The sequence below is a fragment of the Rhipicephalus sanguineus genome, chromosome 4, assembly GCF_013339695.2.
Source record: "Rhipicephalus sanguineus isolate Rsan-2018 chromosome 4, BIME_Rsan_1.4, whole genome shotgun sequence".
In the NCBI taxonomy this organism is placed as follows: domain Eukaryota; kingdom Metazoa; phylum Arthropoda; class Arachnida; order Ixodida; family Ixodidae; genus Rhipicephalus; species Rhipicephalus sanguineus.
This window is the reverse complement of record NC_051179.1, coordinates 144172456-144240534: the sequence shown is the minus strand read 5'-3', so window position 1 is coordinate 144240534 and position 68079 is coordinate 144172456. Positions and strand designations below refer to the sequence as shown.

Below are 68079 nucleotides of genomic sequence, written 5' to 3'. Positions count from 1 at the left end.
CTCCTCGACGCATTGGAGGGAATCTCGTTCCTCAGCGACGAGGTATCCCAACTACGCGAAGACAACGAGCGGCTCCGTAAGGATCATTCCCGCGGTGTTGAACAACAAACTCGCGTGGTCGCATCCCTTCGTGCAGAGGTCCGCTTCCTGCGTGAGGAGCTGACGCGCCGCACGGCCGCCGTGGCAGTGAAGGCACCTGTGAAACCCCCAGCGCACGTGACCGTTGACCCGTCTGTGACCTCCAAGCAACCTGCGTTCTCCGAACAACCCCTCTCCAAAATTCTTTCATCTTCGACTTCGCCGCCAGCTGACGTAGACACGTCGGAGCGTGTCAGTGTGATGCCTGTGACAGCCTCTTCTGCAGCGGTGACTGAGGGTGAAAGAAAGAAGAAACCCGCCTCGTTTGGAGTTATGAAAACATCCACTATATCTGTAGCTCAACGGCCACAAAGGCCACAATGGCCAAAGGCCATTTTTGTTACGAAGCTGAGCCCGGACACCACTACTGCTGACATTAAGAAACATATCGCTTCATTGGATCTGTCTCCCATCTCCTGCCGGCGACTTCAAACAAAGTTCCAGTCATATTCTTCATTCTATATTGAAGTTGACGAGGAAACATTACAACGCCTGAATGACCCTTCGATGTGGCCCCTCGGATGCCTCTTCAAGCCATTTCGTGGGGAGCTGCGCGATGACATGCTTCATCCCTCTGAGATAGTGACTGGAATCCAAAGTGCCGTGTGACGTAGACATATTCTACCAAAATGCTCGGGGTCTGCGTACCAAGACACTCGAGTTTTTCTCTAATGTTCTTTCGTCTGCTTTTCCTATTATTGCTATCTCTGAAACCTGGCTCGGCACTGAAATTCCCTCATCGGACTTTTTTCCCCCGACCTACACCACCTTCCGCCGTGACCGAGATTTCAGTGAAACCAAACAGAAAGGCGGTGGCGTGCTGATTGCCATTGACAATTCACTGAAATCCGTTAGACGGAAAGACCTAGAAACTATCGAAGAATCGATCTGGCTAGAAATCAACCTTGAGCGCCGTGAAAAATTGTTGATTGGATGCTTCTATTTACCGCCCAGCATTTCCCCTGCCTCGTTTCAAGATGTCATGTCTTCTATTGAACTTGTGATATCTTCTCATAGTGGGCACAGAATTATTGTTCTTGGGGATTTCAATGCACCTGGAATTGACTGGAGCACGCTTACCTTTTCTCATTACAATCATTTCACAGAGAAAAAGTGCAGCCTGCTCTTGGACTTTCTGGCGTTTAATTCCCTAGTGCAACATAATTCAGTCGTCAATTCCAGTGGCAACGTCTTAGACCTGTGTGTGTCAAACGATCAACCCCTTGAAGTTTCCCGCTCCAACGTCTCTCTTGTACGTCCGGACAAATTCCACCCACCACTTAACGTAAGATTATCTGCATCAGCCGAAACAACGAGCTACAGCAGTTACGTAAACAAATCTCCAAGATTTGCGTTCAGGCGAGGTGATTACACGGGCCTCTATCATCACTTGTCCACCGTTGACTGGTCACAGGTTACTGACAAACCGAATGTTGATGACCAGGTTGATCAGTTTGCGGAGCTTGTACTGAGCAGCATGCGTAATTTTATCCCCCAATACACACATAAACAACGTAAATATCCCCACTGGTTCTCATCTGAACTTATCAGTGCACTGAAGCATAAAGATCGCGCACACAGGAAATCTAAATGTTCTCCATCGTGCGAGTGGAAGGAAGAGTTCAGCTTTTTTCGAACTCTCGCTAAACGCCTATATAAACGGGATCATAGTTCGTATATTGAATTCTTAGAAAAAAGCGCTTCTGACAGGCCAGCTGAGTTTTGGAAGTATGTACGTAAACGGTCCAGCAAAAGCGGAGAGTCTTTCAGACTACTAGACTCAAATGGGGTAGAAGTGCATGCCGTCGCTGACTGTTTTGCCGCACATTTCTCATCCGTTTATAAGGCCGCAGACTCTAGCACTGATATCAGACAGCCTAAGGCAGTTCGCTCACCCAGTGCTTTGTCGCTGGATGAAAATCTTATCTGCGAATGCATTAAGTGCTTAAAACCATCCTTATCATGTGGCCCAGATGGCATCCCCTCCGCCATACTAAAAGCTTATAGTAGTATATTTGTCCCAGTACTGACTACGATATTTAATAACTGCCTGGACACTTCCACATTTCCTAGCATGTGGAAAACTGCCCGTGTTTTCCCAGTATTTAAGTCGGGCTCTAAAACAGATGTTTCTAATTATCGCCCGATTTCTCTACTATGTGCCACATCAAAGATCTTCGAGCTGGCTCTTCACAAAATATTGTCTTTTAGTGTTAAAAGCTCATTGATTCCTAATCAACATGGTTTTCTCGCTGGCCGCTCAACTACCACAAATCTTGCTAGTTTCATGACGCAGATCTCCACACCTATTTCTCAGAGAGGACAGGTTGACGTACTCTACTGTGACCTGAGCAAGGCTTTTGACGTAGTCAGCCACACACTGCTTATGGTTAAACTTGCGCAATTTGATGTTGACTTGTCGGTTGTGAATCTCCTGCAGAGCTATCTGCTCAATAGATATTGTTATGTAGCGGTAAATGGCCAAACGTCTTCTTTGTATAAAGTGACTAGTGGGGTCCCTCAAGGGTCAATATTAGGCCCACTCCTATTTTTAATTTACGTTAATGATGTTTCTTTTGCCATTCATAATTCTTCTTTCCTCTTGTATGCCGATGACATCAAGATTTTTAAGGAAATTCATTCAGTTAACGACTGTCGCTTGCTGCAGTCAGATTTGCGCTCTTTTTCCGAATGGTGCAACGCTAATAACCTTTCTCTGAATGCCTCGAAGACAAAATTCATGTCTATCACTCGCAAAACATCTAGCGTGTCATTTCAATACTCTGTCAATTCTGTGTCCTTGTGCAAGGTTTATGAGATCAGTGATCTTGGTGTTGTTGTTGATAGCACGTTAAACTTTTCTGCTCACGCTAAGCGTGTTGCTTTGCGGGGTCTTCGCACCCTAGGCTGTGTTTGCAGATTGTCTAGAGAATTCCGTTCTCCTATGCCCTTCCGAAAATTGTACACCGCGCTATGTCTTCCTCAACTGGAGTATGCGTCCGTGATATGGAATGGCATTGCTCAATCCAGCGGTAACACCATTGAACGAGTCCAGAAAAAATTCCTTAGCATATATAACCATCGCTTTGCTAAAAAATCTCGTTCAAATACTGCTGAATTATTATCATTGCCATCACTTCACTGCCGACGAAATCGTTCTGATCTCTTGTTTCTTTACAAGCTAGTCCACGGTATCATATCCTGCCCTGTACTTCTCAATTGTGTTAATTTTCGAATTCCGCGTAAGTTAACCAGAGAGAACAGACCGTTTCATGTACCCGCCTGCTTCTTCCAACACTCTACCGTTCACAGAATACAAAGTCTCTATAATGTTAATTTTCTCGATCTTGACATTTTTCATAGTCCACAATCATTGTTTTTATCCGAGCTTTGCACTGTTTTGACATAGTATGGCACAATGTACAAAGTCTTCCCTTCTCCGTCTTTCCGCACAGTTGTATATATGCAATCTAATTTTTCATTCCCCTTCAATATTTCTCGTGTTGTCTTATTTTACTCCTCCCCTTTTGTGTTCATTTCTCTTTGTCTACGTGTATTTGCTCTTTTTATTTCTGAAGACTGTCTGTATTGTATAGTTTATTTTTATTGTTTTTTTTTGCGTGCGCCTGCACAAAGACCTTACGGTTGTTCCTGGGCACGTTAAATAAATGATTGATTGATTGATTGATTGATTGATTATTATTATTATTATTATTATTATTATTATTACTATTATTATTATTATTATTATTATTATTATTATTATTATTATTATTATTATTATTATTATTATTATTATTATTATTATTATTATTATTAAATATTGTGCCAGTAGGCGTATTCACATTGATTACGACTTGTTGAGCCTGAAGCCCCTTTCCGAGCAGTGGAGTCAAAGGTGAGTGAATTTCTCGCCGACCGGCGTTTGTGAAACGTTTCTGCCCAGTTGCCTAAACCAACTTGTCCAAGCTTAAAGTACCGGCTTCCTGTGCTTCTGGATACTTCTGATACTTCTGGATGGTGTCCACATTTCGGCTGTCACGATTTAAGAGCGCGCAACTGCCGGATGGTGGAGAGAATAATCAGCCACTTCATCCTTTCCTGATTAAAATGCTTTAAATGAACACCATAATAACATTATTGGGAGACCGCTTTCGACACCATACTAAAAAGAAGGGATATGAGGCTGCGCTGATGCGCCAGTCAATGTCATTGTCATCATATTATCTCCTAGCCTGACCGATAAAATGTTGTACACAAGTGCTGCCATTTTCATGGCCTCTATGGAACCTAGTCTGTATTGCTTTTATAAGCGCTTGTTCCCGCTTTTCCGAGTAAACTTTTAGGTTTTTTAGGAATTAGGCAGAAAAAAAAACGCGAGCGTATAAATTATTTTGACACTGCCATCTGATTTGAAGGCTGTTTCGCCATAGTTTCTGTCAAAACATAAACCGAATGCTTGAGATGGTTACCTATCACAATAATAACATCAATGAAAAGTTTAAAACAGCAGGCGTTTAAATTTCGAATGGACATATTTTTCAGGAGGATTTAGTGAAAGCCTCTTAGAAATATCTTGTTGCTATCGCCTTTAAAGGCATAATAGGTATACAAATAGGTTTATTACAAAATACATTGACAGTTGATTCCCATAGGTGAAGCCTATAGAATCTATAACGATAGCGCATTCATTTTAATTGTTTTCATGAAAGGGTGAAACAAACATAAAAAACAAGAGCAGACTGGCAATTAGGCAGAGAAATTCTTACAGTGTTTATTGCATGCCTAGTAAGAGCATTTGAGCTTTCAGAAAGGCAAGGAATATACTTTGAAATGTTATGGGAATTACAAAGGTGATAGCCCAACAATAGAATATAATTCGGTATTGGTAATAAGCCAATATAGACTACGGGTTGACTATCGTCGTCAAAATGTTTATTAAGGCATCTCAATCAATTGGCATCCCCATCTCGAGATGAAAATTCAGAGAAGAAAAAAGCACGGTGCAACGCATATAGTAAGCATTATAACGAGTCATCACCGGTGAATTGGTCCGCTAATTGAAAATGGTACTATTGATGCAGTTTCAATTGATGCAACCGAGTAGCTCCTACACTTAGAGATCACGTAACGAACTTAATTGGATTCATTTTGGGAATCTCAAAGTTTTAAAAGCACACTGGATCAATACTTGCTAAACTATCCATTAACTCTCGCTATATCGAAATGAGGTCATCGCTACCGGTAACGAAAGCCGCGCAATCTATTTCTCAGAATGGGAAATACCGTTTACGAGTGAGTCACCAGCTGCCGCGGGTGAAAACATTCGCATCTTTCTGAACTTCTGTCTAACAGAAAAATGATACAATGACCTGAAAAGCTTCCTCTACCTTCCCAGCAACCTCCACCTAAGTGGGCTATCTGTTTCAGGAAAAAGAAAACTACATACCATCACCTGGTTACTAACTTGCCAATACATGAGTAATTTAACGTTTAATTTAAACATTCCGCAAGTGTGATTCAACAATGCAAGTGTTATTCTGCACTGTGTCATGCATCACGAGTTGCATGCACGAAGAGTGCTAGAGTAATGACCTTTAGTGAATACATAATCTGTTATTTTGGAAACAACAAAAACACTGTTATTGGGTTGTGACGGCACTCAAGCCATTGTAACTCTAATTTCGAACTCGGACAGCCGCGTGCGCATCAGTAACATCCTGAAAACAGGATAGTTGGGTGACGCATGTACTATCGGCGTCAAATGAAACCCGAACAGCGGCAAGCATTCGCAGTGGTATAGTGCGCGCCGTCCGGTAATCACTATGGGCAGGCGCGCATATATACGCGCAGTGCTGCCGAACCGGATGCGTGCGCCTGTCCATGGTGACAACCGGACGGCGTGCACTACACCACTGCGAATGCTTGCCGCTTTTCGGGTTTCATTTGACGCCGATTGTACATTGTAGTATTGCTCACGTCTGTTAGTACACACCTTCTTCTGCATCTGAATCAGGCGATTATACAACCAGGAGAGAGTGACATCGTCATGTTTAAGCTTGCTAGTATTTTCTTATCAGGCGCATGCGTGGAGGCTGATGCGTAGTTGCATATCTATGCGACGCAACATTAGGTACTTGTCGGCAAAACATACACTGTAGTCATTTCGCTAATCAATCATGGCAGGGGCGTAGCAAAGGGGGGGGGTAGGTTGGGGGGGTTCGACCCTTCCCCGAAATTTTTCAATTTTGCTTGCGTATATATACACGCACACATACAAACGCACGCACGAACATACATGAAGTATGGTTGAACCCCCCCCCCCCCGAAAAAAATTTCTGGCTACGCCCCTGAATCATGGAAGCTACGACTCAGAACCATACATACAGCATTTGTTTTTGCGATCATGGCAGTTGTATTTAGAGTGCGGTGATTAGGAGACAGTTCGCAAGTGCCCAGTGCTGCTGTGTGAACATCCTGATGAACTCTAGCTTCTGTTACGTGTGGACGTTTCATGCGCGAACATTTTTGTTGACGTATGAACTCGCCTGTTGCGTGAATAATTATATTGTATAACTGGGATTATGTGTGCGCAGCTGGAAGCACACATTTGGGGAATGCCGTCGGCGGAACATACAAAATAACGTACATATTACAGGACTAACACAATGCGCTTGAACGTTTGCGCAACCGCAGTGTCACTGGTGCCTATTTTAGGGCAAGCTAAGCCCCTCGTTTCTGCAACCTTTCGAGAGCTGCCGCTAAGAGTTTTGGAGAAACGACTTTTGCATGCCTAAATGATCTTATGAGACTCTTCTCATTTCCCTTGAACTTCCTTTAAAACTGTCAATGAATAACTGGACCGGATGCAGCAAGGACGAGACGCAGGAAGGTCACAAGATGCACTTGCTCGTGTCATATTCTTCATGCCTCGTTTTTGCACTATGCTGAATAATCAAATGTCCCAAGAATTGTTCTTTATCGTTCCAAACTTCTGCTGTAATGGCAGTGCCGGTCCCACAGCAGACTCCGCTTAGTATTGCTGGTCACCATTAAATAGTAAGTCAAACATTGATATTTTCCGGCTGAAGCTCGTATAAATCGAATCGTGTCCAGCAGCCACGTCAAACGATAAGCTTCTTAACAATATTTATTCAGAAAAACATAACTAAGCATTTGATTATGTTCAACATAAGACTACTGTAGGTAGCGGGTCTATGGTAAACGGAACCAAACTGAACAATATGTCAATGAATTTTACTCTTAGTAATGATATATACATTTAACAGGAATATGACAGAAAACTAAACAGCCACTTTCATCTCTTCCTCGCGCCACCTCAATAGATCCTGTAATGCCCACTTGCGCAGTCGCACTTTTTTGGCTGTTAGATTGCCCCGCCACGGTGGTCTAGTGGTTATGGCGCTCGACTACTGACCCGCAGGTCGCGGGATCAAATCCCGGCCGCGGCGGCTGCATTTTCGATGGAGGCGAAAATGTTTGAGGCCCGTGTACTTAGATTTAGGTGCACGTTAAAGAACCCCAGGTGGTCGAAATTTCCGGAGCCCTCCACTACGGCGTCTCTCATAATCATACGGTGGTTTTGGGACGTTAAACCCCAGATATTATTATTATTATTGGCTGTTAGATTTCGTAAACGTCAGTTTTGGTCGATGTTCCCGCCGTGCCTTTTTAGCACCCTATAAGCCGCGCGCATTCAAGTGGTTAACATATATACATTTCTTAAGGCGTAAACATGTTGACGTTCGCCTACCTCTTACGTCACGAAACACTTGGTCAAGCGATAATTACGATACCTGACCAAGCTTGACGGCTCGGAATAATGTCCTAGGAAAGTGCCTCCTAGGCTTCAATCCTACGTGGAGCGCGAACACTGCACATATGGTTGAGAGTGACGCATTAATATAACAAAAGCTTTATCGTTGGCTCATGGGGGTACTATGCTTGGCTGTCCTCCGGCCTGCAGCCATTGCTTAGGCTATAAAAAAGACAAGAAAAAAATGCGAATGCGTTATATAGCTACCACCTAGATATGGTTTATCAGATGTCCTGGAAAAACCATATACCAACAATCCGTTTGCGTTGTATCGATTTTCATGCATTATTATTCTAATTTGAGCGCCCGAATTGCTCCCTGCCTATAGCAGAAGCGCTTTCTGATACATCAGAGCGTACTTTTGTTGTGGATAGCTCAGAAAATCAGTTACAATATAAACGTTGCTACAGAAATAAAGAACTGACAATGCCATGTCACTCTCGTGCGGCATTTAGTTGCTCTGTATATTCCTTCATCCCATTCCCCGAACGTAGTCCAATCAACCACAGGTTCTTGTGGTCAGTCGCCTTGCCTTGTCCTCTTCGAACTCCTCTCTTCCCTTTATATCCAGAAATAAAGGTGAACACCTTGTTTAATTTATGGGCACTGTTGGGATGTTCTAAGCGCTTCGTAAAAGGCACTTCAAGGGCAGTTTTCGTGCTGAGAACAAGCCCTTCAATTCGAAAGAGTAGCGAGGTTTGAACGAACGCTTAGCTTGGCATCATATCTAATATGCATTTCTTCCGCCTTTAGTGGATCGAGTGGTCGAAAATTAGAAACCTTATTTTACTTTAGGAAGGCTAAGTTCGATTGGTCTCCCCAGGTCCAGGGCTCCACTGGTGTGTGCGCGTCGCTGGCTTTGGTTAAGCAAAGCAACCAGCTCGCAAGCCAGACCTCCCAAAATAGATAGATAGATAGATAGATAGATAGATAGATAGATAGATAGATAGATAGATAGATAGATAGATAGATAGATAGATAGATAGATAGATAGATAGATAGATAGATAGATAGATAGATAGATAGATAGATAGATAGATAGATAGCAATTTTTGATGGTATTCCCTGAGATGTTAGCCTGGTTTATCGCGTGGCTTGATACTCCAGGCGTCCGGTGACGACTATGATGCATAGAATGATAACATATACACACATATACTACGTACCATCACAAACGCAGATATGTACACAAAAGAGTCATTCATAAAGTTTTGTTAAGGCGAGTAGCCGTCAAAACACCAACAGCGCTTTTATGTTGTGCATCGCAATCAACCCCCCCCCCCCCCCCGCCCTATGCCTTGCAGATAGGATGGGCCCTAATCAGGGTGTGTTAATTACTGGTGGCCTGAGCCTGCACGTACACTATGTGTGGGTGTGAAATTGCCGCTGCTAGTACTCTCGATAAGTGTCGGAGTATTGCTTTTGGCAGGTATTATTAAGGAATGATATATTTTGGCACGTGTTTATAGTTGTTTGTAGACGGCACCAGTGCCTAGCCGGCACCAGGGGACACAGGCAGAAAAGTCTTAACGAGATCCCATCCGAAAAATCCAGTGGGACGCGTATTGCTAAATGGTGGTTTATTGTATTCGACCTGCGTTACCTTGGCAGTGAAACAGAACTGTCGTGCCACTCTAATTGCGCGGCACCGTATATTACCACAGCAGTGGCGTAAGTGCAAAACAAGGCATCAGTGCATATGTTTCAAGCTCGCGGGCGTCCGGTATCGCTCATCTTTTGGCATGGTTCCTAGTGAGGCTAAGCTCTACGGCTCGTTTTTTTCCTTGGTGTCGCCTGCGATAACCAAGAGTGGATAGCGTGAGAGGTGGGTAGGGGGGGGTGCGGAAATCCGAGACCCAGTTTTTCTGTCATCCGCATGCTCAGCATGCCTTCTTCGAGGGTGCACCAGACGGCGTGTACAGATGTTCGCTTGGAATTCCGCTCAGTGACACTTTTTCTTCGCTTTCTTCCTTTTCGTATTTGGTACTCCGTCGACTCTTTTTGTGCGCACGTCGTGGTCTCCTTTTAACGGCTCTCACCCACCGAGTGGGCACACGGTGCTTAGCCGAGTGGGTAACTCCAGCGACGGGGTCGGAGAAGCGGGCCGGGGAGCATCTCTATGAAGGCTGCGTGGACGCCACAACAGAGACCTTGCTGCTATCAAAGGAGCTCCCCTCGTGTCCGCTTAGGTCATTGTTGTCGGAAAGCCACAATGCGAGAGGGAGAAAGGTGGTGTGAGCGGCCAGAAAAGAGGGAGTGGACGGTACGTCCGTTTTTTTTTTTCTTCTCCTTTTATGAATTGGTGGGTGCATGCGCGCGCGCATGTGCGCGTTTTCGTCGTTCGCTGCGTGAGATGCGTTTTATGTTCTCCTACGTCCAGCAGCTCTAAAAGTTAAAACGTTTCTTTCCGTCTTCCTGCGTCACAGCAGGGAGCACTCGCGCACAGTCAGTACTCGATCGTTCACTAATGATACTACGCGCAGCAGTCGTGAGTAATTGCGGATGCGGCCCACCTCAAAGACCGCACTTTTAGAGAGGTATGGGAGTTTTGTCAGAGGCATGCCGCTAGCGTTCTTACGTAAAAAAAAATCTCTGACCCACGACTTAGCATGCCTTTCTTTACAGCGAAGCTGCATAGGACGACGTTCTGGCGGCTCATGTCAGCGTATTAAAAATAAATGTACAGGGAATTTTCGGGGAACCGATTAACTCGACTAAACCAGCGTTGTTGCTTCGAAAAAATGGACCTGGCGCAAAAGTAAAACAAAAGTGTATTGTTTAGCCGACATGGCAGAATCACGTGAGCAATCTTGCCTCAGACACAAGACCTCTTGCATAAGAAAAGAACGTCATGCGATAATACGGAAAAGCGGGCTAGTTGATAGTCTGCGCTGGTCCGTGTGTTCTTTCTTGTGTGTCCTCGTGTGTGTGCGCTAAAGTTCCAATATGAAACGTCATGCGATTTTAACACGAAAGTATTTTATGCCGGGGTCCACCAAGACGTCAGCGACATACTTCCGTCACGAAAATACGTCATGGAAATGCAGATAACAAAGAAAATCAGAAGAAAATTCTTGTAATTTGGATGACCTCGGAGTCGAGCCCACGGCATCTCGGTTCGCGACGACGCGGGTCGGGCGTTTAGACCACTGCGCCACCGATGCTAAAGCAAGAGCCTTCACAAAATGCGCCTTATATCTTTCACATCATCTCTCTTTCGCAGTGACCTTGCTGGAGTGGGGCGTTGTCGTCATCTAGGACAGGTCAAGTCAAGTACGGCATCATGACACTTCGGTAGTCTCAGCGGAGTGGACGCTGGGTCCCCGATTTCCACTCCATTCCCTTTCAGTACAATTTGAGTTAGTGCTACTTTGCAGTGAGAGACGCGAGCGGGCAGCGGGACGCCTTCGCGCGTTTACAGCTCAAGCTACGAGCTCTGCCTCTCACGTTCCTGAAGCGCTGTGTGGTAGGGTAGTGTACGCTTGAACAGAAGTGCAGGTTGCCCAATCGCTGGAGAGCGCGCACCTTGCCGTTTCTCTCCTCAAGTTACTACGCTTTCCATGAGCGCATATTGAGTCCTAGTGTTTATTATGTGCTATTTGACCCCATCTTTCCGCGGGATTCAGGGTACGCTGTGTCCAGGTATATCTTAACAACTTCAGCTTCCACAGCTGTTAAATCATGATCATGGGCGCTAGTCGTCGAGATGAAGATGTGCCAATAGGCGTCAACGTGGGAGCATCGACTTCAAGCGGCGCTATAGCTGCCAAACACCAATGGACAATGTAGAAGCCCTCATATATCAATGCGAGATAAACAATCAACTTCTTCCGTCAAGACACGTTTCACTTCGTGTTATACCGATTACTATGATGGAGGGATCAACCATTTTTTTTGTGCTTTTGAAACAATGGGGTTTCTTATGTATTCCAAGATCTCCTTTTGAGGCCACCGTTCGCCGCCGTTGATGAGCTAAAGTTGGTCGTATACGCGCGCTGGGAGAGACACCGTAATCTTTGAGTGGATGGATAGATACAACTTTATTGAAAACAATGCAAATAAATGTGGTTGGGGCCCTAGACGTCCGGGAGTATGTCTCTTTACTCGTTCAATATAGTGAACAATGATAAAATAATTTCACTACAGTGATATTCACTATACCAGACCCACAATAAACACACCTTCGCTGGCTTCCTTCTTAGCAGAAGTGGAAGGGCTGTGTATTTTTGTTCAACATAAAAAGCAAGCGGGTGAAGCGCCATTCCAAATCGATGGGAAAGACCAGCGTGGGAGCTTGATCAGTGATGTGCGCAGCTATATGAATAAACAGCTATGTTTGTATGGGATGTCATAAGTTACATTAGAGGAAATGCTCGTGATGGTATGATCACGAGAAGAGTGAAAGGAACGGCCCATCGAGGTTGAATGGCCCATCGAGGTAAGAGTGGTTCATTCAGAAACGACGGCACGGCGCAATAATGCCAGCGGAGACTCCTCTATCATTATACGAGTGCTAAAATGAGAGGTGAAGCACAGCAGTAATGGCAGTCGAGAATGCACACGACGTACCTATGGAACTTCTACAGAATGAAACATCCATAGGGGACATCGTCACTAAAGGCGTTCAAGGTTGCTGCTTTCCACTTATATAGGCATACAGAAAGTAAAGCTGGAGGAAAAATAAAGAAAAACAGAGGCAGACAAAAACACGCGTACGCAATGACACTTTTACGATCACGCCTGGACCTTGCGCCCCAAAACACCACTTGTCATTACCACCATGTCTCGCCTTTATACATCCTTTCTAAAGAATTACGCTTTTTAGAATGGTCTTTAGACGTGGAATTACGTCGTTTGCTTATTTCATTAGTCTCGACTCCCTTCTATGAACACACACCGCATTGTGACCGTGTGCACGTACTCTTCTATACTTCTGTATTAAATGTGAGGAAACGGGACGCTAGGTCACAGATAAAAAAAAAAATTCAATGAGCTCCGCTTCGCGGACACCGATGAAACAGCGAGGCTGGTGGCCTTCCCTTCGTTAGGCTAAGGCAATTTCTATGTTTTGCAAGTCTTTAAGGTATGTTGTATCACTGCTATTCACACAGCAAATTGTATTTCTCAGTGGTTCATTTGACATCGCACAGCCCGCGAACTGATGTCTTCCGAGAAATGAGGCGCCGACCGCGTCGCCATGTTGTGATATTCTTCTTGTTGCACGTTCAGAACCGTATTGTGTCAGTTTGACGCCACTTCTATACACTCTTATACACAGATTTACAAAGAAGCCTTCACTTAAGATGCTCCGATGTGTTGTATCACTGCTCTTTATTAATTTGTTTAGCTTTGAGGTGGTAGTATACCCACCACCTTATACAACCGCAAGGTATCACGCGACAGTGTTTTTAGCGTTATATATAGTTGTGTGTAGGGGGATTTACACAAGTACTGTGGCACATGCGCGTTTATGGTGACGACAGTTCTCTTATATAGGCCAGACAGATTTCTGTGTCCCATACGCGTTTGCTGGGATAACTGTTGCCTTCATTTTTAGTGGACCAGCTGCGAGTAGTGGGATTTACCCAATGTCTGTGGCGCATACCCGTTTACGATGCCCACAAGCGCTACCACGGATCTAGGACATGAAAGGCTCGACCAAGAAAAACTTCGCTGTTAAATATATTACGGAGTCTCAGAAGGACAGAAAGCTAAAATATATAGTTGTCGAGTATTCATCGTAAAAGAAGGCAGGGCTTGCAAACACGGACACAGAAAAGAAAAGAACAAAACATTACGAACGCCGCCTATCAATTAAAGGTTGCACTGCGGTGGAAAAGAAAGTTGGCACAAAAACATATTTCCGCGTGCGATAGCGAGGTGCGAGGTGATCGGATACACCAGATCAGTTTTTACGAGCTCTTTTTTTATCGGTCTTCAAAATGTAACCGCACGGTTTCCTTTCTTTTTTTTTTCCAATTCGCCCCCAGTGAAAATGCGGTCTCCGAGTCCGGGAATCGTACCCGCGTCCTAGAGCTCAGCGACGCAACACTTGATTTAGTTACCACGGCGGATACGTCAAAGCAATGTAGCGTCAATATTTGAGCTCATTGGTTTTGTATAATGCACGATAAACAGCTCGACATCTTCGCACATCCATGTAAAAACCAGTCAGCGGTTGTCCATGTCGTTGCCTCCCGTTTTGTCGCCTCCGTTTTTACAAAGTCGCGCTTTTTACTTCGAGGCGCTGCCATTGGCAGTCAACTATGCACGCCGACTTTATAAGCAGCCATGTATTCCCGTGGGGGAGTGTACTTGGTCCCTTTCTTTCCTTGACCTACATAAACGACATTGCCAGCGTGGTTAGCACGCCAGTACGAATTCGTCTATTTGCTCATGATTGCGTTTTGTTTACAGAAGTTACCTTCATTAGTGACCAATGTGACCTCAATACTAACTTAGGCAACGTTTTAAAATGGCGTGAACGACGGGGACTGCTTCTCAATGCAAATAAATGTGTATATCTCCCCATAACGCGCAAAATTGTCCCCTTATACTACACTTACAAATGAGCTAAAACACCTTTGCTGAAAGTAGCCTGCTACAAATATTTAAGTCTAACATTAACGAGTAGCTTGTCCTGGAACCTGCGCATAAATAACATCTGCTCTGCCGCGTTCCGGAAATTATGCCTCCTTCGCCAACAAGCTCAAAACTGCCCCGCCTTGTGTGAAACTTCTCTCCTATTTTTCCTTAATTATAGGCCAAAATTTCACTACGCCTCCATATAAGCAAAGCAGTACGATTTATTTAAAGCAAATTTATGCTTCCAGACTCCCCCGCTGCATTACTGACCTCTAACGGCATTGATTTGTGACAAATTCGAAGAAAAAAAATCGTCTGGAGTTTCTTTTAGACATAATTAATCATAGACTAGCCTCAGACACCGCAGCATACGTATAACACTCGATAAGCAGGCTCACTCGCCACCAGTATCCTTATTCTCTAACACAAACTTTCGCAATGGCTGACACTTTTTGATACTCTTTTTTTTCCACAAAGAATAGCTGACTGGAATGAACTAACTGAAGCATTTCCCCAGCGCCCGTGACCTGTATAGCATTTGTGTAAATACTGTTGTTATTTCACTTATAGAGTTGTTGTATAACTAAGTTTTTCAATTCTTCTTCTTTCGTAATATTAATTATCTAACTTATGACCCCAAAAACTATGCGAAAAGTGTGTTTCAATCTTGATTCATTCTGTTCTTTTATGCAAATAATTGTGTGTATCTTGCGCACCCTGCTTGGACTTCTTGTCGGCAGTATTTTATAAATAAATAAATAAATAAATAAATAAATAAATAAATAAATAAATAAATAAATAAATAAATAAATAAATAAATAAATAAGCATGGCGGCCAGGGCACGCGTCGCATGCCAGGCAAGTCACATTAACATAGATATGACCGCTACAGAGGCATGCTTACAGGCATATCGGACTGCAGGATGGTGGTCTGATCAAGCTATTATGGTGACCTTATCAAATTGTAGTTATGAGAAAAAAAGACGACGACAACACAGATAACTATAAAATAATGAAAACCGCACGCATCAGGGCATCGATATGCACCCATATGTTGGGACTCGTCATATACGGTTCACCTTGTTGCAGCTTACGTATTCGTGTGCGTGGTTGTGTGTAGGACGATACTTAGCTAAGCCTGCTGCGTAGAATAATTGATTAAATTAAGTAGTTTTGTAGAAATACTGCGCTAATTTAAGTCTGAGCAGGTCAGCGAAGTTGCGGTGTATGCATCCTGGCACATATCAAACATCGAATATAATAAAAATGAAACAAAACAGGCAAATAAGCATCAATGTACTTGAAGTACGGTACTTGTCGACTGAAATAACGCACTCCCGAGTGCGCTACTCGGAGCGCGTCGCTGCTGGTGGTGAGGGTGACGGTGAGGGCGAGAGCGTTCATGACGCACGTTGAATGCATCCGAGTGAGCAGCGGTCCGGCATGTCGTATTTGGTGGCGCCGGCGGAGCGCATATACAATACTCCGAAACGCACGCCTGCAAGCCCCAGGCGATTCGTGCGGCGCGGTACGTGAGCGCAGTGCCTTGAAGTCATAGCAAGCAGTGCTCTGCCGGCGCCACCAAGAACCACAGACTGAACGGTTGTCAACCGGCGTGTGCTTGATTCCCTACCACGGCGGCCGCATTTCTATGGATGTAGAAATGCAAAGAACGCCTGTTTGTTTAGGCTGACGTTCACGTTAAAGAGCCCCAGCTGGTCGAATTTAGTGCGGTGTCTCCAACTAAGGCCTGCCTCATAATCATATTGTGGTCTTGAGACGTAAAACACCCGCAATTATTCATTTCAAGAGCAGCCATTAAAGACCACACAGGTCCACAACTGACGCTATATATTCTCGTGGTGAACTCTCAGAGACAGTCGGTTGAACGATGTGCATTGGCCATGTGCGTCGTGGTTCACTTAGCTGAACACAAAAATTTTCTATCAACATGGGAACTGCAATGACCCAAAAACAAACAAAAAGTTAACTTGAATACCCTGGCCTGCCATCGGCGAACTGCCGCATGGATCTGCATGCCAATAGAGCAATCCAACTTTCACCCCTAGGTGGTACTCTTAGTTACCCAAGGAGGTAGCACTTTTAACTAGCAGGTAGCACTGTACGCCATTTAAGGAGGTAGTGCTTTTAACAAGCTAGATTGTACTTTAAATTGGGTACAAATATGTGCTTCTATCCGGCCTGTTAGTATTTGAGTAATGTGGTAGTGTTTTTCGCTGCCAACATTGCTACTACCTGCATATACTAACTCGTTAGTGATTTTTGTGAATAGCAACGGGTTACTATTTAGCTAGTGAATATGACAACTTACGTTTTTAAGTTGCTTTGAAATTAACGCATATGACACTCTGACAGAGAACTGAACCTCAAAGCTGGTTTTGTGCTGTACTTTATAGTGCTTCTTCAAGATATGACACAACTTTAGAATATTTTCTAGAATTTTACGTGCCAGAACCGCGAGAAGGGGGGCGGCGACTTCGCGGTTTTTGCACGCAAGGTTTTGGCTGGGTGAGTTTTGATCACCTATGGTTCTTTCACATGCACCTAAATGTAAGTATGTAGTAAAAGGGTGTTTTTGCATTTCGTCCACGGCAAAATGCGGCCGCCGTGACGACGAATCGAACCCGCATCCTCGGATATAGCAATCCACCATCATAGCCGCCAAGTTAACGCCACGGAAGTATCAGAAAAGTTGTTGCTCACCTCACCGATACTTAAGCGCGCACAGACAAGGACAAAAAGAGGTGACGACAACACAAGCGCTACACAATACGGTGATGGAAAACCAACTGGCCCAAAAATCAGTGCTCCTTGAGCCTCACCTGCCCCAGGATTGTTTAAAAGAGCCTGGCTGAGACATTACGGGGTTTGCCGGCGGTGCATGTTTAACTTCCGCATTGCGATGCCGTCGTTGAAAAGTGATCGGTGCCGCAGGCATCCCTCCGCCCCTAAAGCACTCCAACGCGGAATAAGCTGTATAGTCGACACACCAGCAATATTTCCAACACTGCGTCGTGCTTAAAAAGTCTTGTTCTTAAAGAATACAAATCAAACACATCGCAAAAATTTTCCCGTAAGGACTGCCTACACGCTCCGCCACGACGACGCGAACATTTAGAACTCTCACGCGCATGTACGTAGATTCGACTGCAGAACTTGGCGGACAACGTGGCCGAGTACAGCCCACAGTTTCTTAACATTTCCGGTACGAAATGTAGTGCTACGCCCAAGGAGCACGCCATTTTTAATCAACGCTTGTCTGCTTTCCTTGCTCGGCACGAATCTTTTTTGTCTGATCTGCGCAGGAAGCCACGGCTGTTAAAAACATGGTTGAGCCCTCCATCATAGGAATCGGAATAACACGAAAGTAAAGCGTGCCCTTGCAGAAATAACTGAACGTTTTCTGCACATTGATATAAGAGAGTTTGCACAATGTATATTGATGTCTGGCAGCTAGGGCCCCGTTTAACGTATATGCACCCACTTTGATGATTGGCGGTACATCTCCATCCCGACGACAAACGTTCATGTTAAATGATTAAACAGACCCTAGTGGTAGCTGTAGTAGTTAACGGTGAAAACGTAATCAGAGAACGAGGTGTGACAGCCAGAAGAGCGTCGCATATTGGACGCAAAACTTGGTCGCCATCCCGCGGCATGTTAAAATGTGATTGAACACAACGGCTGGATTACAGGGAAACGGAAAGCGCGTCGTGCCGGCCCGGTAGCCCGGCTGCGATTTTTCTAGGGGCGAGCGCGTGAGCGTGGACCGCGGTGTTACAGCCAGGTGAGGCAGGCGCGCGTCGCAGAGCTATTTTTGGTTTGGATTAGCGGGATGCTATGAGCGAGGCTGACGCTTTTACTACGCTTGGGTTAAGGTCGCCACCTTGCGGTGTGTTAAGGCATTGACAAAATTGAACTTCTATTGAAAACGCGCCGAATGGGACGGACGTGTAACGCGTTGCAGGAGCTAATCGCGGAGGCCACAGTAATGACGAAAGACTTTACCGCTCCCAGAGGGCAACACCACCTTACCGACCGTGAGAGTGGTAGATATAAACGGCGCGTTTGTAAAGCCTTTGGAGTCTGTGACCGTGTAGCAGTGGATAGCGTGCCCGGCAGCTGTTGTTGCGGACCGAGCGGTCGTGGACTCGATGCCCGTTGACGGAACTTTTTGCTTTGCCATCTGATCGTGTAAATTTTTTCGACGTCATTTCCGTGACGGAAATACGTCACTGAAGTCTTGGTTGACCCCGGCATAAAACACTTTCGTGTTAAAAAAACATATAGACGCTTTCGTGCCGAGATCACGTCATCATTATAAAGCGCGTTCCGTCGCGCGTTTGTATAACGCTTGTTCAATCGCGGTTGGTGTCGGAAAACAAAGAATTATGAATGTGCTGTGCGGCAACACAAATTGAAATGCCAGCGAATAAGAAAACAGAGTTCCGGCCCAGCACATTGGACGTGCACATTTCCATTGCCCTTCATGCAGTGCCTTTCAGCGCACTAAAGTGCACTGGTGTCTCAGAACGGCTGCAGTACGCGGAACCTAAACAAGAGTGACATGCGTACCATCGGTAGCGGGTAGTCGGTGACGCAAACTTATGTGTTCAGTGTACAGTTTCGACGTACAATCTTTTCTACATACGAATGAACACCGGCTTAGCGAGTCAGTGGGAATGCCGCACACAGCGTGGGTTACGATTATCTTTTTTTTTTCAGCAGTACCTACAAGATGGACATTCTTAACTTCGGTAGCGGAAAGCAGACGTATGACCTACCTTCAGTTTGGTTGTCACCTGCACAGCGACACTGAAATCTGTCATTCAATGCCAGAAAATAATAAGACGAGCCGCCAAGACCACTTGTTACATGAAGATCATAGTCGTGCTCTCACGGTCCGAAGGCTAGTGTCCTAACCACTGGGTTTTACCACGATCGGCCGTGGTTTATACACCCATGCTCACATCATAGGAACACACATCATAGGAAGCATGTGAATGCGTCGTTCCGACGATTGTAACACAGTTGAAAAGGAGAAGACTTGCCATAGGCGCTTGGTTTATTATTTTTGGAAAATTAAGATAAAGACATAAACGTAATGGTACCTTCGGTACAAAATATCGGGAAAACAATTCTTGCTTTGCTTAGAGACTTACATTTATTGTAATCAAGCAAGGCAAGGCGCTTGGGCATGCGGGTCATGTAGATAACAGGGAGTGGACACTTGGCAGGACTGCCCCTTACAAAAATCCCATATATGGACTTATATAAAAAAAGCCATATATGGGTATATTAAAAATTGGGCAGATATGGACTTATATGGCCATATAAGTCCATATCTGCCCAATTTTTAATATACCCACATATGGGATCCCTATATAATGTCATATATGGCCATATCTGGCAAATTTTTATATGCCCATATATCAGCTTTTTATATTTTGGGTCGTAATCATAAAATAACAGCGGAAAAGACGATGGCCGAACACACAGAGACAGCACGATTTACCGTCGTTGTGATATTTTGGGTGTCATATATTGCTGCACCTGGGCAGTGTAGCATATTAAACATATAAAGACAGGGACCTAGAGCTACTCTACGGTGCACATCTGAGGAACAGTGTTGCCATCAAATAATAAGCCATGTTTCACTGGTACTTATGGAAAGTTTGTTGGTGTCAGCCACTTCGAGAACTGTGGTGGTTCCTATCACTATTTCTATTAGACACCTTACACTGCCACCTAGTCAATTGCGTGAGAAAACTAGTGTGTGAATCTCACAGGGAACCTGTCATTCCTGGAAATATCACATCAATTTATGCAACTGGTTTATCCAACCACATGAAGCCATGTTTATGAAATAATTCGAATTCATTGAATGCATACTGCCTTACTTTCAGAGACATAATAAAAGAAGTCTTAATCAAAACATCTGTTACCCATATGGGCTGCTGGGGCAGACTCGGACTGTTTAATATTATGCAGCTGCAAAAAACAGTACATGATAACACTTGACGATGGTTGTACATGCAGATGAACCACCGATTCATTCTTTCGGCCTTCTGATAACTTTCAGCATGCCCCGCTCTGCCTTGGAAGAATTAGCTTCAGGATTCTCCGTGTGGAACTCGAACCATCTGAAATAAAGCAAAAGTGAATTTTATTTTAGACGAAATTTTCACACAGGACACAAATACTGAAATCTATTGCCAACGGAACAGTTATGAGGTGGCTGTGCAACCTGCAAAAAGTGGTTAGAGCCCTAACAGATATAACATGCTTATCACATTTCAAGCACTGATATTTAAGCAGAATGTAAATAACATGAGTAGCATAGTTACTCAGCTACAGCGCGCAGCATTTCTTCAAGCAAACAGGTCTGAAAATTCCACACGCATTACAATTCACTACTCGACCAAAACTGTGTTTGTAGCGCTCACAAAAGCAGTAAAGCAATCAACAAGGTGGTGACCAAACAGTTCCCATGTAATGTATAAAGAGTGGCGACATTAATGTGCTGGTTTAATAGGAAAGCTCATTTAAAAAGCTTTAGGTATAAAATTTTGCCACAACAGATCATGTAATGTGTCCTTCATATTCTGAATATTGCATGCATCAAAGGTTGAATTGGTGAAGTTGAGGCGTGATAGCTGCAGACTTATTTAAAAAGCATGCAGTTCATGTGTGAGAATGGTGAAAATAAATATTACGTATCAGGATATGTCAAGTCATAAACTCTGTGTGCTGCATTCTTTTCTGGTTTAAAAATAGGAGGCATATGCTGCATTTTTTCCCAGCTTAAAATTGGTTTATGTTGAATTAGGGTGTGTTAAAAACAAGTGGGTGCCAGAACCATCTGTTTGAGAACATCACCTCTCTATGTCCCAACAGCAAACATGTACATTTTTTTCATTTGCATTATTTTCTCTAAGGGGACCGGGGGGTGTCATATTTTGTGGAGCCATCGTCTTGCTTTTCAGCTCCATTTGGTTGCGGCCCTCTGTATTGCTAAGGCTCCTTGAGAAAACACCTCGAGAGAATAAATCAGTTGTTCTTGCATGCTAGATTGGACAGTCATCTATATGCCTGCTTAGCCCACAAGACATCCTTGCGCCTTACTCTGTTCCCTATAACAGGTAATAAACTTTTCCCAATTGAAAACAAGAATGAGGAAGGTTATTTTAGGCAAACTAACTTTCGCTAACTTTCATATTATGAATGTAACAGGTACAGAAGAACTGAGTGATTACAGTGAAAACTCGATCTAACAAAGTGATAAGGATGCTTGAATTATTTTGTTAAACCTGGAAGTGTTCTTTACGCATAGCATACAAGAAATAACCTGTGTAGCTGTATATATCACATGACTAGCAATTTTTTTCCTAAGATATTCTGCTTCAACGTGCCTTACTTCAAATTTCCTCACTTCCTTTACACGAGTCGTGTTTCCTGCATACCAGTCGCGGTCACTCTGCCTTACTACAGTGAACATGTGGCCACGAGAATTTTCTGAAATGCTGCTCTATTAGCGGAGTTACATGCGTATGATGATCAAAATGCAGCCCTCCCTCGTTTCACTCTTTCATGCGCTACACTCCATTCGTTAACTTATCTCTCCTCCTGGGCAAGTATTTCTCCTCACCGTGCGAGAAGGATAAGCAGCGAATACGCATACCTGCAGGCAGACAAACAGGTTCTCTCAGCTGCTGACATGACCAAATTTTCTGGTCACGTCACTACCAACTCTGGGGATACCGAAAGGCCCAAAGAGGAGCACAAGATTGTTTTTTATTCCGTGGCTATGTTTGGCATTGTTTATCGTTGCAAAAGTTTGAACTCGAAGCACACATTTACTTGAAATGTTAAAAATAGTGAAGCTGGTTTTGAGGCCCTTCAGCATTAATTAGATTAATATGGTTCTTTTTGTTAAAATTCAATTAATCTTTTACTGAATCAAGATTCTGATCTAACAGAATCACAAATAGGTAGGTGAGTTGGTTTGGGTTCATAATGAAGGGACAAAGGGGCAACGCTAGGACGAATACAAAGGACGAGAAGACAGGACACAGCGCATGTCCTGTCTTCTTGTCCTTTGTATTCATTCTAGTGCTGCCCCCTTGTCCCTTCATTTTGATCTAAATTTTGAAATAACCATTATTAATTCATGCTGATTATTCTAACTTTTTTTTCAACAATCACACAAATTATATAAGTCCATTTCTGTTAGCCTATCCATTTCTTAAGCCAATCCTCCAAAGTGGGTGTTGTTCAGAGCGCGATGCTCTCAACCATTATTGTGAGAAACACGATTACCGCATCAAGTTCAACAATGCCAGTGAAACTGACACTAGAATTAATCCCATGAAGAGACTTGGAATCATGGGAGCTTCTAAGCTCATATGTGCACAGCCTTCGAGGGCACCAGCAAAAAAGGGCAACACGATTGCATTGATCGTAATGGAAGAAAGTACAACAGAAAAGCGCTTGTATCTCAACGGATTTCAGATACAAACATGACTTCCATTTTCTTTACTGGCCAATTGTACTATATACAATTCACCCAGTCTGTATTGTGCTCAGTTGTTTCTTGCGTGCTCTGTCATCTTTTTCTTATCGACATTGTTATGAAGTTGGTGCAGCTGCTGTGTAAGTCTCCCTGGTGTAGACACTCGCCCAGTCTGCTCAGGGAATCTTGCAGAAAATGCCTGTAAGGACTTCTTTTGGCAGCTTGTCTTTTCCCCATATGAGCCCTTGCCCAAGTTTGTACGCAGGAAGGTTAGCAGCCCCAACATCATAATTACACTGTACGCGTCATGAGGTCTCACTTACCCTGGCATGTAAGAAGCGCATTACTTCTGTCGGATACTGGCAGGCCAGGAGGGTTTGGACAAACAGTGTTCCACAGTTTTCATGTACTCAAGAGTGGAACTATTTGTCGAAAAGTACTTTTGAGGTTTGTACATTTAGGAAGTCAGGTCTTCAGGTTTCGTGCAAATGCAACTGTAAACGGTCCAAGAGGGGCAACTGCTGACCTCTGGCAAATGCAGACATTATGCACAGATGAGGAGACATTAAGCTCAGGTACCAGTCCCTGTGCATCCTTTCTGTAAACACTGAAGGAATGCAGTGTTCTGTTGTTCCTGTTTGCCAACTCATCCAAAAGAATCTTAATTTCTAATCTGCTCCATCTCTACTGTGAATTTACTGGAATCTACCCGATGGTTTAACCCTTTCCTTACCAAAGATGAGCTGAGCTCGTCCACACAATTTGTACCGTACCGCTCACACCAAAGACGAGCTAGGCTCGTCCACCCTGAAACAAGCATTTGAAGGCGCCGCAGTTAAGCTACCCTGATTCAATTAGCTGTCTTCTCTTTGGCTTCAACAGATGGCTCAGTAAAAAATTTAAAAACACGCTCAAAACATGCATTTTAGTCAAGGAAGGGCTTGATTCTGGCAACATGAATTAGAAAACGGCATCCTCCTCTGTGCGCAAGAGGTGCGTGCTTGCTTGCAACAGCTCCATTCAAAAAAAAAAAAAGTGCTTGTTTGCCGAAGTGTTGTGAAATGAAGAATTGCAGTTCTGTGAATGCGGCAGTGACTACAAAAAGCAGCATAGTTTCTCTAAACTGCTGGATTCGGATGACGATCGTGCCTCAATACGTCAACAGAGGACGCCGTTAGATGTAACCAAACGCTTACCAGCACGTTAAAGGTTTGTTTTCAAGGACTCGATAGTCCAATTGCGCTTTACATTTCAAATTTCAGAGACATTTTCTGCACTGAAGGCTGGAGATGTTAGGGTGCTTTCCGTGGTGCAGTGCGGTGAAGTCAATCATCTGCATATTTTATAACATACAAAAAATATGTTGCATGTATAATGCTAATAAAGTGTCCTTGAATAATTTTTTTAGTTGTTTCAAGACACTTAGAATCAACCGGCCAAATAAAAAATATGGGTATTTTTGTATCGATTTTGGCCAAAAAGCTCTCCAGGGAAAGAGTTAAATGGGTGTGAAAGCTTTCAGAGCAGCGCACTTAATCAGGCAAAAACAATAATGTACTATCTGCGTCAAATGAAACCCAAACAGCGGCAAGCCTTCACAATGGTACAGTGCGCACCGTCCTGTCATTACCATTGACAGGCGCGTGCATCCGGTTTGGCCACACTGCGCATACGCGCACCCGTCCCTGGTGATAACTGGACGGCGCGCACTATACCATTGCGAAGGCTTACCGCTGTTCGGGTTTCATTTGATGCAGATAGTACATAACACACAAAAATGCTTGGCTGAAATGTTTGTTTGTTGGGCTGAAAGAAGTGAGGGCGTGATTTTGCAGCCACTGTGACAGTCACCCATTGGCGAGTTGTGGACTTTCACATCAACAACAATGTCAGTGGGCATGGAAGTATACAGTTCTGGTTACTTATATTATCATTGACATGACCATTGAAGTGCGTACTGCTGCTCTCAACGCTCATCCAGCCCTACAAGAAAGGTCTCAAATTGATGTTCACGACTTGAAGAGGCTCCTCAGTTTTTCCCTGGGCAATAACTACGTGTGTTTCGAAAAGCCCATGTTAAGTGCAAGTCCAAGGCACACCACGAATCTGACAATGCAGTGGCTGGAATATAATTCCATTGCTTCTTTCAGCCCAAAACCAATTATTTTTGTGTGCTATGAATATTATCTTTTTTTGTGTGTGTGATTAATCGCTCTGCTTTGGAAGCTTCCAAATGCATCTAATCTATCAAGTAGATTTCTTTCAGTTCATGGTGGAGATGGAGGCAGACTGGGAACTACCTTTTTTGAATGTATTGGTAAATAGGAATAATGGAGCACTCTCTTTCAATGTTTACAGGAAGAGTATGCATTGCTCAGTACCTGAACATAATGTTGTTCTTCCAAACACTTGTGAAAGGCCAGTAGTTGCCTCCCTATTGAACCGTTACAGACGTATTTGCATGAAACCTGAAGACCTGACTTCCTATTGTAGAAAAAACCAAAAGAACTTGTCGATGAACAGTTACACTCCTGCATTCATGAAAACTGTGGAGCACCATTTGTTTACGCCCTCCCAGCTTCCCGTTGCCTGACAGAAGTAAAAGGCTCCAATTTCTTACGTGCCAGCATAAGCAAGACCTCATCATGTGCACTGTGCAAATATAATGTTGAGACAATACTTCTTTGCAGATTAGCTGGTTCATACTAAATTCTGGTCTTGCTGCACAAGCAGAAAGAAGAAAAAAGGCCACTCTCTATCCTGTCTCTCTTTTTCCTTCCTTCTGCTTGAGCAGCAAGACTGGATTTCCGGATGACGTTGAGGCTGCTGACATTCCTGTGTAAAAACTGAGGCGTGCACTTGTAAGTGGACGACGTCATTGTCACCATTGCGCTTTTTGTCGAGGTTGCACTTGGATACTATTATTCGGCCTAAGACAGAGCAAAAAGAAGACCATTCAGCCACTCACGCTGCCATGCATAAAGTCCCTCCAAGGGCGATGACCTTGATCTTTGATGAAACAGCAGCATGAGGCACAGCCGATGCTTCAGTTGTGCAATATTTCGTTGTGCGATAGTACTTTTGCTGTTTCTCTGACAGAGAACACCGCCACCGCCACTTTTGGTTTTCCGTTTACAGTCGTGGGCCAAGATCGACCTGCACAAGGTCGCAGAAGAGGTTTTTAGAATTTAAAACATGACATCCAAACTTCTGCAGAAGAAACAGCTCCCATTTTGAAGAGGCGAACTCAGGCATTCTTTCATAGCAGTTAAGCTCTGCATTTTGCAACCTTCATTTTACTTATTTTTCTGAACTGCCACAATCCATCTAAAGCCAACCGTAATGTTCAAGGTGAATGTTTATACTGTATGTAAAGAGAGCACTAAGCTAGGTCACGGCAGCACAACCACAACTCCAGTTAACGGGATATTCTGGGCAGCATTTTTTTTTAAATGGCACATTTGGACACTGATGGTGCAACTACATTGAAAGAAATGCAAAAATTACCTCAGGGTGGTTCCACGAGAGATCGAACATGCCTGTCCAATCGATATTTTTGTTTTGCCTGGGTTTTTTATATGTTATGTGGGCACATTCAAAGCGCACGGAACCGAAAATATTATTTCCAAAAAACGCTCCCAGCGTGCCAAAGAACTATTTGGAGGTGGCAGTGTGGCCATCCTGTTTTAGCTCATCGCAATATTTTTGGATTTCACGGGCAAATTTAACGCGCAGTATAAACGTAGTGTTGAAATTTTTTCTGTTGGTTTTATTATGCATTACTGTGAATTACATCCATGCTTTTTTATGCTGTCCTCAAAAGGAAAAAAATGTGAAAAAATGCCAAACACAGCCCAAATCAAAAAAGTTTGCTAAGTTTGATGCGTCTTGGCGCCTTTTCTATTTCACACAGAAACTTCAGAACAATGTCAAATGTAGAAAAGAACATTTCCAACATTTCTATAGGAGATCGTTTTCCTACGGGCAGCGCAAAAGAAAAAAAAATAGTTAGAGAAGCCAGTTTTTTTAAAAAAAGGTCCATTTTCAAGAAATAAGATGAAGAAAACACCGGTCTCAATTTTAACGACAATTTTTTATCGAAGAGCGCTTATGTCAGTGAAAACACTGTTTTAATATCATATGTCCTCATTTGCTTTGTTCACGAGATATAACGGGCCAAAATGACCCTTGCTGTGTGTGCTCACTTAGTGGTTATCAGCTTGCATTGTGCGTAAATCTACTTTGCTCTGGTAGCTTGTCAAGAAAAACGTGTTCTCAGATTTTATTTGTGTCTAGCGTGTGCGAAAATGGGCTGCTGCCATCCTATGAAGGGCTAACGCGTATGTAGTTTGCAGCCTAGAACCTCACCTACAGACATCAGAGGAAAGGTGGGCGCACCTGTTGAAGATATCAATCGCTTCTTCTTCCTGAAGAAATGCCTCGACTACCTCATCGCAATTCTCATAGATGTAGACAGGTTTTCCTTGAGGCGCGTAAAGCAATGCTAGCAGACCTCACAGGTGTCGCGAAGATCCTCACCCTATGGCAGTAGCTTCTGGAGGAAGACAACAACAAAAGCAGGAATGAAAGAAAATTGACGCAACGAAAATGTTTTTCTCGGCAATCTTCTTTTTGTGGATGCGTAAGTAATCGGCACAGAATACTCAGACCTAGCCATGGGCTGCATGCATCCCGTGTAGTGAACAGCTAGACCAAGTCGAAACATTTATACTGAACACCGCCGCACACATTTGCTCACTTAACTACTCATGGTTTCATATTTTATGACCAAGGATGTCTAAATGCTTTGGGGTGTGATAATTAATTTGTGGGCCAGACCTCTTGTCAAAATTAAGGATAATGCCCGTCTGGCGCCACCAGTGACGTCTGCTGTTCTCAACGTGGGAAAGCACTTTAGTAAAGTGCCAACAAAACATCATAAATTGGGCAGCTTCGGCCACTTATGGCTTAATCGTGCCGCATGCACATTTTCTGGCTGCTAAAATGCTGAGGTAAAGGTTAAGATGATACAGGAAGATGTTACCTGCGACGCCGAAAACATGATAGCGGGAAGCGAAATTAACGACTCAGAAATGACTGAGATAACTTTTTACGCATGCTGTTTAGCACAGTGTGCGTTGAATGGGGAAGATGGTTAGAGTGTACAATGCACGTAATGAAAGGGAAGCAAGCAGGCAGTGAGAAAGCACCTCAATAACAGTGCGCCTGCTGATTGTATAGGTCGGCAAACTCACTCATGAGTCGACTCACTCAGACTCAGATCAAGCCGTGAGTCTGAGTCTGGGTGAGTCCGGCTCAGCAATACGTTGGTGAGTTTGAGTCCAAGTGAGTCCGGTTGAGGGAAAACTTTAGTGAGTTTGAGTCCGAGTGAGCCCTAAGCGCAACATATATTTATTGAGCGAGTCTGAGCGAGCTCCACCCTTCATTGCCGACCAATGGACTTATCTACTCACCTATCGGCATTACTATCAGCCTTACACCGGCTTACATTTATACTCAAATCTATTCACACGTGCCTCAACGCACTAGCGCTCATGCTCCACCACAATGTTTATTGATAAGAGGTGTGAGTGGGGGCGGTGGTGCTAAGGGAGGGTTCCATTACCTCCTCCCGCAAACTCTTGCATGGGAAGTTCTTGATAGAAATATCTCGTGTGAGTCGCACATTTCATAAAAACGTCCTTACTGGATTGCAACCACTCATAACTACTATTTGAAGGTATAAGATCAAAAGGTGTATTGTAGAGCACCGATTATGTGAGATATTGGCGTTAAAGAGCATTTACACCATGATTGGAAAAGCTAACTTTACACCAGCGAACTCATGAGTCGACTCACTCAGACTCAGTTCAAGCCGTGAGTCTGACTCTGAGTGAGTCCGGCTGAGCAAAATGTTGGTGAGTTTGAGTCCGAGTGAGTCCAGTTGAGAAAAAGTTTAGTAGTCTGAGTCCGAGTGAGTCTGGCTGAGGAAAATTTCGGTGAGTCTGAGTCCGAGTGAGCTCTCAGTGCAAAATATATTTTTTAAGTGAGTCGGAGTGAGTTCCAATATTTTTGCCGACCTATGGCCGGATTGTGGCATTTAGTTACAGATTAAGCTGGCCTGCCGCTGCATACAGATGCTTTGTTTGGTGTGCAAGGCGAGTTTTGGCAAAGTTACCTAAACCATGTGCTCACGGTGTCTTGCGTGCTCCTGATTAGCGAATAATGGCAGAGTAAGTTCAGGTTGTAGGCTGCAAACTGCGTAGGCATTAGCCCTTTAGCACTTTTGCACATGCTAGACACAAATAAAATCTGAGAACACATTTTTCTTGACGACAAGTCACCAGAGCAAAGTTTTGCTGCAGCAAAACAATTAAAACTAGATTTACGCACAATGCAAGTTGATAACAACCATAAATCGCACTGAAGTGAGCACACACAGCAAGGGTCATTTTGGCCTGTTATATCTCCTGAATAATGCAAATGAGGGCATATGATATTAAAACCGCGTTTTCATTGACATAAGTGCTTTTCGATAAAAAATTGTCGTCAGAATTGAGACCGGAGTTTTTTATTATTTTATTTTTTTGAAGACGAGCTTTTTAGAAAAAAGCTGCGTCTTTTAACTATCTTTTTCTTCTTTTGCGCTGCCTGTAGGAAAACGATCTACAGCAGAAATGTTGCAAAGGCTTTTTTGTGTATTTTACACTGTTTTGAAGTTTCTGTGTGAAATAGAAAGGCACCAAGGCACATCAAACTTGGCAAACTTTTTTGATTTGGGCCCTGTTTGTCATTTTTTCACATTTTCTCCTTTTGAGGACGGCATAAAGAAAGCATGGATGTAATTCACGGTAATGTGTAATAAAATCAACAGAAAAAGTTTTCGACACAGAATTTATAGTTCGCGTTTAAATTCGGCCGTAAAATTTAAAAATATTGCAGTGAGGAAAAACAGGACGCCGCGCGCCGCTTTCAAATATTTTTTTGCCGCGCTGGGAGCGTTTTTTGGAAATAAAATTTTCGGTTCCATGCGCTTTCAATGTGCCCGCATAACATAAAAAAACCAGACAAAACAAAAATATCGACTGGACATGCATGTTTGATCTCTTGTAGAATCACCCCTCAACTGAAATACACAAGACATGTAGCCTCGATAGAAGGGAGACAAGACAGAAACGAGACAAATCTCATCTCCTTTCTATGGTGGTGAAATATCTTCAGACACTCTTCCGTTGATACCCATTCCAAAAGTTCAGGAGAGGAACGATATTTATGCATGAGCATGCCCCACTACTACAGTGAAACCTCAGTGATACGAATCTCACGGGACTACCAAAAATATTCGTATCATCCAAAATTCGTATCAGCAGAAAGCATGAAAAATTAGCATGCGACAAAAGAAAGCTGGCGTACATTTTCATTTATTGTTTTTCAGGGCCGCAGCAATGTCCGCAAGAACCCCGAACGATTGTCAGTTAAGTTTTTAGATGTCGGCAATCATACCAGTACTGATAAATATATGGCCCATACGCGCATATTTAATTAATGAACCAGGTGCGTTGTGACCCGCGACAGCAATAGCCCCTTTAAAATTTTAGTATGTTTTTTTTTTCATGACACCGGAGTACTGCAGTAAAAGTAACGAAAGAAGCGCTTTGACGCCATGGATCAAGGCCACAAAATTACAGAACCACGGTCTTGTGTTATGATTTTGTTATCGTGGAGGTGTTGGGGATGTTTTTGGGATATTTACGGCCATGCCCGCACAAGTGCGAAATCAACGGTAGTGCATGTTGACACTGTGAGGCATGACTCCTTCGCAAAGACCGTCCTGGTCTTCTTTTGGTCCTCGTCCACCTTTCATAGGATGTCTGATACATGAGGCACGCACGTGTAAACACAGTACAACGACAGGAGCCCGCATCGACGCATTAGAAAAAGAAGCATGGCACTAATATCCTCTGTAATCTAAATGCGAAGGCACACGGAGGCACTTAAGAGCTTCAAAGATTCGGGCACACAATCTCGGAGGCCGTGACGCGTCTCTGAGGGTTTATTCTGACCGTAAGAAAAGTGTTTTCTGATACCGTGATTCTGACAATTTGGCGCTGCGGCGCGCATGCCCACGCTTGCGTTCCCGCGCTCGCACGTGCTTGGTGCATCTTCCAGGACAGCACCAACAGCACCTCTTCGTACCTGTGCGGTAGCATACATTCGTATCAAACGTCACTGGGTGAAAATTGGTTCGCAACAACCGTACTCCATTGCATTGCAGGCTAATGGGCCTTGGCCGGGACCAACGAAAAATTCGTATCACCCCGAAATTCGTATCAGCTGTGATCGTATCACCGAGGTTTCACTGTATTTACACTTACGACAAATGAGATTAGACGATAGTAATGCAGCAGCAAAGGCAAATTCTGCATGAGTGGTACCATAAACAAAGCATGATTTTAGAAGCTTGGGGCAAAACAGTGCTGTGCAGAACACATGCTGAGAGCTGTCACATGCTGGCTTCTATTCTGAGCCTCTGATTACAAGGCATTCTCTTGGCAGCCAAATAGAATGTTGAACAAGATGTCAGGACCATAGTTGTGCATACTCCCACGGCCATATTGAAGTGTGTATGTGCCACGGCATAGCGACGACGATGTAACACAATTTTCAGCATGGGCCAAATGCCGCACAGATTTCACGTATACCTGCCAGGGCATGGTGACGACAATGAAACGCATGGGTTCCTTGGTTCAATGAAAAAATGAGGACACTGCTTGTTCAGTATCTATAAAGCCGGTCAATCTGTCATGCTCTCTGGTTTTTCTTGTCTCTCCCACTTTTAGAACGGCGCAACAAGGCAGATGAAAAAATGAATGATCACACGAACACAAGTGCCATCGATTGTTCGTCTTTTCGTCTGAATTGTTGCACCGTGCTAAATCTATGCATCCGTACCAACTCGCCCAATTGCCAGTGCTACTGTCCTACTTTGTCACAATATCAAGGCTGCTGAAAGCCACAAAAGTGCGGCTGTGACTTTTGAAGGCCAACCGACTCAGCAACCATATGTGACATTGTACTTTCACTGCTCTTACACTTTTCATTTTCTCCCGACAGTGATGCATAACTAAATGGACTCAGACCCACTTATCCCCCCCCCCTACCTGTTTTCCAGTTTTCTGTCCCTTTTGCATGTATAAAACTATCAACTAGCATTTGAGGCTTTGTGTTGTGCGTCACTTTGTTTGTGTCTGCCTCCTAACTTGCGCTGCCATAGTTCTTAAAGTAAGAACAAAAAATAATTTAAAAAAAGGATGGCCAGGTAATGCACCGAACCGACAAATGCCAACACCTTCCCTTCATTTGCGCTTTTTAAGCAGAGCATAACTGAACAAATGAATCGATCAGAGCTAATTGGGATTGTATGTGCAGTGCACAGTACCCACGGATTGAAATAGGACACTCGGAGCACATGGCCGTCGGTATATGCAGCGCCGCTCGTGGGTGCTCATGGAACGAAGGTGTTGCATTGAGGTATAGAGCGAGGAGGAGAACATCGACGCAGCAGGTTTGCTCCTTCCAGTCGTCAACTAGTCGGCCTTTTAGTTCACCACACTGCCAGCGTGGCGCTGCAAGGCTTGCGTGCTTTCGTATGCCAACCGAAATGGCTCCCCAGTGCGCACCTCCTATATTGCGGCGCGAGCAGAGGACGCTCTCGTTACACGCGCTTTGGCGATGTGGAACGCACGCTGTGCAAGTAAGACACAGGATTCAGCTAAGAGATTGTGCCTTACATGTGTTCGTTGACGCTACATTGGCCGCTGCTTGCAACACGATGCAGATTGGGCGTTGAACATGGGCGAAGAAAGCGGGAAGAACACAGACATTATTTCATTTCACCGTGATTTGTCACTGCGATTAACCGCGACGATAGCGGGCCCTGCACTTAAATGTTGGCAGAATAGACTGCTTACATGCACACTGTAAGGCACAATCCCTTAGTCTTGCACAGCATTCGTGCTGCATCACCAAAGCGCGTGTAACGAGAGCGCCCTCTGCTCGCGCGGCAATATAAGAGGTGCACACCGGCAAGCCATTTCGGTCGGCATATGAGAGCGCGCAAGCCTTCCAGCGCCACACTCTCAGCGTGGTGAACTACAGGCCGGCTTGTTGGCGACCGGAAGGAGCAATCCTGCTGCGTAGATGTTCTCCCCCTTGCTTTATACCCCAATGCACCACCTTGGTTCCATGAGGATCCACGAGCGGCGCTGCATATACCGGCGGCCATATGCGCTCCAAGTGTCCTATTTCAATCCGTGAGTACTGTACATTATACATGCTATGCGAGGTGTATGCGACTCCTGAGAGGTACGAGGATTATTTACATATTCGACTGCACCAATTTTCTCTCTAGCAAAGCGGCCTACCTTACCGCGTTGTATGCATGTGTCTAAAAAGAGGAAAGTAAGAAACACTACCGTAAAATCCCGAGCAAGCGCCACCCCTACAGTGAGGGATAATCCGACAAGATTTGGAGGGGGGCCCTTGCTCGGTCATGAATCAAAATTGAAGGTGGCCGTGGATGAGCCGCTAAGAATACAAAATGCACACCCGTGCTTCTAATGAAATGCTTTATTGAATACGCATGCATTCCCTGTTTTCATTCACACTCGTTGGACAAATGAAAACAGTGAAAATGGTGGGAGGAGAGAATGGGTCGCATATTTGAAATCTCCCGAAGAAGGGAGGGGGGGGGGCGCTTGCTCGGGATTTTACGGTAAGCAATAAGTTAGGGAGAAATGAGAAACAGTAAGCATGACAGAGCTGTGCAGGCAGCAGCATTGAATATGTGTAAGGTCACACTTTGTAACTGCGCGCAATACTTTCAATGCACTTATTATAAGGTCAAGAAGCATTAATCAATTTGACGTGCAATTTCTTGAAGTTAGAAACTAATAAAAATAAACAGTATTCAGAAGCTGAAACAAAAGCAAGTGACCACGTGACAGGCTTTTGTTAGGTGTTCGGCATAACAGCATGAAATTTGCTTTGTCAAGGCGTGTTTATATATGCACAATCTATTTTATTTGTTCTGAAGCATTAAATGGGCAACAAAAGCATTACATAAACAGCCTGTTGCTAAATTATATGCACCTACGTGTCTTAGCACAAACAAGATGAGGACAGAAGGTACACGCGTAAGAGTGCTGGTCCTGTTGCTACGTCTTTCTTCTGTCCTTGTCTTGTTTGTGCTAGCACACTTACATTCCTCATGAGACAACTAGCCTATTCAGATCCTTCTGCCTCCTAACGTGTTTACATAAGCAACCGCACAGTACCATGCTAATTAAACCACTACCACACAGCAGTGTAATGTATACAACTACGTGAAGGCAGTACACTCATGTATAAAAAGCAACACTGACAGAATATGAAATCTGCTGCTTCGGATAAGGTTCACATGGTCACTCTGACAGAATATGAAATCTCGCATTGTGCATGCCAGTTTTCATAATCGTGGATGCTCGTTCGTACAATATTACTGACAAGTGAAGGTGATACACACGCACATACTGCACGAACACGTCTCTACGCTATGCTGAAAACACGGCTCCAGCTCACTATTAACATTATTACGTTTACCCAGTTCAAGTCAGTGTCTAAGCGCATAGTCAACACTTCACCATTAGTTTCAGCTTATTATACCGCTTCGCACACGAATCGCATTGCACACGAACGTGAGCACAAGGCTGCACAGTAAATGGCGTTGCAGCATTGCTTTGCTGTCTTAACAACGATGCAATGCGAGTGACGCCTGCGTCCTGCTCACTATGATGCTCATCAGACAAATCGATCATCATACGCATGCATGTTAACTCAGTTGTTACAAATTTCCTTCCGTAAAGCCGTACCGATGCGTCGTGGCTCTTTCTGCTCGTATGAGCGTAGTCATAGCGAATCGGTAGCGGGGACAATGTTTGTCACTCGCAAATGGGCATAAGGCAGCGTCTCTACAACGCCTCGTACGCGTGCGATAACACAGCCTTCCGCTGAGTTGCGTACTTTGCATAATAACATGTGTCACTTACCTTTCATACTGTCACGCAGTCGGTAGCCGGTCTCGTGTCGGTAGCCACGGGCGTCAGCCATCAGCTGCGGACATGCTGCGGAGTCCTACGAGCGCCCGTAGTACATTCCTTCGATTCCTTGAACGACTCGTACGTGACTGGCGCTCCAAAAAACGCACGACTTGCGCACGATCTTTGCACATCGTAAAAGGGAGGGCGGCACGTTCTCAGATGAAATTAATGTTCTTGAAGACGTAACGAGCTCACGAGACGCTGACACAGAACAAAGAATAAATGACATTTGGCTTTGACTGTGGATGGCTTTGGCTCGTAGAGTTGATGAAAAAAAAAAGAAAAATACGTGAGCGAGTCAAATTAAAAAGTGCACGCATGTTATTCGAAAAACATAGTTTACAATGAAAATAATAGCTTATCTTGAAGAGCAATTTATGCAATGTAAGCCAAATAGTACTTCAGCAGATTTGCCTTTTTTGTTGTTTGCGTTTTCATAGCAGACGACAGGCTTCTAGCGCGGACAGTGCGCTTTACTTTTCCATCGGCGGTCGAAGCAGTGCTCTGCATTACTTGTATGTACAGTGCGTTCTTATTTAATCAGAGGTCGATTAAAAAATAGTAGAATTTTCACATAAGACAGCATTTTCTCTTTCAAACAGTGGCATTTCGTACGTACATTGCGTCGAAGCAAAATGAATTAACAAGCTATCGTACTCTGCTGGTGTCGCCGCTACGTACTTACGACGCTAGCACGTACATTAGAGCTCCCTGTACGGTAGAAAATCTTTGTTTATTGAGGTAATTAGCCTTTGTTCAGTGCGGAGTTAGTGATCGAGCGAGATCGCAACTAGCGCGTCTCGGAACAGTACGGAGCTATTCATATCTAGATCACGCCGGGTGTTGACGACGTAGCACTGATTTAATTGGCGCGATGGTTATTAAGTAGAACACAGATATTATAGGTCGCAGCTTTTACTAAAAAAAATGAAGCCTTCGCACTGCCAAGCGCACGGGCGGTATCCAATAAAGAAAAAGAAAGAAAGAAAAGCGCGCGGGTGGTGTAGCCGTTTAACGCGCAACGCGGACAGCTTGGTAGTGCTGTTGTCTGTGGGTTCGACTCATGGTTAATTTAAACTTCTTCCTTCCGTCTTCTTTTTTTTTAATATTTTAATACACTGCTGTCTCCTAGTAATGTACTGTCTGCACACTAAAAAAAGTACAAATATACACCAACTATTACCCATTATGTTGTTCTGTTGTGGCACTGCTGTTTGCTTGAAAACGTTTCGTTTTTCACTGCAATATGGTTCAAGATATTACAAAATAAGGAATGCTACAAGTGGAAGAACCAGATGAAAAATGAGGGGCACAATGTCAAGAGACCAAAAATAGGCAATATGGATTCTTTGGAAAGTCATATCTGCATGATTGAGCTAGAATAAATGAAAGTAGGTTCATTGCATAGTATATGACTTTATAAGCACCCTAATTCAGGGTGTTTCAAGAAATGTGTCCGAAAATCCTCAGAAATAAAAATATGAGATATATTCACGCTGCCTTCATAATTACTTTTTTTTTGTGGTGGCAAATTAAGCTGAGCAGAGGAATAAATTACGACAGGAATCAAAGAAATTGGGTTATTTAACTTTTTAATTAGTGGAGACAAGTGGTCCAGTCAAATGGGAAAATTGCAGCCCTTAATTCTGCGAAGAGCCTGTTGCCACTTTTTGATTTTGCGAAAGCAGCCGCTGGCAATTACTAGCGAATAATGAAATCTGACAAATTTCGCAGGCGAAACCGAAACTCGGAACAGCACAACTAGTACCTTTCCGAGATGTCCAGAATGAGCGAGCGTGTTTTACCAGCCACCGATTAATTGACTTCGCTTCGGGGTTGTGCGGATTTCGTGTGCAATTAGAGCACGTATGGTGCACTTACGTTAACAAATGCAGAAGAACTAACACCACTGCAATCGCCGTCGTGAATAGTGACGTCATTCTGGTCGTCTGCCAGTTGCGCTCATTGGAGCTACGGTTTTGGTTTCGCCAGTGAATTTGGTTCAATTTCATTGCTCCGCAATAATTACCAGAGGCCGATTTCTCAAGATGTCAAAGCGGCAATGGTCTTTTCACCGGAAGGACCGCAATTCTCCCTTTTGACTCGACCGCGTCTCTCCGCTAATTAAAAAGCTAATTAATTTATTTTGTTTAATTATGGCGTAATTGGTGTGTCTAGTCATTTCAAGATGTCTCCCACCACAGAAAAAGTAATTATGAAGGCAGCGAGCAAATGCTTCAGTTCCCTTATTTTTGGCGATTTTTGGACACATTTACATTCATATTTGCATCCATATATGGGAGTATACAGCAATATATGAGCCTTTATATGCATATAAATACAATCATATATGGGATTATATAGCCTTATAAGTGCCCTTATATGCATATCAGTACAGCCATATATGGCAGTACATGACCTTATGTGAAGCCGTATATGGCAGGTTATGGCAGTATATGGACTTATATGAACACTTTTATATAATTATATAAATTCATATATGGCCATATATGACTTTATATGTCCCCTTATTTGATCATATACGTCCGTATATAAAACATATATGGGCCATATCTGGCATTTTCGTAAGGGGCGGCTTAGAAGGTTAAAATGGCACATGCTGAAGTGGAGGAGGCGCGCTTAAGCTGGAGCTGCGCGCCGCCATCTTGCCATAGGCAGGCAAGATGGCGGCAGCCTTCCGCCACGGCAGCCGCAGCGGCCGCAATGCGTAGTCAACGTCGTGGCGTCCGAACGTTGTAATGGGTACATCGTGCGTTGCGTATACGGCTACACAAATCCAGCGAAAAAGTACTCTGAGATGAAGTTTATGTTGCAAGTGCCACATTTTGAGCTTGATGATAACTTATCTGTATGTCGCAACTCATACTGCCACCTCGCAGTCTGTCTCTAATTTCAGATCTGACGATCATTGTTTTTTCCTAACAGGTTTCCTAAGCATCCAAACATTCGAAGCACGTTGGGGCAGGCTGTTTGACGGGAAGTCTGGAAGACAAAAGCCAGCGATCACATATGTTGGAGGCAATTCTCGCTGAATTGTTCCGACCGGACCGGGCTGCGACCGAAAAGTTGTCCTACCGTGCTTGCCGCATTACCAAAGCACCTGCAAGAGCCAGTGAGGACACATTCTTGTGCTTGCTGATATCGCTGATGCGGTGTGCTAATAGGAAAAGGCCGCATCGTTTGTTATTCGCTGAAATGAAATAGTCAACTCCCTAAATTTCTTTATCGGTTGTCCTGTTGTGTTAAAAGGGTTGCTGGCAACTACGAGGTGAAGTAACGTCGTTTGGGAAATATACAGGCATCCGTTCTTTTTCTTACAGTGGTGAGTTTTCTGTTATATTTGCGTTTGCTTCATGCTGTGCAGCGAGTAAAGCCAGTAGTTCTAAACTGTGCAATTCTCGTTACAGCTGAAAAGAAAGCAGCCACAACCGAGGCCCCGGGGTACACCAGCCGTTACGTATGTTAAGATTGACAAATTACAGTGGAACCCCCCAATAACGAAAGCCCTAAAGAACGAAATTATCGCGGCAACGAAGAAATCTGGCGTCCCCGGCGAAAATCGATAGAGTACAAGGCATTTGGCCCCTCGCGATAGCGAAGAGATATTAAAAAGCCCTCCCGCAATAACGAAAGTTTTAGGTAGTGATACGCAACATTTTGTCAGCCCATGAGCTAGTTGGGAACCCACAAGTTCGGAAATTGCAGCACCGCTCATTCGAAAAGTTGGGCACATAGGTTTCCTCGAACAAACATGGGTGCGACCACTGCTGTCTCCTTTCGGCCGCATGATGACGATGGTAACGAGACTGCTTCTTTTTTTTTTTTTGCTGAGAGAGAGAGAGATGAAAAAAGGAAGGCCGGGAGGTTAACCAGATATTAGCATCTGGTTTGCTACCCAGTACTGGGGTGGGGGAAATGGGGGCAAGAAAGGGGCTGTAGAGGGAGAGAGAGAGTAAAAAAAAAGACAAAAAAGAAACGCACATACACACACGTAGGATAAAAAACAACACACACAGGAAGGGAGTTCTGGTTACAGTCGTTCAGAAAGGCCATTCGATCGCAAGAAGCGCCGTAGCGCTTGCTCGGCCTCCTTCTGCGACGTTGCGTCTTGTCGATGGCGTAGAATTCTCTCCTCCGACAAAGGTCGGCCATCTAACTTGTTGAGCGCGTTGCAGAGGTAGCCGCTGTGCACTGTACAGTGGGCAGTCGCAAAAATATGTCCAATTGTTTTTGCGTTGCCACAGTGGTCACAGGCTGCGGTGTCGGCCATCGCAATGCGGAAAGCATAGGCGTTGATAAACGCAACGCCCAACCACAGCCTACACAAAATCGTCGCGTCTGCTCGGCGAAGCCTCATCAATCGATCATGTTTGAAGTGTGGCTCATTCCATTGTGACGTGGTGCGTTGGCGAGCATGCACACGGAGCTTCCGTGCAGCGTCGGTCCTAGAAAGCGGTAGTTGTAGTTCATGGTCTTCTGCGTGGGCTGAGCAGGCAGCTTGATCGGCCTGTTCATTGCCGATGATTCCGCAGTGAATGGGTAACCACTGAAAAGTGATTTGATGTCCTTTCTCAGTTAGGTGGTGGATAACCTCTGCTGTCTCTAGTACCAGTTGTTCGTGCGGCCCGCGGCGTAAAGCTGACAGTAGAGACTGCAGTGCCGCCTTCGAGTCGCAGAAAATAGTCCACTTGTGCATCAGTTGGTCATTGACGAATTGTAACGCTTTACGAAGGGCTGCCAGTTCTGCTGCCGTCGATGTTGTTGTGTGAGACGTCTTGAATTTAATTGTCGTAACCAACCTTGGTATCACGACTGCTCCGGTTGAGCTGTTCGGCAGCAAAGATCCGTCAGTGTATGGAGTGTTACAGTCGAAACCCGCGATAACGAAATCCCGAGGGAACGAAATTCTCACCGCAACGAAATATTTTCGGAGCACCGGCGAACGCCCATAGGAGTCAATGCATTTAGTAACTCGTGACTACGAAAGATATTCATACCGCAGTCCCTCATTAACGAAATTTTTGAAACCTGACTGCGCAAATAATCTGCTCTCGCAACATTAACTACATTCGAAAACTGCTGAAATGCATTCATGCTACACTTAAATTGTGCAAGATTATCGCTACAGCGCACTTGAGAAGCAGCCGCCATCATTGTTTACAAAAAAAACATAAAGCTGGCGACAATGATGGTGATGATGGCTTGCGGACTACGTAGCCACATTCGTCGTGGAGTTTCGTTCGTTGGCTTGGCTCTGTGCTTGGCTTTGTCGGCTTCGCGCGCACATGGTCGCGTGTGTGGAGTCACTTGTGGAGCGTTTGCTTGGTCGCTTGGTGCAACGTAAACTGTGTGTTGCGGTTCCTTCGTCCAATTTCGCTGCCTGCGAAAATGCTGCCTCCAACGAAAAAGCGGAAGTTCATCACGCTGGAAGATAAGGTTGCAATCATCAGTGAGGTGGAAAAGGGCAGGAAAAAAATGGACATCGCCGAAGAATTCGGCTTTGCGTGCAGCTCGCTGTGGACGATTCTTCGCATGATCCGCGCTGATCCAGCGGAGCCGGAAGAAGGTTCGCCTGTAGGCGCACTTGATGACGGTACTGGTGACAGCGCAGTGCCGCCGTCCCTGACCAGTGCATGGGGCGAACTTTGTGCCGTGACATACGAGATTCCCGATTTGAGAGGCATGAAAATGCTGTATAGTAAGGCCCGCCAAAGCAGACTTACTGACTTTTGGAAATAAATTGTTTTTTTTGGTAAATTCCATGTCTTTTCTGCCGCATTCTCGCGCCAACGAAATTCCCGCAAGAGTGAAATTTTGTGCTTTCCCCGCCGATTTCGTTATTGCGGGTTTCAACTGTAGTACTTTTCGTACAAGAGAAGTAAAGTGAGCTGTTCAAGTGCCGGTGACGACAAATCTGTTTTTTTTTCTGGACGCCAGGTACTGTAATGTTGATATTTGGTTGAGTAAGGCACCACGGAGGAGTCCGAGGTCTTGCGGCAGGAGTGAAGGAAGTTGGTATTGATTCACCATGCGCGGTCAATGTTTGGCAGTAAGATGTGCGTGATCGGTCCGCTGGTAGAGAGGCTAGGTGATGGCGGGGTGTGCGAGCAAGATGTCGTATATATGTCCTCAGCACTTCAACCCCAATGTGTGTCTTGATGAGGTGGTTCCTTGCGATTGCTATAGTTGCGGCTGTTGATGCACTCTGGGGCAAGCCTAGACAAATCCGGAGTGCTTGAGCCTGCACCCTTTGTATCATTCGTAGGCTTGTTTTGCTTGCGTAGGACAATGCAGGCAGGCTGTACCGTAGGAATCCGAGGAAAAGAACCCTGTATAGTCGCGACAAAGCGGTTGTGAGAACAGCTTTTTGCTATAACGCCTTTGTTCGCAACTACGTGGCACATGAAGTTTCAAGTGACGACACCCACGAAAGTGACGACAGGCCGACAGACATTCTGTAGGCTGCTTAACTGCTTGCTGCAAAGAACGTGCGCAAAGAATATGAGAGTGATGACGAGAGTGAGGAAAGCAACAGAACGCGAGACAGGCAAGCAATTTTGGGTGATTTCTAGATGCTTTTGACATCATTCGCACTTTTCTCGGCTCCCGTGATGACGACGAAGCTGTGCAAAGCTTTTTAAGCTGCGAGGCTCGGGCCGTCAATTGGTTGTATGAGTTCCTAAAGGATAGGAAATTTTACTGTTCCCAACGTGGCTTATCATCCTCGAAATATGATCAATCTAGAGGGGTGCCTCAAGGTTCAGTTCTTTCCCCGGTTTTATTCAATATTCTATTAAGCTCAATTCCGTTGAAGAATAACGTTACAGTTTATGTATATGCAAACGACATTGCATTCTTCGCTTCGGCAGGTAATATTTATTCACTGTATGCAGTATTACAATCATACTTGGGAACTTTAGAATTTTGGTTTGAACATATTCGAATGGCTCTAAACGTTAACAAAAGTTCCTTGACTGTTTTTCCATTGAATGCTCCAGTTAGCATTTCCCCTTCAGTATCGTCAAGAAGTAATTCCCCAAAATGACTGTGTCAAATATTTAGGAGTTTTTATGATGAGAAACTCAGTTGGAGCAAACGCATTGAGTACGTCAAATGTAAGGCAACACGCGCTGTTGGGGTGTTACGTAATTTGGTCGCCACCCTTCTGGGCTACGCAGAGACAAGCTCCGTATGATTTATCGTATGTATGTTCGACCAATTTTAGAGTTTGGTTGCATATTATACTCAGGGGGGCCTGCATACAAGATTCATCCCCTGGTATTTATAGAGCGAGAGGCCTTCGAAGTTGTCTAGGGGTACCAATATTTAGAGCAAACAGTATTCTATACCTGGAAGCCCGAATCCCCACTCTAGTTTGCAGATTCCGCATTCTCACCGTCAAAACCTATTTAAAAATTTTTGCGTCCTCACAAATTATAGTGCAGTTCGTATTCGTAGCTGAATCGTCAACGTTTTTTAATGAGACTTGGTCTCGTATATAAAAACCTCAAGTTTTGTTCGTACAGGACCAACTAGAATCAATAAATGTGAACATACGCGACATCGTAGCAAACGATAAATCATCGGCCATAGCAAAAATTCAATTTCATGATATCTTCCCATCGAATGCCAAACTTTTACCTTCTAGATATTTAATAGGATTGTTAGACGATCATTTACTTCCATTGGGCATAGATAACATAATTGTCGCTGATGCATCCATGTGTGAAGAGAAAGCGGGAGTGGGCATATTTTCAGAGGCTTTATCAAGGTCGTACTCCTTGCGCCGCCCATATTATACTCCCATATTCGAAGCTGAGCTCCTAGCAATTATATTAGCCCTTCGAAAACTATCAGTAAATGAGTCATCAGTTGTTATAGTTACTGATTCGATGACAGTATGTACATCTGTATCCTCTACTGCTTCTGAGTCTCCTGTTCTGAACGCATTCACTTCCTTAATCCTAAAATATTTGCGTACCCTGCGGTTGGTATGGGTTCCAGGTTACTGTGGCATACTAATAAACGAGATGGCAGATACTCTCGCGCGGTGGTCTCAGGGTGGTCCTATTTTGTCCACTGTGCCTGACACAGTTTTTAATACTGATTCGAGATTTCGGAAGTATTCTTTACTTCAACATGCCAAGGATATGAAATTAGCAGCTCCCGAATATGGTCATCTTTCATTCGGCTGGAATATATAATAAATGGTGTCCCATTCGAAGACTGGAAGTGGATATTATGAAATTGCGATGCCGGATACCCGCACTTAATTTTTATTTATACAGGTCTCGTCTCGTGCCATCTCCTATGTGCTATTTTTGTCAGGAATCCGAAAATATTGATAATTTCTTGCTTACCTGCCGTTGATTCATTAGGCATAGAAAAAAGCATTTCGAAATGCTATTCACAACTTAAGAATTAATCTGAAGTCTCAAAATATTCTTTCCCTTGGGGCGGCTTCTTACGGCTTCAGCAACAGGAACGTCTGCTCAGCTCTATGCGAATTTCTCGATGAGACACGAAGAATTCCTTGCTAACTTACTCCTGAACAAAATTTAATGTGTTCTAGAATTCCTTTCATTCGTTCATTGTTGCTCATATTGTTGTATTATTCTTCTCCTCATTAAATATCATCAAGTCATTCCTAAATTTTCGTTTATTCTTTCGGCAATTGATTTATTCCTCATTTTTTATTAAAAAAACAACCACCGGTTTCATGGCCGATCCCCCGTAGTGGGTACGAGCCAACAAACGGGAACAAGCAAGCAAGCTCCTCTCAAGAAGCGTGAAACGGAGCAAGACCAGCGAATTCTTTAAATAAATTTTGGTTGTGCGAAGCAAGTGGCGTGCGTATTTTTCTATTTTCGCGACAAGGAAATTCTCACGAGAACGAAGTAGATTCACTTCCCCGGCGATTTCGTTATTGAGGGGATTCGACTGCAGTTGAAGATGTGACAGTTGCATCACCTACACGGCAGCGTTGCAAAGAAATGACTCATGGTTTCCAAGAGGAGATAACACAGCTCAAGATCAAAGTTCTGCAGAAGAGTAAGTGCAGACTGACCAAAACGGGCGAGTCTCCTCAAAAGATGATAAGGGAGATCAAGGATCAAAAGCTCGTATCAGAGGAGGGCAGGGAGGTGTTCACTGCAGCCTTTGCCCCATATGTACAGCAAGTCCTCCGAAGGGCAGGAAAAGACGAGAAAGGCACGTATTCATCGAGCTGCGGGCATTTGCGTTAACACTGCGCTTCCATTCTCCGACAGCTTATAATTATGTACGCTAGAAGTTTAATCGAGCACTGTCAGCGCACTACACGAGAACGGTACAGTTCCATCAAAGAAAATCCTGGCCTCACAGCTGAGTCACTGTCTTGAAAAAGCTAATCCAATGTCGCACAGAGACTCCACTGAACTTTGATCGTTGACGACATGTAAATTAGGAAACATGTTGAAACTGTGGGCGACAGTGTGGTTAGATATGTGGACTTTGGGACTGGAAGGCAAGATCACAGACTACCTGAATCAAGAGTGCATGTGTGCCTACGCTCGTTGGCATAAACTTAAGACGTAGGTTGCAACCAGGGCGCTTTTTAACTGATTCATCGACAAGAGCAGAGGGAGCGGAGCTAACGAAACTGCGTCGAAAAGCTTTTGAAATAGGGTAGACTGCAAGCTGAATGCCCGAACTTGAATCATGTTCATGCAATGTCAAAACTATTGGTTTTGGAGGTCCTGGGCTTGTTTTGAGAAAAGAAATGGCTTTCAACCCTCGATGAGCATATCCTTAAGCGTGGTGCTTTGGAAAACCACATCTATATTCTGCACAAAGAAAGGGACTGAACTCTACATAAGCGTCAGACTCCGTCGCATGATGAATGGAATAAACAAGGACAGGCCCGCAGCCAGTGGTTGGGGGGGAGAAGCTAGAGGCCCGAACTACCCCCCCCCCCCCCGAACCCTTTTCGAAATTTTGAAGGAGGGGGCATTTTATCTAAAATAGTGAACCTAAGAGTTTTTATCAAATCAAGTCTTTCAGCAAGTGGGCCTCCCCCGTAAAAAATTCCTGGCGATGGGCCTGATCAGGGAAATGTGTGTCGCGAAAGTGAGGCCTGCCCTTACGAGGATCACTGTGATTAAAAACCAGGGTTACAGACCCTTAACCGGTTTGGATGCTTGCAAGGACGACAAGAGAAACGAAATGAAATTGACTGCATTCTTATCTGCCATTTGAATTATTCTTGACAATTTCCCTCTTAGTGCTCGCCATAACTGCTAAAAACCACGGCGGGGAGACGCAGTGAGCGCGGCGAGCGCGCTGCGACTCCACTTTCTTGCCTTTGGCAAAACGGCCGCCACGCGCGCGGGGCGGCTTCTGCGGCCTCCACTCCAGCGGGATTTACACATCCTTGCTGCGGCTGTGCTAGCGGCAACTCACGTGACGCGAAGCGTTCGCTGAAACGCCATTGCCCTAGGCCGCAGGTCACATGATCTGGCTCTGACCAATCAAGCGTAAGCGCGCGCTTAGAAGACACCGTGTGATCTCGTGAGCCAATCGCATACAACCGTGCGCTATTGGCTTGGCTGTACGATGGTTTTCACGGTGTAGAACTGGCCGATTTTTTCCCTTCATGGTGCCCTATGGGCCGCGAGATCGACCTATAGGTGGTAGCAGCGTCGCCGCGTTAGTGTGGAGAGGCGGCCGGAGGCGCGTATACAAATGTACACAGCGGTGCTTTGTTGTGAGCAGTTTCAGCAGATTGTCGGCGAATAAAATGCGTTGATTGCTGCTTACTGGTATTATATACACTCCTCATTGTTCAATCGATGCGCGAAGATCATCCAACGTTCCTATTACTTGTGAGAGAAGCGCAATCTGCAGATGAAAGGGATGCTCGCCCTGGATGACAGTCTGCGCTTACGCATGATATACATACATACATATATATATATATATATATATTGTTGTTGTCTCTGTACGTGTTTAGCTTGTGTTCTGTGTACTACGCACTGCTGTAGCACGACTGAACTACTTGAGTGTTTACTTCTTGTTCATTTGTACACCAGCCCATATTCCTGTGCAATGAGTTCAATAGCACTGTTCACGCGAATACGCATACGCAGGTAAGATTTGAGCACAGAGCTTTGATCGATTACGTGCACGACAGTGATGCAACAAAGGTCCGGTTATTTTATGGAATAAGTGTCTTTTTTTTCAGAATATAATGTCCGCTGCCTTCCCTCAATTTATAACAACTTCACACAAACGCTCAAGATAATGTGAAAAAAAAGGGTGAGGTTTTTACGTGAAATTATACGACATAAGTGTAATGCACGCCGTCGGGCTAAGCACACGGGTGGTTCTGCATAAATTTCGCTCCAAGTTAAAATCGCGCGTGGCAACTCCGTTTTATCACTGCCGTGTCATTTCATTGTCTGTTTTTTTTTTATGGGACAGTTTGAGTACCGAAGTCTCAGACTTCACTCGATAGAAATATTTCGCTGTAGCGGGACCACGACCGTAAAATAAAAGGACATTTTAAGCGCAACTAAAGCTCATCATGAACTACAGTGCCGCAATTATACACCTAACAACGCGAAAGTGCATGAGCCTCGTTTTTGTTTACCACCGAGTCGCTAAAACGCTGCATTCACCGACAATTTAATGCTCCTCATGTTTAGGACTATGCCAAGCGCACTTTAGGATGTGCTTGAGCCAGAAAGCGGCATCAACACTGAAATGATTCCGGCGAACGAAGGGTACGACACCAATACACAGTCCTCTCGAAATTCGCACTCACTGACCTTATTACAATGCGCATGCGGCGAGCAAGCCCATTTCCTTCTGTACACCATATTAGGTATACGTAGGAGCAGTTAAAGGAGTACCGACACGAATTTTAAATATTTTCGGATTGCTGGTCTAAATAAAAATACTGGAGTCGAGAAACCTAAAACGAGTATTGTGGTGCCTGGGAATGCATCGTATATATTTTAATTACCGCTACCTTAAAAAGACACTTTCGGTTTCGATATCAAGGGGGCGGCTTCTCAGTGACGTTTCATGTCAGTATGACGTCACGGGGATACAGAAACTCGCGACGTACTAGCGGCAAATCCGCCATCTGCTCGTGGTGCACATAAGCAACGAACAGTGAACTGTCGTCCACTGACCCTGACAGTGATTTCTGCGATTTAGGCTGCATGCAGGACGCAGAACTCGCAAACTCGGGGAACTGTCTTGACTCGTCGAGGTAATGTCCATTGCAGTGGGGTTGGCTTGCAGATGCTCAAACACGAAAACTTTGAAGTCATATTAAAATATTTTATACGTGTTCTCCGACACCGGTGTGTGGACAGCGTTGACACTGCATATCAAGGAAACGGAAAATTTCCCTTTTGCGATGTCTCAGAATCGTGCCAGTACTCCTTTAAAATCGCGCTAACACAACAGAACAAACCGCCCTTTGAGAACGTGCAGGACGTACGCGCACATGCAAACACGGCGTGGCTAGCAGACGACGCAGGCAGCAATCCACACTAGGCGCTCTTCAGCCAGTAGCCGCCAGGCGGCGACTCCGCTCAATCTCGCGGCCAACAGCTGCTGCGGACACCGGCGGCGCACAACTACGCCACCAAAATTGGCTGCTGTAGTGACCTCGGAACAGCTTTCCCTGTAAAAACTGTCTCAACATGGCTGATGTACCACCTATTCACATTGCAGTAGGAACAAAGTTGAATTCTTAATTACAGTACATACAAAATATTTCACAGAAATTGCCCGTTAGAATGCGTAGGCATACATACTTGTGCAGCATGATACATGCCTGCCAGCTACACGACTAATCATTCTGCAAGCTTACGAATGTGCGAACGGATAAGGATTCTCCAGATTATCTGTTTCCACAACGCGGCGTAGGTTGCAAGCCGTTTATATTTGCAGCCGCACTTAATTTTATGAATTCCCTATTTTTCTAATAAGCTTTATTATTAGCGATTTGCCTTGCTAAATTTTGGTGCATATTAAACGAAGCAAATGAGAACAGGACGTCCAATTGGCTCACCTTTTCTTGTTATTTCGGGGCAACGAAGAGGGTAAATGCGAAATCTAGATAAATAATCAAAACACCGGGAATTGAAAGGCAAAAATATAAAAGAACACAACACCGCGCAAGCGGTGCCGAACAGCATTTGAAACAATCCAAAGCTGCACAGCCGCTCACTACAGTTCGAGCGCATCCCGTGCGCTACAGCAAAAAGCACGACAAGCCGTCTCCTAAGTTTCTCCTTGCGGCTGCTTTAAGCGCCTGCCGCGGGCGCCAGCAGCGGTCGCCGCTTTTTCGACCGTCGACGCAGTCTTGCCTTCGACTTCGGGCGAAGTCACGCCTTTGACGTCATCCTCCTCACGGGCGTCGGCGCGGGAATGGTGGGCGCGAGAGGACTGGCGCGACACTTGCGGCGACGCACGCGGGGTTCGTTTTCCCGCCGTCAGCACCGCTCGTTTCGAATGTCCGGGGGATACATGCCCGGAGGCTGCTTGTCCGGAGGCAGCATCCTTGCTCGTCTCCCGTTCATTCTCCTTTTGCCCCTCCTCTTTTTCCGGTTGCGTGGTTGAGGATTCTTTAAATTCGTGGGCCTTCTGGGGCTTCTCGGGTCTGTCCTTCTGGCCTTCGAGCAGGATCGCCTCGAGGGACACCGAGTCGGTGTCTGGAAGGAGGAAGAAGGCACCGACGCCGTTTACAAGAGTGGCGCAGGCTGCGAAGAACGCCAGAAGCGCCAGCGAGTTGGCCGAGAAGCTGAACGTCGAGACTAGGCTCAAGACGGCCAGTGCCGATGCCCAGTGGAAGACGCAGGCGGTGCCGAAGTCGCAGCCCCCGCCTCGCAAAGGGGACAGTTCGACGGCCAGCACCCAGGTGGCGGGACCAACACCGATCGAGTATCCGACGCAGAAGGCGACCTGCGAACACAGACCGGGACATGCGCACTTCTGGAGTCTGAACGCTGGAACAAATCTGCCCAGAACCCAAGTCGGGGCCGATCGCTTCGAAACAAATCCTTGCCTACTGATCCGAAGGTCACGAGTTCTATCCCGGCCGCGGCGTTCACTTTCGATGGAGGCAAAATGCTAGATGCCCGTGTAATGTGCGATCTTGTTGCACGTTAATGAATACCAGATGGTCAAAATTCCGGAGCCCCTCGCTAAGGCATCTCTCATATCATATCGTGGCTTTGGGACACAAAACCCCAACAATTATGATTATTATCGCTTTCCTTGGGTGTCAATGTGTGCGTTCGCGGTTACTGTGTTTGTTGAGACTTTGTATCACCTGTGGCACATACCCGCATAACATGAACTCTGGTATGCGGATATGTGCCACACGTGACTGAGAGAACTGGTTTCATGATGTACGAGACAGGTATTTCGCGTTATTCATGTCATGACCAGTGAATCGTGTTCGTCATACACTGATCCCCTGCTATGCCAATTTTGGTATATTACAAGCTAGGGAGACGACCAGGAGAGCGCCCAGACCTAGGCGGCTAGATAGATACGTAGATAGAAAAGCCCGAAGTGCCTGAGGTTCGCTAAGAAATGCTTCGCATCTAAAGCTATACAATATACTAGCAAAGTAATTGCATATTTGAAATCAGCGCACAGATATACATAAGGTCGCAAAGTTTCATCGAAATCGAACAAGAAATAAAGAACAATTTTTAAGAGCAGTGTCCCCCCTTAAGTCATTATATGGGGCAGACATTCGCCCCCTCTCCTTCTTAGGTGACAAGGCGGGGCGCCCCCCCCCCCCCCCCCGTACGAACGCCTATGATGAGAGGTGCGAACACTCGGTTCTGGAGCTTGGACATCCGTGTCATGACTAACCTAGCTAAAACCTAACAACCTAGAAGGAATCGGATTAGACTGCGGAATCGTCCAGTTTCGCTGTTTCAAGCCTTGCGTGACTTAGTGCAAGCTCTGCCAATTTTTGCCTAGCGTCGCTAACTGTGAAGACCAGAAATTTCCACCGTGCTTTACACAAAGAAAGTAAGTAGTTCCAAGGCTATGTATAAGAAACTGCCGCTTCATGTTATGTGATCGTAGATCACATAACATGAAGCGGAAGTTTGTCATGCATGGCCACGGAAGGGGAGAATGCTGTGAATGGGTGACCATGCTGGTGATCGAAATGGGAACCTCTACCATTGCCGATGAACGCCTTGACTTTAGTAAAGTTTCATGTGCAACACTGAGGGAAGAGTTGATGCAGAGGTCGTTCGGGTTTGCAATACTTTTATTTTTTTGCCCGCATAATATTCGTAAGAAAATATTTCACCCAATCACGATGCGGACCGTATCATTAGTGACGCTAGCTGACCTAATGGAAAACACACTTGCAAAAGACAAGTTTTGTGAATTGGTCCCCAGACACTTAAGTTGAGGATGAGGGTCGCTTCCGGAACTCTTTAAGTGCGAAGCACTTAAAGAGTTCCGGAAGCGACCCTTCCGGAAGCACCCGTCGCGCCCTTTCGCGGCAAGCTGGCGCTTGCCGCAAGAGGGCGCGACGGGTAAAGATTTAATACAATGATACGTTGTGCCTCAATCATATGTTGCCGTCAGCATACACTCATAGAACTGAATCTCATCTAAATGATGATTGTACGGTGGCTCAGCGTTCACTTTTGTTTTTGTTTTTTTCAAACGAATGAGTCACTCAGTAGGTATCTTTACGATATGGCTGTTATGATCATTTTCCCACCCGCTACAGCAGGCTCGCCGAGGAGCGCGCGGGAAAATCCACTGGATATGTCTCAAATGTTGCACTTTCAAGTGCTGCGTACTTTGCACGTTTCGGCGAGGTGATGTCCCAGCTCGCTGTCTACGTCTCCGTGTGCGTTTCCAAAGGCGAAGTAGACGCCTGCCAGAGCCATCATACTGCACGCGCAAATGGTCACTGACACCGCCAAGGGCTTCACGCGGCCGAAAATGTCCAGCATCTGAGAGGCCAATCCCGTACACACCAGCTGCATTGCGAAGAACTAGACATAAATTGTCTGGAAAAGAGGCATTAGCAGTAATTGGAAGAAAACGCCCTCGCGGTACATATTCTGCGTCACGTAAACGGTGCTGTTGTCGCAGCTTTCAATTAAATGTGGCCGCATGAAAATTCCATAGTGCGCGATCCCTTAACGACACCATGACTGGTATCTGGGGGCATTTGCACGCGTAGCGCCATTTCTCGCCGGTGACTGGCTTAACTGAATGGGAGATAGGCGAAAAAAAAAACAACATATCTGACGAAGAAAGCTAGGTATCAAAGACGACTCCTGGTTCTATACAGCAGAGACTTATTTGAACTTTCTGTGCAAATTACACTGTCGCACTACAATCTGCGTCGCTTCTCACAGTGTTTAATAGTTTTTCATGGGCGGTGTTCAATTTTCCTGGGAAGCCACACATTTTGTAGTGCGATACTACAATTTTACTAAAATGTTCCAGTAGCCCTCTGCTGTGTAGAACCCGGAGTCGTTTTAGGAGCGAAGCTCCTTATAGCATCAGCTGGTCGGTCGTCGATCCATCCGGCCTACCCCCGCCGTCGCGTTTCCCGTATCATTCAATAGATGGCGCTGTCCCATAGAGATGCATGCAAACTGCAGTTGGGTGACGATATTGCCACGCCCACTTCTTGTCTTGTTTTGATTTATTCGGGTTTGACCGGCAGGGACGGTTATCAACGCTCGACGCTGTCCGCGAAGCAGTGTTCGAGAAACTTCGCGATTGTAGTAGATCGTTTTGTTAAGATTGCGCCCCGCACGCGAATGTTCCAGCTTTGTCCAGAGATATCGCCGCCACCAGTGATATTGCTGGAAAGTTCGACAACGCCTGTATAAAAGCCGACGCGCTTGACCTCTTGTCAGTTAATCGACGGTCGACGCTCTGTCCGCCGCTATCAGCGTACTGCTGTAGTTTGACTTTCAGTTTCTCGGCCACAAGTTCGGCCAAATAAAGAGTTTCATCTCCGACGTGTTCACTGCTGCCTTCGTCGACGTCACGACCCCGTGACAATATACATGGCGCTGTCCCATAGAGATGTATGCAATATGTGTGCAAAAAAAAAAGAAAAAAAAAGGAAAAAACGCCAGGCCTGCGCTGAAACCGCAGCACAGTCACAGCGAAAGCTGGAAGAGCGGCGTTTCTAGAGCCCGTTGTAAGCTCTCTTGGGGCTACAATACAAGTACACTAGAAAGGTACCCACTACGCCTGAAATCACAATTTTTTTGAAGTTGGGAAGCACCTACTAAGCCATTATTCCTCATTCTGCGGAGAATCGAGGCACCAGCTACACGTCTGTAAGGCATTATGTGCACTTTGTTCACGCGACGACTGATGACGATGAAGAATTATGGCTCAGCCCTTTGTAATGGGTTGGAAGCTTTAAACGGCCCTCAAGTTATGCAATTTGCATTAGGTGACGCCCGGTCGCTATTTGCCTCTCCCATCATGCTGCATAACATACGTTGACGTGGGAGAGAGACGGGGGGGGGGCGAAGAACTTTACTGAGACCCCGAGGAAATGGATCATGCGCTTATGGGCTTCGTTGGCAATCAATGCAAGTGCACTTGCGAGGAACCCACTACGCTATAAATCATTGTAATTTTACTGAGACCCCGAGGAAATGGATCATGCGCTTATGGGCTTCCTTGGAAACCAATACAAGTGCACTTGCGAGGTACCCCCTACGCTATAAATCATTGTAATTTTTGAGAAGTAGGGCAGCAGGCACTGTGCCATTTTTCGTCATTCTACGGAGAGCCGTGGTACCTGCTAAACGCATGTAAGGCATTATGCGCACTTTGTTGATGCTGTGTCTGATGGCGACGAAGAATTATGGCAGAGCCCTTTGTAATGGGTTGGAAGCATTCAACAACCTACTCGTTGCGCAATTCGGATTGTGTGATGCCTGGTTACAGAATCCGCGTTGTGCGACGCTTGGTGCTTATTTTACTCTTCTACCACGCTATATTGCATATGCTAATGTGGTTCCTTCCCGACATGAAGCCTGTGTAGGACCTTTTTCAAAGCAGTTTCAAGCACCGGCATGGCTCAGAGGTTGAATGCTGGGCTCCCACGCAGAGGGCCCAGGTTCGAACCTCGTTCCATCCTGGAATTTTTTTCTTATTTCGTTTTTTTCTTATTTCGAGCGATACTGGTTACGGACACCGGCGGCGGCAGCGGCGGACAACTACGGCGCCAAAAACGGCCGGTGAAATGATCTCATAACAGCTTTCGCTGTAAAAAAGCAGAGGCACCCTGCACGCTAGATGGCGTGCAGTAATCAAATCGGCACATCGCTTTGATTACTGCTGGGCGAAACCACTGAACATTTCACGGTGTAACCATGATTGCTTCAGGAGCCTCGCCCAAGCTCTTCATCATTCACCCGTGGATATGCTGTAATTTTTACAGCGAAAGCTGTTATGAGATCATTTCAACGGCCGTTTTTGGTGGCGTAGTTGTCCGCCGCCGCCGCCGCCGCCGCCGCTGCCGCCGCCGGTGTCCGTAACCACTATCGCTCGAAATAAGAAAAAAAACGAAATAAGAAAAAATTTCCAGGATGGAACGGGGTTCGAACCTGGGCCCTCTGCGTGGGAGCCCAGTGTTGTACCTCGGAGCCATGCCGGTGCTTGGAACTGCCTTGCAAAAAGGCGCTATACAGGCTTCATGTCCAGAAGGAACCACATTAACATATGTAATTTAGTGTGGTAGAAGATTGAAATAACAACCACGCACCACACAACGCGAATTCTGTAACCAGGCGTCACACAATGCGAATTGCGCAACGAGTGGGCTGTTGGATGCATCCAACCCACTACAAGGGGCTCTGCAATAATTCTTCATTGTCATCAGGCACAACACCAACAAAGTTCGCATAATGCCTTACATGTTTTTAGCGGGTACCACGGCTCTCCGTTGAATGACGAAAAATGGCATAGTGGCTGCTTCCCTACTTCAGAGATATTATGATTTGTAGCATAGTGGGTTCCTCGCAAGTGCACTTGCATTGGTTGCCAAGGAAGCCCATGAGCCGATTATCCATATCCTCAGGGTCTCAATAAAGTTTTTTCCCCTCTGTCTGTCTCTCTTTCTCACGTCAATGTATGTTATATTGCATGGTGGGAGCGACCGGGCGTCACACAATGCGAATTACGTAACTGGTGAGCCGTTTAAAGCTTCCAACCCATTATAAAGGGCTGAGCCACAATTCTTCGTCGTCATCAGTGGTCACGTAAACAAAGTGCACATAATGCCTTACATGTGTGTAGCTGGAACCTCGCTTCTGCGCACAATGACGAATAATGGCGTTGTAGGTGCTTCCCAATTTCACAAATATTGTGATTTATGGCGTAGTGGGTACATTGCTAGTGTGCTTGTATTAGTAGCCCCAAGAGAGTTTACAACGGGCTCTAGAAATGCCGCTCTTCCAGCTTTCGCTGTGACTGTGCTGCGCTTTCCGCGCAGGCCTGGCATTTTTTTGGTAACTGTATTTTTTTTTTCAAGAGATATTATTTTTTTCGCGTATTTCCCATTCAGTTATGGCAGGACGCTGTTGCTGCGGCCGAGAGATGGCGCTACGTTCAGATGTCTTCATATCCTGGAAATAGATTGTATGGTTAGGGCACTTATTTATAAATAATTGTTTCATTTTACCATTAAGAATAAAGGTTATGGTAGATACCAGGCAAGAGGACTATCCTCTTCGCTGATGTATCTTCAGACCTTGTGGTGGTCCTGCTCACTACACTTGACGTGCCGCCGGTGGCCGAAATAGAAAATAAATATGTCTTTTTCTAATCCCATGCGAAATCAACGCTCTGCCAGAAGTGGACCGTCAGTTGAAACGCCCGGAGCTGATGGAAATGCTCCTTTTAGGCGTTCACTTCGCAATAAAAAAAATTATAGTGTCGTCTAAGAATTTTCCTTACACTTCGAAAATTTTTGCTGAGGGTTAGACATAGACTCGTGTGTTTCGGGGCGCGCTGGTGCGTTTACGTTGAGAATAGGTCGTCGCGGTTCAGTTTTTTTTTTTTTTGGTTTTCGCACAGCGTTGCCTATTACTCGTGGCGGGTATTTTTTTTTGTCGAGCATGATACTTAGTGTTTGTGTGTTTATGTCGAGATCCACCTGCTTTGAACAAGGTATTTTAAAACGGAGAGTTTGGCTGTAATGAATGCTATCTTTACAATGGCGCGTGTGGTCGCTTTGATAATGAAGACATAGTTGCCGATCTGTTGGTTTGCGGGATATTGTGGTGGAGAGTTTATTGTGTATAACCACAGTCATGTGCAGAAAGCCTACGACTGCCTGAGCAATATTGTCTGTTAGTTATCGTTAATATTGTGTCTAAAAAAGAAAAAAAAGAAACGAGCTGTTAACAGTCATCTGCTTTCCTTCATAGCTAGGATCTGCTTTCCTTCATAGCGAGGGTCTAGTTCTGGCAGACTTGATACCTTCAGGTAGTAGGTGAGGGATTATTGGTCAGCTGCCAGCTCGTAAAAAGATCACGTACTACGTGACGCTAACAGGCAGGAGAAGAGTGTTCCACACTCGCCGCCATGGCTGCGATCGGCGCTGACTAACACTCCTAAGTTTAAATGCACATATATACCCCATAAAGTGGACGGTAGGATGAACGCCGCCGTAGTTCAGTGGTAGGACATCAGACGTGTTATTCGAAGGTCGCAGGTTCGGTCCCTGCCGGCGGCAAGTTAACTTTTCGTTCACTGTACTTTCTTCACATTTATATCCTAATTACTACAAATAACATCCCTCATACTTTTCTTGGGCGTTATTGTATTTTAGTTCTCATGAATATTGTGTCTAACAAAGAAAAAGAACGAGCCCTTAAAAGCAATCATCTTTACTTCATTGACTACATGTGTGTAAGTCGTACGTTAGGGCATACCGAGTTGTAGATACCGATAAATTTTAGCAGTTCTTCTTCGCTCTAAGTCTACATAAGAAATATGGCATCTATGTACCATCTAGAGGAGTCGTTTTATAGGGTGTCGGGTGAGAAATTCTGTTTCTAATTCTCCCATAAAGATATTGGCGTAATGTGGTGCTACCTTGGTGCCCACAGAAGTTTCATTTAAATAACAAAAACGTGGTATGATATTTTAATAAAAAAGAAAATCTGGCAGATATCACGCAGTGTGGGAATTGATGGAGTGCGAAGCAGCCAGCAAAGAGCTGCACACATCGTCTTGTTTGTCTTTGAGGCAAATTGAGTCATTCATATTGCCACCTGGATGATGAACTGCGGCGAGCACGAGCCCGCATCGAGCAAAAGCAAACGAAGGAGTCGTTTGGGACAGCGCGCGCTCTCGCTCAGTCTTTGTTGGTTTTGGCGCGGCCATATTGTTAGACCTGCGTCAGTCTTTCTGCCAGCGTGGTATTTCTTGCCCGGGGACCTCCTTTTCGCAAGTGACAATATCATTGCATCTAGTTCACTATATATCGCATGTTTGTAATTCATGCAGGCATGTACATACAATATGGTGTATACCATGCCACTGAAACGTATATTCTGGTATATACAATGCATGACCTGTCACGGATGTTCGTCACGCACTCCTGTCATGCCATACCAATTTGGCTAACAAACGGCCGGAAGCGCACCAAGACAGTGTCGTGTAAATCTTGAAGTACACGATATGCACGTTATAATTAATATGTTAGGACCTGTCATTTACTTCCGCCATACAGTCATGTTATGGTATACCAATTTTGGCATTCGTCCCATTAACCAAACGACCAAGAGAGAACAATGTCGCAGATAGATAGATAGATAGATAGATAGATAGATAGATAGATAGATAGATAGATAGATAGATAGATAGATAGATAGATAGATAGATAGATAGATAGATAGATAGATAGATAGATAGATAGATAGATAGATAGATAGATACGCTTAATGTCGCAAAAGGTCGCTAAGAAATTCTTCGCATTTAAATCTAAATTGTGGACTTTTGCGTATCAGAAACACAATATGATTATGAGCTACACCATACGTCGATGAAAACTGCGGATTGTATATTTACCACGGCGGGTAATGATATTTTTTCTGGCAAACACTCTTCCCCTAATAGTGCAAGCTAGGGCAATGTAAGCTCGGCTTATCAGAGGTACCAGTGTTTCCAGACTCGCACCTGTACAATCGCGAGTATGATGTAGAAGTGACGTGATGTCAACGACGACGTAGTATGCATGGGTCCGGTGGCGTAGGTCAGGATCATGTTGACCCCGGAGAACTGCTGCAACACTATCACCATCACGGCGAGCATGTAGTGTCGGAGGGGAGTCGGTGTCTTCACATAGATCACTTCGATCTCCTGCGGTGCAAAGCGAAGAGTTATTAAAGGAAGCTAACAACAGACATGGGACTGAAGGAACGAGCTAAACAAGGATGTAGATCGGTGCTGATGGGCTCGAGCTTCTGAGGAGGCGAATTGCGCACATCTGGCGGTGAAACTTTGTAGCACTCGAGAACAACTGACTGAGAAGAAGAATTTGCCAGAGCGGGAACACAGTGACTAGTATGTGTTTTTGAATAGATAGACCAGCGAAACGGAGCCGAACAAAGGCACAAAAGAAAGAGAGTGACAGCTGCGCATGCGAAAGTGGGTTTATAAATTGTGGGAGCGACTTGGACACGGCACCAGCAGAGTCGATAGTCGAAGCTGAACTGTTTTAAGCGTGAGATGCTTTTAGCTCCCGTTGCCGGCGACCTTTAAAATTGACATTGAACCAAAAGAGAACGCCGTTATCGGACATCCTAACGAGACTGAAACGAGATCAGGGAAACCAGCGAAACGTTTAAAGAAATGCGGTCTTTGGCAGACCTTTGTACACAACCGCATCACATACGCTAGTTACCAATTACAAAAAAAATATTGCATCTTGGTTCTTAGTGTCTGTGCTCTCTGTCGCCGCAGCTATAACTTCTAGCAGGCTGAAGTTTTATTTGCCACTTACAATAGCGTCTTTCCAAAGGAAGATAAAGGGCACCATTCACTCGCTCTTTTAAACTGCCGCTCCACGCTTGTGCCCTTTCAAACGGCGCGCCGCCGAAACTATACTCGGCAACAACTTATCTTGACAGTGGAGTGAAAGCTACGGAGGCGGGGTTTCCGCACATTCGTGTTGCTCCGCAAGTAGTACGGCAGCTTGCGGCTGTTTTCGATCTCGCTCGCTCGCGTCGTTCACGCGTTTAGAAAAACATATACACGAAAAATGTGAATGGGGTGACGTTTCGATAGTTTAGTGTAAATTTTCGTGTCATATAACGAGTATATTTTTCTTGGAAAACTAAACAGTGCGTTTGCGGCCGCACACTGACCCACTACGTCATGGACGCCACGTTTACTTTGGAAAACGGGCGTGCTGAAAAGGTGGTGCTGTCTAAGAAATGGAAATAAAATAACGCATTCTTGCAAAGTGAACAATAACGGTATTTTACGTACGACTTCCCGCAACTGTTTGAGTCCCATAATAAATAAAGCAGCATTTATTTCAGCAACACAAATGAGAAAATTATCAGTAAGCATCAGTACTATTTTTTGGCGCGGTTGCAGGCATGCACTTTGGTTCTGTAGCTTCCACCGTGCTGTCAGGAAAAGTTGTCGCCGAGTATAGTTGTGGTGGCAATGGTTTCGCGGCGAAGATTGTCGCATCCTTCGAGAGATGGCGCCACACTGCGTGGTGCGCTTCACGCAGCGTGACGCCAAAGATTGAGGCTAGTATCACCTCTAAACAATCTGCTTTGACGGTGGCCATATCACGCTTGCATCTACTCTCGATTGCGGTAGAAGCAGACATTTTTTATTTTATCTGCACAGAGAGGTTTAGGCCGCGTAACATAGCTGGCACTCACAGTCGGTCAAGTGTTATGACGACACATACATTGCAGGGGAACATGAAGCGACGGTAGTGTTGTGCGCATATGTAACACTACTGTGACAAAATTTTGCGTTCCTCATCACGAGCACATTCAACGCTCAGGTATACACAAGAAGTTCCTTGCTTGTCAACCGCATGAAAAGTGCATTAAGGTATGATCTGTGACACCTTGCAACTCCTGGAACTTCTATCTCTTCGATTGAATTTTCAACATATATTTGCTCAATAATGTTCTGCGGTGCTATTTCTGCGCGCTTAAGAGTTTGGTCAACGATTTCCGCATGGTATATTCTCTCTCAATTTCGGATGCTTGAACGTTTATGGTATATATGAACTTGTCGCGCGATGCATCTAGCGGCCAGTTTGTAGCGTAGCCAATCACAAAAACTATTTACTTGCGCTAATAGTAAAGTAAGGAATTTCTTTCTATTTGTCTCTCGGCTACCTGCACACAGTATCCGTTCAAGAACATCAAGCTTTTAAAAAAGGCACAACAGCGTGGAACATGAGCGTGGGATTTTTAATTTAGTGAGTACTGCTATTCGTATCAACGAATGTCGCATTAAGATAAATTGTGTGTGGAAAGCGTTAGACATCAGAAGGATAGATTAAAAATGCAACATTACAATGTTTCAGTGATACACGGCACTGGGTGAGTGCTTTTTCTTGACTTACTGTTCAGTAAAATGTGATAACAATAACGTGATAATAATGTCACTAGATTCTCTTATCTGGATAAGGACATCTTATCCTTTTGCGGGCGACTGCATCTAAGTCGGTATACTTTCTGCAACGCATGCGGAAAGCACCGACTTTGCGCGGCGTGAGCGCCAGACAGGGGTGTATGCGTGAGCAGGCCTCTGGTGAATGATGTCACCATGGGCTCGAGACAATGTAGGGGGAGGGAGAAGGGGTTCGACCTACTTCCACTCTTCGTATGTGGCACGTGCACATGGTCCTTCGGGGTTCATTATAGTCGTTATGGTTTTCCAAGACTTATTCGGCTTTATGCAAGCACGTTTCACTTGGCAATCGTCGACTCTACCGCCACTCTGTCTTACAGTCCCTAAAGCCCTCAATGCATACCCGAGTTATGCAGGAAGTCTAGCGATCTCATCTATGGCATGGACGTTTCCATTCATACGCGTTCAAAGAGAAGCACATGCTGAAGAATACATTGCGGATTGAAGCGTTAACTGACACTGAACGGTTGAAATTTTTTTCAATTCTGTCGTCACTCCAGTGCTTGCAGTGGTGCTAGCCGTAAAATGTTGAACACAGAGTTTCAGCAAGAGGCACCGATAAATTCACACTAAAAGCCACCCTTACCTCCAGCTCCCCATCTGCCTGCGAAGTGATGAAGCGTATCTGCCTCAATGCTATCTGGGCCGCGTCGTGCTTGCCTTGTTCCATCAACCAGCGGGGTGACTCGACCGCTCGCATGATGAGCACCACCGACAAGGCCGATGGCACCGCGCACCACAGGGCTATCCGCGACCAGTCCGTGAAGAGTCCCACCACGTACGTGTAAAGCATGCCCGCGGCGATGCAGGTCTGTATTGTTCCGCACTGTGATTGAATGAATTCCGCAAATGACCGAAATAACACATAAATAACAGGCACACATGTATATCGTATTTACTCGCGCAGTGATCGCACTCGCACATCGTTCCCACCGCACATCGTACCATAGGTAGGGTCCCTAGAATATTGGCTAGTCTGCCGTCCGCGGAGGAGAGCGAGCACGCTTACCGAATGATGCGGGTGGTGGCGCTTCGAGCAGTCCTCATGCTGGGGAGCGGCGCTCCGCCGACCAGCTGCGTGTCGACGAAGCGCGGGCGCACGTTCAGCATAGTTCAGCTAGACCATTTCTTGCAATATTTTTTTTTGCTGCAGCGTAATTGTGCCCATGGCAAATACTAACCGGTTCGATTAACAAGTTCTCACGTGCTTTCGTGCGCAAAGGCTTGCTTTGCCGAGGCACATGTATCAATGGAATGCATGGTAGTACGTGTGTAGGTTGTTTCGCAGGTGGAACGGCACCAACTGACATTGAAAGAACCAGTTTACTTTTTTTTCCAAATATTTTATTGGCATGAGCATCAAAAAAAAAAAAAACTAAAACAGGGAAACGAAAGTGGTTATGAAAGCAAATAAATATGAAGAGTTGCACAGGTAGGGAAATTATTTACATCTTCTCATTTTCAAATGCTTCAGCTGCTCTTTTTTTGTTGTTCTCTCATTATTAGTGGGCCTTCACAAAAAAGCGCAGCCGTAGAAGAATGTAAAACTTCACTATTTGGCAAGTAATTTGCTGTGCATGCTCTGTGCATGTTAGTGCAGGCAGCTGTAGCCACGTAATTAAATCGGCAAAGTCGAGAATGCTTTGCTCGTGTAGCACACTATTTAATGAGAACTAACAGACAATAATGCCGGGGAAACTATACGGGATGTTATTTGTAGTAATTAGGATATAAATGTGAAGAAAAGTCCCTGCCGGCGGCAAGTTATCTTTTCGTCCACTTTACTTTCTTCACATTTATATCCTAATTACTACAAATAACATCCCGTACACTTTCCATGGCATTATTGTCTGTTAGAATTCTCATTAAATAGTGTGTTTCACACACACACACAAAAACGAGCCCTTAAGATCGAGTCATCTTTGCTCGTGTAGCTTATTTACGCTGAAAAATGTCGTGAAGCTGTTCTCAAGGACGGTTATAATATCTTTAAGAGAGCCCGAAGGGTACATCAAACCTTAATTGTGGAAATTTGGTGTGGATTCAGAAGAATGATCCACAGCACCGCGCTTTTCCACAGACAGCAGCAATGTACACTCATTACAGGAAGTCTTCCTCAGGATCTTTCTTAGTGTGTACCCTGCCACACCATAAATAAGCATTTCATGGCTTTTTGCCGTCACAGAAGACGCGTGGTCCGACGAACTGATATTGCGCAAAGCGCTTGCAGTGCATGTTGAGCATCACCAAACATTCCTCCATCAATCAAATTATCCAGTACAGCAATCTTGCTTTCCGTTTGTACCTCAGGAAAAGAAGTCGGAGCTGTGATAACTTCTGGGGCACAATTTCCTGATTTATGTGGTTTTGCAATGTTATAAAATGCTAGCGAACTATCACTAAAAATTCTGCTGCAGTTGGATTGTCATTCGTTCCCGGCCCCAGATTGATCAGGTGAGGTCCACGTAGTCCAGCAAACACGCCGTTGCAGTTGTGGTCGTAGTGTCACAACGGACAATCCGCAGCACCACAACACAACGAACAAGCAGGCGAGAGCAATGAGCGGGTGACATTCCGAAAGCGCGCAGCGCCCCCTGCGGGGTCATTTAGAAAGCGTCAACCCTTCCCCATACGGCGCGCCATGCGGACGGTAGACTAGCCAGTATTCAAGGGACCATACCATAGGACGTCCTGCCAATCACTGTCATCGGCTTCATGAGTATCGTTATAGTAACACCGCGTTGCAGCCGAGAGGCTTCACATGCCAGTGATAACAATCTGTTTGCCCTATATGTATTTACAGTTTAGTCATAGACTTGTTAATGTGCACACCCAATAATAAACAGTCACCTTCTAAACACGGCTTCAAACCGATAAAGTATGCATTTGGTTGGAATTTAAAGCTTCCCATTTTGCTGGGGTTCAGTTGTGGAACGGTTTGGGAAGTTTCTCGATACCGAGCTGGTCTACGAACCTGTTCAGTAAACTTTATCATCTTCACTCTGCGCAGTCCTACCAACCTAATGTGCTGAGCTAAAACACTCCAATCACCACCGCTCAACGCAGTGTGCATTCTGCTACATTCACATTCCTCGCCTTTTCCAAACATGTATTGCGCCGCAAGTTTTGTCCGCTCATTAAAACTTTACCATTATCGTCCGCTTTGTGGCACATTCTGCTTTGACTAATCAAATTAGTAATAACAATTGTTGGGGTTTTACTGTCCCAAAACCACGATATCATTATGAGCGATGCCGTATCGGAGGGCTTTGGAAATTTTGACCGTCTGGTGTTCTTTAAAATCCTTGACTAATCAGATTCTTCGGTCGTCATACGAATTTTTTTTACTTTCTCGCGGAACTCCTTGCTTGTTTTTGTTTCGTTATTTCTGCCATGTCGCTGCGTTCATTTGCGAACAACTAGCAGTACCTGCTTGCCACGGTCCTTGGCCGTCGCAGTTTCGGCGATGTACGCAGGTGCCACGAGTGAGATGACACCGGTGGAGACGCCAACCATGAACCTTGCTAGGTAGAGGTTCCAAGAGTCGGCGGATGCCTTAGCGATGACTAGCCATGCACACAGGGAGCCCAAGGAACCGATCGCCATAGGCCAACGGCGGCCAAGCCACAACGCCAGGAAACAGCCCCAAAGCACTCCAATCACGGCACCCAGCGGAAGCAGAGAATCGAACCTGGAGTTTCAAAGAGCGCCGCTCCTTGGAAACGCGCATAGTTAGTCAATCATCACACGGCCTACCTAGTAGTAAATTACGGCTGATTTGAAAACGTCAGGTTGGATCTGGCACGGAGGCGATTGATTACAACGTTATTACGAAACGAAGACGAATTATTTCGAATGCGTACAAACGCACTACGGCTTGTACTTGGATACAGAAATCTATTTTTCAGCACGTGATAAGACTATCATTACCATCACCATCATTATCATCATCATTTTCAGCTTATTTATGCCCACTGCAGGACTAAGGTCTGCAGTGAACGCCAATAGGCTGAACATGATGACTTGTAGCCCTACTGCATTTTTGGCCCCATACTGTTGTTTTTATGAAGTATAAAAATTAGATGAGCCTATCTACACACGCAGATAAATATGATAAAGCGGGTGAGTTATGAGGGCGCAATGAAGGCATCTGCAAGGCTGTATACCTAAGCACAATAGCGATGTACAGGGGTGCCAGAGAGCACGTCTCGTCAAGCGCGTCTTCACCACCTTATGTGGGAGTTTGTTTTTATCAATTATATGTACACTCTCGACGGGTTTTTGCCGTCATGTCCCGTATAAAATCCAAACTGATAACAACCCCCTGCACATCGTGTGTTCGACCACAGATAAAAGCGTGCGAGCGGGGGCGACGAACGCGGCTGAAGCAGAGATCAAACGAGCCGGCCCATCTCCGTCGCTCGGAGGGCGCATGCGATACATTGACCCCGCTCGGGAGGCTTGCCGTCGAAGCAGAGAGGAAACGCCCCGCCCGTTTTGAACGAGCATGAAAAGACACGACGGGGAAGCAGAAACTTTCAACTCTGATACTAAGGGCGCGGTCGCGATCGCTGCCGCGCGCGCTATCTCGGCAGCCATGAGCGTGCTGCTCTCAACACGAAGAGACTGGGCGGAAAGAGCATCTCTCCCTGGAGCGGCCGTATTCTCTTAAACCAGCGTTTTGTAGAGTTACGCGAGATCGGATCCAAAACAGTTAGCAGCCAGCGTTACTTCGTATAATATCACAATTTGTTGCTATCGCAATAATTGCTTGACCCTTGCGGTGAAACTGATTTTTTTATGTAAGATGCTGGCACAATGGCGTGTTATAAAGAAATGTGTCGTTTTAACATTCTTAATTATTTCCATTTTTATTCTATTTCGCAATCGTAAGTTCGAATAAACATTAAATAAAGAAAAATAAATAATCTTAGAATAGCTTCAGACGCTACCTTTTGCGGAATACGGAGAGCGAGCGCACAACGCGCCGATGCCGAGGGGTATCTCCAAGCAGGCTTCTAGCGTGAAAGGCAGGATATCACTGTGGACGAATTATCACACATGTACTCTCACAGTGGACTGTCTGTATACCTAAATGGGGCATGCCAGGACGAAGACTCGATTGGGGGATAGCGCGCCCGCAGCATCATTTAATTGTATACACGAATACCTACGATAGAATGGCTACAGCGTAAACACAGATGGGGGAAAAGCCAAGAAGGAACGGCACAGCGCTGCGCTACAGCTGATACTTTATTTAGAAGGAGCAAGAATCCAACGACCACCGATGAACCAGTCAACAACAACGCTATCAAAAGCAACAAAAATAAAACTAAGAATATGGTCATTTTGCACTTTGCCTGTCTGCTTTAAAATAATCATCTTCTAATCATAATCAAAGAGCATCATGGAGGGAGCGCTCACTCAATTCTCTTAATCACGATCAATTTCATAAGCTTCTATCACTTCACAAGTCAGCTTGCTCTTTTCTTTCTTAATCCCCCGACAGTGCGCGAAAAGCGGTTCAGACTTCACGGGCACAACTTCTACAATGTAAAGACGAGTGGCCTGAAACAACAATCGTTTCAGGGAGGTTCTTGTGCTCCCTTAGCCTGTTGGATTGGCGGGTGCGCCGACATTCTGTTAGGCACTGTGCCTTCCAGCAGTAGGATAAGCAGCTCTCGAAGAGCTTTAGTTTCGTTTCTACCCGCCTTCGGAGCAGGGCGGGCGTAGAATTGCAATATTTCGAATTTATGCAGCAGGGTGTGGCAAGGATCGCGTTTCGTAGGGTGGCGAAAATGGCGTAGCGGTATGATCACTGAGATGGAGAACTGCAGGTTGAGTTAAGGCATTGATGATCTAAAACTAGTGTCAAGTTCAGAATAGCCGCGTGTTCTAACGAATCTCATGTAAACGTGATATCCACATTTGGAAAATAGGTTCACTCACTCTAGTGGCTTAATGGGGAATGGTGTTTTCTTCTAAGAGAAGCGCGCATGATCCATTTACGTGTCCGTGGCGGCTGCACATCGATGGCAGCTAAATGCAAAATGACACTGGCTGTATTAGGCATGCGTTAATTATAAATCACGAACACGAGCCGAAATTAGGTAAAATTTGGAAAGCATTAGCCGACATGAGCCAGTGCTAACAGCACCATTAACAGCCAGAGCTTGCCGCGTTAGCACTATGCGAATAAATATTATAGGCTGGGAATACTTTCCACCGTCCACCACTTTTTCAAAATTTAAAAGGAAGGAGCTGGACTGAGATGTGCTATCACACATGTTAAAGTTACCTGTTGCAGCCAACGTGCTGTCCTGCGTTTTTTTTTCTGCGCTATGTGTAGGATCATATAGTTACTTGGTGCAGTAACTGCAGTCCATAAATGAAATTCTTTCTGAGACCCCTGTTGCCTCTTTTCCCATCCCCTTGCCAGTTCAGTATTGTACCAAGCTAGGATCGGCCCATACGCTCCTACTTTATGGACGGAGGCAGCACGATATTGCACGTGAAGTGTCACTAGAGCGCTTGCACATTACAACGCTCAAAACTAACGGCATTTGCCAAAAATTAACCCAGAGTACCCTACTACAGCGTACGGTATGACCATACTGTGTTTCTGCCACCCAACATCTATGAATTTTATCTTCTTATGGCGGTTAGGGGAATAGGCTTTTTGTGTTCGAAGCCACTCCTATCAATATCTATGTCTACTAATTACCTGTTCCGCTATACAGTCTCGTACGCAGAGTGTCCTCAGAGCCTAAACAACTTGTATTAACAGGTATTACTGGCGATCATATACGCATGGTGTTACCAGAGGTCGTCAGCGGCTGGAAGGCACCTAAGAACAACACCTCTTAAGACTTACTTCTTTGATTGACGCGCCACTATGGTCTAGTGGTTATGGTGCTCGACTGCTGACACGAAGGTTGAGGGATCGAAACCCGGCCGCGGCGACCTCAATTTCGCTGGAGGTGAAAATGATTAAGCCCGTGTACTTAGACTTAGATACACGTTAAAGAGCCCTAGGTGGTCGGTCGAAACTTCCGGAGCCCTCGCCTACGGCGTCCCTCAAAATCATATCGTGATTTTGGGACGTAAAACCCCAACAATTATATTATTTATTTGAATGAGCCACTGTACGTATGGCGTTACTCTACCAAGACGAAGGACACCTTACCAAAATAGTGTCTGGTCGCTACTTGCGGCAGCGTTGTCCCTGGCGTGACTGAGGCTTCGTCCAGCCGGCAGCGAGTAGCCTATGGAGGTGCCCATACACAGGGAGCCCGCCCACCCGGCCATCATAGATGTGAACAGCGTCACTGGACCCTGGTCGTTGGTATATAGCTCCGCCGTCTCGGTCCCTCCAAGAGTTGGCGTGCCTGGCTGTATTCGGCCATAGCTCGACGAGCCGGGTGGCGAACGTTTGTGTGGACTGTGGCGCGAAACCCGCGCAACTTTCCCGAGTGAGGGAACCGGCGACGCCGCCGGGGACGGAGCCAGACGCGGTGGTGATGCTGCCATCCTCTACGGCTCTTCTTCTTCTTCGTCGTCGTTGTCCGCTCGTCACCTCGTGAAATTTTGTTACAGTACGAGCAGAAGATGATGACTGCAGCAGAGCAACATTTCCACATATAATGCAAAAATAAACTGACCGTTACGCCGTACTGAGATAGTGTGACCCACTGAGTAAGTAATATGTCATATATGGAAGCTAAAGCATGCTACATTGAATCTATAGTCGCCTTTTGATCCTTTAATCAAGGAAATGTGTCTTGTGCCAATAAACGTTCTTTTCCTATTTTATATTATTTTTCACATTTCATATTAAGTGTGTCACTATCTATTCATCGCCTAAGACAGCTATTACAAGACCTGATTATTTTCTTCGTTTACATATCTTTCTGCCCATACACCTCTAGGGCCTTCTTTCCCCTCCTCCCTTTTCTTTGCGGAAAAGCAAATAGGCGAATATTGGCTTGCTGAAGATTTTGTGTTCAGTAAAGAGCTTTCTCTCTCTCTGTGTGTCTAAAGTATGCAGGTTAACTGCGGTTCTCCAATAAACCGCGTATTCAAGAAGTCTGGGATTTTTTGCGCGTTCGATAAGGCGTTTTTAG

At 45.1% G+C, this 68079-nt stretch overlaps 1 protein-coding gene and 1 long non-coding RNA gene across 2 annotated transcripts; both read right to left on the bottom strand.

The window, feature by feature from the left end:
- Positions 1 to 20584: 20584 nt before the first annotated feature.
- On the bottom strand, positions 20585 to 35448 carry LOC125758118 (uncharacterized). The gene is made up of 3 exons (XR_007415878.1): positions 35180 to 35448; positions 26062 to 26249; positions 20585 to 20724 (listed from the first exon to the last, which is right to left on the bottom strand). It is a non-coding gene; the product is annotated as an uncharacterized LOC125758118 (long non-coding RNA).
- Positions 35449 to 48529: 13081 nt separating this feature from the next.
- LOC119391670 (uncharacterized) lies at positions 48530 to 63562 on the bottom strand. The gene is made up of 5 exons (XM_037659334.1): positions 63386 to 63562; positions 60543 to 60782; positions 57464 to 57646; positions 51091 to 51273; positions 48530 to 49210 (listed from the first exon to the last, which is right to left on the bottom strand). The coding sequence occupies exons 1-5, from the start codon at positions 63560 to 63562 to the stop codon at positions 48530 to 48532; spliced, it is 1464 nt and encodes a 487-aa protein (XP_037515262.1).
- Between the last annotated feature and the right edge of the window lie 4517 nt (positions 63563 to 68079).

What these genes read in the sequence shown, in the direction of transcription:
- LOC119391670 (XM_037659334.1), bottom strand. Translation starts at nt 63,562, where the DNA reads ATGGCGATCGGTTCCTTGGGCTCCCTGTGTGCATGGCTAGTCATCGCT. An exon ending in CCAAGGACCGTGGCAAGCAG is followed by an intron (nt 60,783 to 63,385) that starts GTACTGCTAGTT and finishes ATTCAATCACAG; the next exon opens with TGCGGAACAATACAGACCTG. An exon ending in TCATACTCGCGATTGTACAG is followed by an intron (nt 51,274 to 57,463) that starts GTGCGAGTCTGG and finishes TTCGCAATGCAG; the next exon opens with CTGGTGTGTACGGGATTGGC.